General features: G+C 36.8%; 9 protein-coding genes and 3 pseudogenes across 10 annotated transcripts; 9 read left to right on the plus strand and 3 right to left on the minus strand.

The window, feature by feature from the left end:
* Nucleotides 1–3,262: 3,262 nt before the first annotated feature.
* Nucleotides 3,263–6,631, plus strand: LOC113344663 (G-type lectin S-receptor-like serine/threonine-protein kinase At1g11300). The gene is made up of 7 exons (XM_026588592.1): nt 3,263–4,624; nt 4,732–4,848; nt 4,946–5,160; nt 5,255–5,465; nt 5,625–5,862; nt 5,961–6,111; nt 6,206–6,631. Exons 1-7 carry the CDS (start codon nt 3,277–3,279, stop codon nt 6,485–6,487), a joined length of 2,562 nt encoding a protein of 853 aa, XP_026444377.1. The 5' UTR covers nt 3,263–3,276; the 3' UTR covers nt 6,488–6,631.
* Nucleotides 6,632–20,227: 13,596 nt separating this feature from the next.
* LOC113344605 (G-type lectin S-receptor-like serine/threonine-protein kinase At2g19130) lies at nt 20,228–21,142 on the plus strand (the record flags this gene model as incomplete). Its single annotated transcript, XM_026588544.1, has 1 exon — nt 20,228–21,142. A coding segment is annotated over exon 1 (822 nt), but the record flags the coding sequence as incomplete, so codon positions are not given.
* Nucleotides 21,133–23,414, plus strand: LOC113344667 (annotated as a pseudogene).
* Nucleotides 23,415–23,665: 251 nt separating this feature from the next.
* LOC113344524 (metalloendoproteinase 4-MMP-like) lies at nt 23,666–24,863 on the minus strand. The gene has a single exon (XM_026588467.1). The coding sequence runs from the start codon at nt 24,760–24,762 to the stop codon at nt 23,692–23,694; it is 1,071 nt and encodes a 356-aa protein (XP_026444252.1). The 5' UTR covers nt 24,763–24,863; the 3' UTR covers nt 23,666–23,691.
* Nucleotides 24,864–28,061: 3,198 nt separating this feature from the next.
* Nucleotides 28,062–28,895, plus strand: LOC113344606 (G-type lectin S-receptor-like serine/threonine-protein kinase At2g19130). The gene has a single exon (XM_026588545.1). It carries the CDS (start codon nt 28,062–28,064, stop codon nt 28,893–28,895), a length of 834 nt encoding a protein of 277 aa, XP_026444330.1.
* A 4,857-nt stretch (nt 28,896–33,752) lies between these two features.
* On the plus strand, nt 33,753–36,053 carry LOC113344654 (D-xylose-proton symporter-like 3, chloroplastic). Its single transcript, XM_026588581.1, has 9 exons — nt 33,753–33,985; nt 34,434–34,498; nt 34,696–34,755; nt 34,854–34,894; nt 34,975–35,048; nt 35,142–35,222; nt 35,340–35,438; nt 35,544–35,681; nt 35,797–36,053. The coding sequence occupies exons 1-9, from the start codon at nt 33,788–33,790 to the stop codon at nt 35,929–35,931; spliced, it is 891 nt and encodes a 296-aa protein (XP_026444366.1). The 5' UTR covers nt 33,753–33,787; the 3' UTR covers nt 35,932–36,053.
* A 16,861-nt stretch (nt 36,054–52,914) lies between these two features.
* LOC113344607 (D-xylose-proton symporter-like 3, chloroplastic) lies at nt 52,915–56,452 on the plus strand. Its single transcript, XM_026588546.1, has 8 exons — nt 52,915–52,983; nt 54,850–54,987; nt 55,117–55,164; nt 55,254–55,316; nt 55,401–55,454; nt 55,569–55,670; nt 55,817–55,963; nt 56,072–56,452. The coding sequence occupies exons 1-8, from the start codon at nt 52,915–52,917 to the stop codon at nt 56,174–56,176; spliced, it is 726 nt and encodes a 241-aa protein (XP_026444331.1). The 3' UTR covers nt 56,177–56,452.
* Nucleotides 56,453–56,874: 422 nt separating this feature from the next.
* On the plus strand, nt 56,875–60,680 carry LOC113344652 (annotated as a pseudogene).
* Nucleotides 60,681–61,353: 673 nt separating this feature from the next.
* Nucleotides 61,354–63,717, plus strand: LOC113344653 (ribulose bisphosphate carboxylase/oxygenase activase 1, chloroplastic-like). Of its 2 annotated transcripts, none has more exons than XM_026588580.1 (7): nt 61,354–61,398; nt 61,636–61,934; nt 62,038–62,143; nt 62,234–62,319; nt 62,434–62,906; nt 62,998–63,320; nt 63,428–63,717. In XM_026588580.1, exons 1-6 carry the CDS (start codon nt 61,354–61,356, stop codon nt 63,282–63,284), a joined length of 1,296 nt encoding a protein of 431 aa, XP_026444365.1. In that variant the 3' UTR covers nt 63,285–63,320; nt 63,428–63,717. The 2 variants fall into 2 exon arrangements, with proteins under 2 accessions (XP_026444365.1, XP_026444364.1); XM_026588579.1 differs by having other exon boundaries at nt 62,998–63,279.
* Nucleotides 63,718–63,847: 130 nt separating this feature from the next.
* On the plus strand, nt 63,848–65,979 carry LOC113344608 (annotated as a pseudogene).
* A 1,660-nt stretch (nt 65,980–67,639) lies between these two features.
* LOC113344609 (L-type lectin-domain containing receptor kinase IV.1-like) lies at nt 67,640–68,389 on the minus strand. Its single transcript, XM_026588547.1, has one exon. The coding sequence runs from the start codon at nt 68,387–68,389 to the stop codon at nt 67,640–67,642; it is 750 nt and encodes a 249-aa protein (XP_026444332.1).
* Nucleotides 68,390–68,397: 8 nt separating this feature from the next.
* LOC113344611 (L-type lectin-domain containing receptor kinase V.9-like) lies at nt 68,398–69,261 on the minus strand. Its single transcript, XM_026588548.1, has one exon. The coding sequence runs from the start codon at nt 69,259–69,261 to the stop codon at nt 68,398–68,400; it is 864 nt and encodes a 287-aa protein (XP_026444333.1).
* Nucleotides 69,262–70,751: the final 1,490 nt, after the last annotated feature.

Consider the following 70,751-nt stretch of genomic DNA (forward strand, 5'->3'; position numbering starts at 1 on the left):
GAAGAGAAGAAGAAAAATTGTAGAATAGAGGAAGAAGAAGTGGTATAGTTATAATTTTAATTAGGTTGAAGGGTAAACTAGTCATCTCCACCTTTTAAGACACCCCTTATAACTATAGGGTAGGTGGCCTAATCAAACCATGGTCCCCAAAAAAAAACAGCAATGGTGCCCAAAAAATACTTCTATCTTATAGGAAAACCTGGAGTTTCTACTAATTATAAGTTTCATTCTAAATTTTTTTTTGTCGTTGGCAGTATTAGCTGTCAACGGATGAAATTCCGTCGGATTTTCTCCAATCCTATTCCGATAGGCTAAGTGTTATCGGAATTCCGAAATTCGGTAACATTCAATGGAATTTTAAATTTCTAATCCGATTCCGATAGGTTAACTTATCGGAAATCTGATAAATTCCGATAATTCCTAAAAAATGAAAAGATTGGGTAAAAGGGATTAAAAATTACTAATCTGGTTAGAAATTTCGATAAATTCCGGTAACGTATGATAATTTCTAAGAATAAGATCTCCGACAGTCAACATCTTTATCCTAGAGGTAGGAAATTACCAATACATTCCTATGTGTTATCGGATGTCGGAACTTCACAATCGGATGGGGTCTAATCCAATTCTGATATGTTAAGGGAAAAAATCCAATAAGAATTCCGATTCGACATCTGATATCCGATATAAATGGATAAAATTCTATAAAATCATAAATTCTCGGAAACGGATTTCGGATTTCGGACTATAATTGACAGCCCCAGAGGTGAGCCATACTCTAGCCCTACCCAGGAAGGATTTCTAGGTCCGGCCTTACAGTATTAGCTGCCACTTGTCCCGGGTCTGGGGGTGGGCACGTCTCATGGGCTTGATCAGGTCAGGTCTTCTTTGGGTGACGACTACTATAAAAACGTGCAACCTGAAATTTTCTATCGCAAAATGATTTCCTCTTGTTCACCTTAATCTGAAGTATTTAAGCGGGCTTCATGTTCATTTTTCTTAATCGTTCGTTTCTGGGAGGAGCTCCAAGATTTTGGTATTTATTATCTGCAGTTTGATCCACCTGAAGATGCAATCAGACATCTTTCCAAGGAGTATTTCAAAGTTAGCATCTGGAATTTGAATGATTGTCATATTATATGGAAAACGGTCCTGGATGTTTCTGTAATTGTGGGTGAAATTAATAAAAAGTTGAATAATTAATTAGCATCTTTTGTCTGATTGAATTCGTAGAAAGTTTCACAATTGCGATTTGTAGGTGAAAGGAGTACGTCAGAAAATGCCCCAGATATTGGAATAAATTGCACTTGCACTGGAGGAAACCTAGCTAGAATGATCACCTAGTCTTATCAAACTTTTGTTGAACTCTAGCAGTGTAGTGCCAAAATACCAGCACAAAACAAATATCTACTCTCCCCGAAGCGTCAAGAGCCTGTCACCAAGCAGAGGGTGCCATGAAAAATTGCTAGGAGTTTCATCCGACATGAATCCCTACGATTTTGACATCCAACCAGACTCATAATTAACGTCCTAAAAGATCAATGCACAACCAGAAAAAACTGATCGACAACTTACATTTTATTGAGTCAATGAGAAAAAACAAAAAAACAATTTATTTTAGTTGCTTCATTCCATTTGGATTATTCATTCTGGGTTTGCCTGGATACAACAAGAAACACTTCATGGCTTATTCTTTTTTCTGTTCAACTTTTTGGTTTTGTCATCTTACATCTGCTGCAGATAAAATCTCTTTAGGTGATTCTCTTACTGGTGATCAAACTATTATATCAATTATCAAATGGCCGAAGCTTTGAATTTGGTTTCTTAAAACTTGGTAACTCTCAGAATCACTATATAGGCATTTGGTACATAAAGGTCTCGGTTCAAACTGTTGTTTGGGTTGCTAACAGAGATGTACCTATTACTGATCCATCTACTTTAATGTTAACACTTTTACATGGAAACTTAGTTCTATTCTCTAAAGAAAATAAAAAACCAATTTGCTCTACTAATTTAGATTCAAACACTCCAAATACACCTGAGGTAGTTCTGGTGATGACGGAAATTCAAACAATCCAAATACACCTGAAGTAGTTCTCAGTGATGACGGAAATCTAGTTTTAAGAGGTGGGTCTAATCCATCAGTTCTCATTTGGCAGAGTTTTGATTATTAACCTGATACTCTCTGTGGAAGTTCGTTGTGATACCCATAATAGAATAGTATATCATCAGTACAAATTGAGCCACCTTACATAAATAAAGATGAGCGTTTCCACCCACTCAAATTTTCTCCCTTGACGTAATCACGAAGGTCAGCGATTTCTAGAAATGAGTATAGTGCGGAAAATGAAGAGACAATATTTAATCTAGTAATAGCCGTCTCACTCAATAATTGGAGAAATAATAGTTTGAGACCAGAAACTAACATGATAATGCGTACGCAAAAACAAGAACAAAAAAATCATTCAACATCATTGATTCATTAGAGACAAAGTCCAACCTACTCCGTAAAATGTTTACCTGTAAGGACTGCTTCGCATTTCAAAGTCAAACCAACGTATTCTAAATTATGGAATTCAACCGATCTATAGTATCTCCATGGAATTCTTGTCTAATAATCCTGATTGGATAAACATTTCGATCATTTCAGTACTCACAGAAGGATCAAAGTGATAAATGTTGTCAACATATATTTATATCAGTTAAATTCAAGAATCTTCAGGTACGTGATTTTTTTTTCCCTGTAATACGAGGGAAGCTTTTCAGGCTCTAGGCCAAGTGGCCAACTGGATTCCCCGTCCAAGAAACAAAAAAACCCATTGAACTCTAAATTACCTGCTTGTCATGTCCTTTTGTTGTGGCACGGTGATGTTTGGAGGTCATGATAAGTTTTGGCATTTTAGACTCTTACCACAACTTGTCATGTCATTTCATTTCATTGTATCTATCACGGCAATGTTTCAAGTCTGGAGGGGGTAAGTTTGGGGGATCTTGGACTCTTAAATAAAAACCCACTCCGTATGATACGTTTATTGTAAACTTAGAAAGCATTTCATTAAAAAATCCTATGATTTTGACATACAACCAAATTGGTCTTCAACAACCCAGGAAATATTTGCGTCTATTTCCCGCCAAAGACTTGTTTTTCTTTCCTTTTGATTATTCTTCCGTTGAATCATTTTGACTTGGACTGTTTAAAGTCAATGGGAAAAACGATTAATGCTCACTCCACTTGCTCTCATTTTCAGTATTCTGAGGGGGCTTTCCTTTCTGTAAAAGATGAATACAATAAGAGATCATTCATCGATTTTTATTCTTTCTGTTTTAGTTTTTGGTTTGGTCATGTGCAGTAGACTCCATCATTCAACTGCCGCAGACACAATCTCTTCCGGTGATTCTATAACTGGAAATCAAACTATAACATCAAGAGGTGAAAATTTTGTATTGGGTTTCTTCAAACCAGGTAATAATACATCTCGTAATCATTATATAGGTATTTGGTACAAAAAAGTCTCAATTCAAACTGCTGTTTGGGTTGCTAACAGAGATGCACCTATTCTTGATCCATTTTCTTCAAAGTTAACACTTTCAGGTGGAAACTTAGTTTTACTTAATAATTCAAGTAAAACACCAGTTTGGTCTACCGATTTAGCTTCGAATACTCTGGCTACAACTCAAGTAGTTCTTCGCGATGATGGAAACCTTGTTTTAATAGATGGGTCTAATCCATCAGTTGTCATGTGGCAGAGTTTTGATTATCCAACTGATACTTGGATACCTGGTGGAAAACTTGGGTTCAATAAAAGAACAAACCAAACCCAGCAACTTATTTCATGGAGAAGTCGAGAAGATCCAGCCACGGGATCTTACAACCTAGAAATAGGACCAAATGGAATACCTCAGTACATCACATACTGGAACAAGTCCAAAGAAATTTGGAAAAGTGGGGAATGGGATGAAAAATTAAAAACTCTTCGGTTACTTCCTGAAATGAGATTAAATCACTTTTTCAATTTTAGTTTAATTTCAAATGTAAACGAGAGTTACTTTACTTATTCAATCTCCAACAAATCTACTATTCATAGATTTGTAATGGATATTTCTGGCCAAATCAAGGAAACTACATGGTCAGAAAGCACGCAGAATTGGACTCTGAAGTGGCTTCAACCCAAACGGTTGTGTGATGTTTATAGTATTTGTGGACCTTATGGCAATTGTAACCAGGATACTTGGAAGTGTGAGTGTTTGCCAGGTTTCGAGCCAAAGTCACCTAGAGATTGGAGTCTCCAGGATTCAACTGGTGGCTGCGTCAGGAGCACGCCTTTGCAGTGTACGAGTATAATTGGTTTTTCACCAATCACAGCCTCAAAATTGCCTGATAACCCACGGATTCCAAATATCAATGGCACAAAAGAATGCACATCAGCTTGTCAAGGTTCATGTGGTTGCATTGCTTACGCTTTCCTTGACAATGGATGCCGAATTTGGGATGAAGATATTATAAATTTCAATCAATATAATAAATCATCTGGCGGATCAACAACTTTCAATCTTAAACTTGCAGCTACTGATATCCGTAGCACCATCCCTATCCCTAGCAGTCCCGCACCTGCCACTACTGCTCAAGGTAAGTATTTCTGAGGGTATCCACCCTTGCTCCTCAAGATATTATGATGTTTTAGCCCTATGCATAGAATGAAATGTTTAGGCATATGATGTCTTTATAATTTTCAGTCAGAAAGAGAAACGCGATAGTTTTGATGATCGTCATACCTGTTTTTGCTTTGGTGGCAACTATCATGGGCGTTTTATACATTTATTTGTTCCAGAGAAATAAGGCGAATAAAAGAAGTAAGCATCGCATTAAGATAAATTCAGCCTAGTTATATTTATGAAGAATGTCGTCTAATATTCTCTTCACTTTCTTCTTTTGTTCATGAATACCCAGGAGGACTGAAAGGCCTCCAAGGAGTGTTGGCCGAATTGCTGAAATCCAAGGCTACCTACAACGACACTCCAGATACAAATAAGTTTGATGATGGTAACACGGAAGGAGAAACTCAAGAATTGCAAATATTTAACCTTGCTTGTTTATCCAATGCCACAAACAACTTCAGCTTGAATAATAAATTGGGAGAAGGAGGCTTTGGGCCAGTTTATAAGGTACATTTACATATGCTTCATTATAATACCAGTATTGGTAAACTTATTTGGCATTCCTAATTACTAAAATCATTATATGGAGAATGGTTTTCAGGGAAAACTACAAAACGGGCAGGAAATTGCTGTGAAAAGACTGTCGACAGACTCTGGGCAGGGCATTGAAGAGTTCAAGAACGAGGTTGTATTGATCTCCAAGCTTCAACACCGTAACCTTGTGAAACTGTTGGGTTGTTGCGTTGAAGGAAAAGAAAACATGTTAATTTATGAGTACATGCCCAAGGGAAGCCTGGATGCATTTCTATTTGGTATGTTTCTTTTCTAGTTTGCTATGGGAAGTTGCAGGCCTTGCATGTGAAAAATTCTTAAAATTCCATTCAAATTAGTTCTATCTTCCATATATTTTTATAATCATCACAAACAATTAACTACCACTGTTAATCCAAGGACGTATGTACTGACCGCAGATCCAAGGAAGAAAGAACAACTAGATTGGGATAAGCGCTTTGGTATTATTGGAGGGATTGCTAGGGGCCTTCTCTATCTTCACCGTGATTCTCGCTTAAGAGTTATTCATAGAGATCTCAAAGTCAGTAACATTCTATTGAATGATAACATGAATCCAAAAGTTTCAGACTTTGGAATGGCAAGGATATTTGGTGGTGATCAAATTATAGCTAATACTAACAGGGTCGTTGGTACATTGTGAGCTCCTTGTTTCGTTAACCATCGTCTTGAATTTTCAAAACTCATATAGTTGCATGTCTATTATCTAACATGTCTTCACAATCGATTGATTGCAGTGGGTACATGTCTCCAGAGTATATAATGGGAGGAACATTTTCAGAAAAATCTGATGTCTTTAGTTTCGGAGTGCTAATACTAGAAATTGTAAGCGGTAAAAAAAATAACAGCTTTTATAACCCTGAAGAACCTCTCAACCTTCTACTTCATGTAAGTATATATATCCAGCCATCAACTCTTAATAATAAGAATATTAAGCTGTTATGGATTATTAGATTATATAATTTTAAAATTTGTTGTCTAGACTTGGAGACTCTGGAATGAAGACAAATGGTCAGAGGTTGTTGATGAAGGTTTGGGTGATTTGTATTCTCCATCAGAAGTGATAAAATGCATACATATTGGTTTGTTATGCGTTCAGAATAGAGCAATAGATAGGCCAACCATGGCTGAAGTGGATTTCATGCTAATGAGTGAAACTGATCGTCCAGCTCCGAAAGAACCTCCATATAGTTTGTCAGCATCGTCCGATAATCCGGGTTCCTCAAATAACAATGTCACTTTGAGTGCGGTTGAAGGTCGTTAGTAATTAAACTAAATAAACAAACGAAGGTACCTCGTAATATAAAGTTTATGAAAGTTTGATGTTAACGTAGTTTCTTCGGTGGTTCGTGTATGTGTAATGGATGTTGTGTTGTGTATTTGTTAGTTTGTCCCTTCTCTTTAGAAATCCTGGCTCTGTCACTGTTTATTACGTCATTTCGTTGACGCTTAAAACTTAGGATCAACGTGGCGATGTAAGTTTTGAGCATCTTAGCTAGACTGTTACCATAACTTGTGGAGTGATTTTTGGGTATCTTGGACTTTAAAAAAATCCACTTACCTGCTCAGCGAGTTTGTTTCCCAAACTCCCAATCAAAGAGACAAAGACCACCACCAAAACTTGTCATGGGGTGCTACTATACGTACATATATTTACTGTACAATCACATCGTCCTAATCATATTTACTTTTATCCTCAGCCACCCACGACCATCATCTTCTTCCTGTTTGATTTTTAAGGAAAAAGGAAAAGTTTGATTAACTCATCATTTTGTTTTATCTCCTTAACATTAAACCACTTTAGAATCACTGGAAACGTTCGAGTTTAACTAAGAATCCATCACACTTTAAAAACTTAAAATAGTCCAATCTAGCAATCCCATTTCTACGGTCACTTAGCAAGCTTTGACAGGAAGAAAAAATCTGCTACGAGATTGACATCCAACCAAGATACAATCCTTTAGTAACCGGGCCAAAATTGGTCTCCGACAACCCACCAAATACTTGTTGTTTTTCTTTAATTTGGATTATTCTTTTGCTGAATTAAGTCTGAGTCGAAAAAAACAAATGCTTATATCCTGGACTACATTTTGTCCCCCACTCACTCGTGCTGATGAAAATTTGATTTTCCACTCATGTGTATTCTTATTTAAATTTTCACTCGTGTTGATGACAATTTGATTTTTCATCCGTTTATCAATGATAAATTGCATTTTCACCTTTCGTAAAATTTGAGTTTTCATGCATTTAATCTGATTTTATACGGGTGAAAACTGGCTTTCCATGGATCAATATAACATCATTACCGGTGAAAACTAAACTTTTACCATGAATTTGTGAAAACTTGAACTTTAACAAAAAAAATTAGAATTTTCACCAATATTTCGTAACCTTGATGATTGGAGTTTTTTTTTTGGAATTATGGAGTTATTTTAGGGGAGTATTTATTAAAAAAATCTTTACTAGGCGAGTGTTTTTGGGAATTAACTTTTTATTTAACCACGTTAGTTGGGACTAAGAAAAACTAGATGAGTACTTCACTCCAGATATTAAAGCAAAGATCTTAGCCATATCGCAAGAGCAAGATAAAATCAAATGGCAACATCATTTATCGGGGAATTTCTCGGCGAAAAATATATATAACTTTCTCATAAGCCAGGATCAAGGAAATGATAATTCAAGTGAATTCCCTTAGCAAAAGATATGGAAGATTCAAGCAATACCGATAAAATTATTCATCTGGAAATTAGCTCAGAAAGCTCTTCCAACTTATTCAATACTGGGGGCACATAATACAGAGATATATAAGGAGTGCTCGATGTGTAACCCATAGGACCAAGAAACAGAACAACATATAATTCGATTATGTCCGTTTGCAGGAGCTATCTGGTTTGGTTTATCTCTAGAAGCAATTAATACAAGGATTTATACAGATTCCACAAAAACTTGGATTAAAGAGTGGATCAAGGAATCAAAATTTATGCAAATTTCAGATAAACTTACAACCATATCTTGGTTCATTTGGAACCATAGATGTTCGGTGGTGTTCTAAAAAAATCAACCCAAGTTCGAACAACTTTATAGAACAAATATAGAAATTCATGCAACATACTCCCCAGGAAAAGGTCCAAAAGACAATGGTCTAGAGAATAAATATACCAAACCCGAAATGGTCAGCCTTAAATTCAGATTGGATAATATTTATTGATACTACCTTTAAGAAAGAAAACTCTTCCATGGGAATATGCTTTTATCCTTTACTCTGTGGAAAATGAGACCTCCATGCACATCTCAGCAGGCGGAGTTGGCTTCTTCGGCATTTCTTGCATAATCAAAAGCTTTGCTAAAAAGATTTTACATGGTTAGGTGAAAACATATTGTCAAGCGATTCTTGAAGTGCAGAAAATACCATACATGAAACTAAAAAAGCGGGGGTCTAACAACCACACCCAATATTTCGTTTGGCAATCTGAATAGAAAAACTCCAATATACTTTTAAGAGAATCAACTAGACAATCATACTCAATCTAAAGAGAAGTATATCAAAGAGTTTTATATCTCTATCTCTCAATTCAATCCGCAATCAGCAAACAGGAATTTGCGAGCCCGATTGAATATAAGAGAAATAACTTGAACGGTACCAAAGACTAATGTTCAAAGATAAATCAATTTCAATGAACAACCAAAGGTTGGATTTCCAATTGATCGATTCAATGCACAACTTGTGATATTTCAATTATAAAACAAAATATAATACGAAAAAGAAATAACACAGATACCAAAAGTTTTTGTTAACGAGGAAACCGCAAATGCAGATAAACCCCGGGGTCTAGTCCAGTTTTGAACACCACAGTGTATTAAGACGCTACAGACACTAGCCTACTACCAATGAACTTCGAACTGGAATGTAGTTGAGCCCGAACCAAGTCTCACACCGATTAAGGTACACTCGCGTTCCTTACGTCTCTGAATCCCAGCAGGACTCTAAGCACTTGATTACCTTAGCTGATCTCACCCATAACCAAGAGTTGCTACGATCCAAAGTCGAAGACATGAGAAACAAATCTGTCTCACACAAAAAAGTCTATTGGAATAGATAAATGTCTCCTACAGAAATACCTGCGAGTTTAATTCTGTCTTTTTATAAATCAAGGTAAACAGGAACCAATTGATATACAGGACTTATATTTCCGAAGAACATCCTAGAAATATAAATCATCTCACAATAATCCCAATCGATTAACGAAACAATATATTGTGGAATCACAAACGATGAGACGGAGATGTTTGTGACTACTTTTCAATTTTACCTATCGGAGATAAATCTCAAGCAAATCTTATTAAAGATAGTACTCAACCACGATATATTGATCAGAACACGCAACTACAGAGAAAATAGTTGCGTCTGGCTTCACAATCCCAATGAAGTCTTTAAGTCATTAACCTACAGGGTTTCGTGAAAAACCTAAGGTTAAAGGAGATTTGACTCTAGCTTATGCAACTAGTAACACACGGGAGGTGTGGGAATTAGGTTTCCCAGTTGCTAGAGTTCTCCTTTATATATTTTTCAAATCAGGGTTTGAAATCTAAGTTACCTTGGTAACAAAGCATTCAGTATTCACCGTTAGATGAAATCCTAATTAGATTAAAGCTAATATATTTTAAACGTTAGATCGAACTTAGCTTGTTATACATAAATGAAATGTACCCTCATTTAGGTTTATGTAACCGTGCCTAAACGTGTACACCATGTTGGATCAACAGTAGTTAATCGAGGTTAGCTATATGAACACTCTCATATCAACCTTATTCATCTTAACCATAACTAGTTCAAATGACTCAAATGAAATTATTTAAAGAGTTGTTCAATTGCTATATTCTCATAGAAGTATACAAGAACACAATTGAAGAAAAATTGGTTTGATTCACTCGAATCAATCATGAACATTATAGACACGGTTTGCAAAGAATGAATTCCTTAATATATAAATGTATTAGTTCATGAGTCAGGTGATTTTAGAACTTTAACAACTCAAGTATGCATACGGGTACGCATACCTAAGTAGCCGGTCTGAGTTTGGGTTCGCCAGTATGCGAACGAGTACGCATACCTAAGTAAACTTCAAAAACCCGGCAGAAATTCCCGGACCTATACCTTACGCCAGTATGTGTACCGGTACGTGCACTTGGTACCCGGAATTTCACAACTATAAGTACGCATACGAGTATGCATACTATAGCTCCGGTCATGGATCACATACATGCAATAATGCATACTATGTACATAATCCAATAGTTCCAAATTCTATTTCAATCATTGAAACTTTCTTAGAAGATAACAAAATCCGTTTCACACACTATTAGCAGCAAAGCAATTTTCAAGTTATTGAAATAATCATAACGAAATATTCCAAGTCTACACCAAATGATTATATCACATAAACCATGTAAGATGTTACTCGGAAATTTTCACGTGATCATGTTTTGACTTTTCGTCAAGAATATAAGATGAACTTGGTTGAAGCGAAAGCTTACCAACACATATTTCGAGAAATATGTAAGTTAGTTAAACTGATCTCGAAATATCAAATGTGTATAAAATCGAAAACTATATAGTAATACGACTTATGTCTCAATATAAAAGATATAGTAGAAATAAACTTTCCAAGTGATAGATGAGTTTTAGTCTCCACATACCTTTTGTTGATGAAGTTCCACAAGCTCGCCTTAATAGTTCTTCGCCTTTAGTCTCCACATACTTTCCAAGTGATAGATGACTATACAATCTATTCTAGTCCGAGACATCACTATAAGTAGACTAGAAGTCAATACTTCTAGTTTTGATCACTAACATTGACAAACAAGCTTGAGACAACAACGCTTGCGAGTTCGACCGCGCAGTGCTCTGATGGGTTTCAAAAGTGTTGTAGTGATAGTAGTAAAAAGGGATTCATTTCATATTTATGAAGGAAACAATTTTTAGATTTAATTAAAATAAAAGTAAAGCAAACTAATTATCAAAGAGTGATGTCAAGATTTAAGATGGACTAAGGCTCCGGATTCACTATTACTTCAAGTCGATTGGTTACAAAAATATTTCAAAAATTATTATCTAGCTCTTTTTCCATTAAATCACTTATTAATCTATAAGGTGTCCAAATATTAATTTGTAATCCTTAAGCATGATTTATCAAAGAATTTATTTTAAGCATAAAACATCAAATTGATTCACAACTAATTAAGAAAACCATTTTTATCTCTTTTTTATTGATCCAAGTGAATTAAATAAAATAAATAATTAAAGAAACTATAAAAATAATTTTCCAATCAAACATGAGTGAATAGCTCATCCTTCGCCTCAGTCACCAGATATTTTAGCCGCTCATCATGTTGGAAAACCTCTCAAAATATTTCATTGATGCTCACAAGTGTTTTACAAATGATGAAAAGGAAAATAATTGAGTAAATCGGGTGTTTGTAACGCTTATAAATGTTGCATAACACTGTAACAAGAACGATAGAAGCAAAGTGATGTTTCTCTGTTGAATGCGACCCTCAAGCTTGTGTCGTTATCACTGTTGATCAACGACAACCTTTGGTAGTCCGTTCTTCGCGTTCTTCCTTGTTGCAGCAGCAGAACAAAATTTCCTTTCTCTTGATTTCTCGACTTCTCTCCTATTCTAAACCTCTCATATCCCTTCGTCCCCCCTCTACTCGACCCCAGCAACCTATTTATACTCAGCAACACCTCCAAATCTCGCTCATTACTCCTCAAAATCTTCACAGTAAAGGAATATTATTCTCGAGAATAATTTCCTATATTCTTTCTCTGCATGCGTTAACTCTTCTTGAAAATTCCCAAACTCTGTTAATACGAATATAAGAAACCTAGGAGAATATCTGCACTTAACTTCCATATCACATGCAACATCTTCACGAAATTTTCTTTCCCTGTTTAAAAACCCGATATTTTTTTTTCTTTCCCTGATTACTCGAGAATGGATTATCTAGCCCAACTCTATAGATCCAATCAATCCTATCAACTCGTTTATGCTATATCAAGTCCAGACCACCAAAACTATGAGATTGAATCTCTCTAAATCAAGCCAAAAATTCTTCCCAAAGTTCTGCTAGTACTGTTCATAATTTTCCCGCCAAAACTAGTTTTTTGAAAAGTTGAAGATCAAGTGCCTTGATCCAAAACTTGGGTGCCTTCATCCTCTAGGTGCCTGGAGGTGCCCTTATCCAAAATGAGGGTGCCTTTAGTAATTTCCTCAGTGGGTCTAAAAGGCACTTTTCGAGCAACTTTTTCCACACAAGTGTATTTCTCCAAAAACACCTATACAAACACAAAAACACCATAATAAAAATAAAATCAAACACTAACAATAGAGACATTGAGGTCAATTCAGACACAAAAATGTGTCCATCATGCTCTAATAGAAACGGTCTCAATTCTGGAAAAACGATCACAAGCACAGGTTAAGTATATAAATAGAAAATTTAACGCAGTTGCAGACTACATAGCTAAAAAGCTCAGCTAAAGAATCTTCAGTACATGTCTTCCCAGCAAAACACTAAAGAATCTTCGACTTCAGTAACGGACTGAAAAACACTAAAAATACAATCACTAGGACAAGCAAAGATTATCCTTGGAGTGCGGAAAATACCATACATGAAACATTCACAATTATGGAAAAATTATCACAAGCACAGGTTAAGTATATAAACAGAAAATTTAACGCAGTTACCGGACTACATAGCTAAAAAATCTCGGCTAAAGAATCTTCAGTACATGTCTTCCCAACTTAAGCTAAGAGTTTTAAAATCAAGTGTTATTTCCGATGTTTACGATAAAAATGAGCTTGTAAATCGATTGTACTATATTCTTTAATTAATATATTATTACTTTCCCATCAAAATAAATAAAAAACTTTAACTATGTTTTCTCTTATTTGTTTTCTTAAATAAATGTATTGCTCGTACTTTAGAAAAAATTTATTGTGGTAATTGAAAAAGCGGACGTACAACCACCACACCCAATATTTCGTTCGGCAATTTGTATGGACCAACTCCAATATAATTCCAAGAGAATCAACTAGACAGTCAGACTCAATCAAGGAAATACATCCAAGAGTTATATCTCAATTTCTCAATACAATCTGCAATCGAACAGATAGATATCTATGAGCCTGATTGATATGAGAAATAACTTGAACGGTATCAATGACTAATGTTCAAGTATCAATAAATTTCAATCAACAACCAAAGGTCGTATTTACTAATTGATTGAACGATGCACAACCTGTGATATTTCAATTATATAAACAAATATAATGTGGAAAAGAAATAACACAAACATCATCAGTTTTGTTAACTAGGAAACCACAAATATAGAAAAACCCCGGGACCTAGTTCAGATTTGAACACCACGTTGTATTAAGCCGCTGCAGACTCTAACCTACTACAAATTAACTTCGTACTAGAATGTAGTTGAGCCCTAACCAAGTATCACACCGATTAAGGTACAGTCTCCTTCCCTTTGCCTCTGAATCCCAACAGGACTCTAAGCCCTTGATTCCCTTAGATGATCTCACCCACAACTAAGAGTTGCTACTACCCAAAATCGAAGACTTTATAAACCAATCTGTCTCCCACAGAAAAATCTATTCTGATAGATAAATCTGTCTCCCATAGAAGTACCTATGAAGTTTTTTTTTCATTCTTTTGATAAATCAAGGTGAACAAGAACCAATTGATAAATCGATCTTATATTCCCTAAGAACATCCTAGAAATATCAATCCCCTTACAATAACTTAATTATACGGTAGTAGAACAAGTTATTATGGAACCACAAAGAATAAGACGAAAAACTTTGTGATTACTTTTTATATCTTACCTATCGGAGATAAATCTCGAACCAATCTTAGAGAAGATAGTACTCAATAAGATTGTAGAAGTAAGATCAGAACATGCAACTACAGAGAAAATAATAGGGTCTGGCTTCAGAATCCCAATGAAGTCTTCAAGTCGTTAACCTAATGGCTTTAGGAAAAACATAGGTTAGAGGAGAATCGACTCTAATATGCAAATAGTATCATACATAAGTGTGGGGATTAGGTTTCCATTTGCTAGAGTTCTCCCTTATATAGTCTTCAAATCAGGATTTGATAGCTTTAAAACAAACCAATCAATATTCATCGTTAGATGAAAACCTGATTTAAGATTCAAGCTAAGTTTGCTTAAAACCAAAGCAGTATCTCTCCACTGTTACATGGTCTTAGCTTGTTTCACACAAATGAAATATACCTTCATTTAGATATGGATAACCTTACCTAAACGTGTATAATGAGTAGGATCAACAATAGTTAACCGAAGTTAGCCATATGAACACTTTTGTATTAACCACATTCATCTAAAACTTCTAGATCAAATAATAATCAAATGAATCTAATTGTGTTACTCATAGAGTTTTTCAATTGTTTACATTTTCTTAGAAGTGTAAAAGAAACAATTAAAGCAAAATCGGATTTGATTCAAGAGAATCAATTCATGAACATTTAGCCACGGCTTACAAAGATTGCATTCCTTAATATAGAAATGTTCATGAGTATGTAATCATACTTAACCGATTTTAGAACTTACCAAACTAACTTAAGTGAAACCGTTCAGAAAAGGGTATGCAAACTTGGTTCCCGGAATTTGACAGTTAAAACCGTTTGCATACTGGTATCAAAACTTGTAACCTAGACCTGAATCATACCACAAGATTTTGCATACTAGTATGCATAATGTGTTATATCTAGACAATGGTTAATTGTTCTAAACTCCCATTTTAATCATTGAAACATCCTTAGAATACGACAACAACTGTCTCACACAAACTATTAGCTTATAAGTAATTTTCAAGTGATTGAATGATTGATACGAAACATTCCGAGTCGACATCAAATGACTGTCTCACACAATCATGTAAGATGTTTCAAGGCAATTTTCACATGATCATCTTTTGACTCATTACTTAGTTTCCAACAAATAAATTGTTTCCAGCCAAACTCGTTAAGAATAATGATGAGCGTAGCTAAAGCAAAAAGCTTTCAACACATATTTCAAGAAATATATAAGCGAGTTAAACTCAGCTCGAAATATCAAATGCGTATAATGTAAAAGTCTATATAGCTATACGACTTAGTCTCAATAGGAGATATGATAGAATAAACTTCTGAGTGATAGATAAGTTTTAGTCTCCACATACCTTTTGTTGATGAAGTTCCTCCAAGCTCTCCTCAGTAGATCTTATTCTCCAATCGATGAACGTCGTGAAGTCTAAAGCTCAACTACACATTCTATCCTAATCCGAGACATAGCTATAAGTATACTAGAATTCAAGACTTATAGTTTTGATCACCTAAACTTGACCTACAAGCTTGAGATAGCAAGCAACGCTTGCTAGTTTGACCGAACAGTAATTAAATCCAATTTTAAATAATAATGAGGTTCTTATATCGGCAGATCTTAATGATGGGTTTTTGATTTACAAAAAATGAGATTTGGGATAGAAAAAAAATTCCCCAAACAATAACAGTTGAGATTCTAAATACTAATCAACTTTTACAAAATGTGATTGAGCATGATGAAAAATATACTCGTTTACATTATGGCATGCATTTCTCTCGTATCATTCCTTGTCAATAAAGAATTTTATTATTTATCAGATAACATATTCAAGTTTGAAAATAAAAATGATCAAGAACAGAAACTAACTATTAAGAATGAATATAAATACAATCTGAAATCCTTATAACTTCATTAACGATTTCTTGATTTAGTCTTTACAATAGATGAAATATAAATTTTGTTTTCGTTTTACAATACAAGAAAAGAATAATAAGGAATTGGAATATCTCGAATTGCTAAAATCTTTAGATGATTTATTGAGTTATTCTAAGAATTTAAATGTATTAGAAAGATACGAGTAAAAAACATATATCCGTAATGCGAATCATCATATTTATCATTTGCAGAAGTCTTATGCGTCTTTTGACTCTAACATTTCAATTTCCTCCCTCATTTCTGCCCGTAAAGATTTTATTTCTAACAGTTCAAATGAATTTGTCAAAAGCTTCCATTTAACAATATGAATCTAGCAATTATTTTCAAAGTTATTTCTCTTTTTGCAGATAGTATCACTGGCTTCAAAGGGATGAATTTACAGGGAATGAAAACATTTAAGACCTGTTTTAATTAAATGTAGCAATTATTTTCAAAGTTATTTCTCTTTTTACAGATAGTATCAGTGATTCAAAGGGATGAATTTACAGGGAATGAAAACATTTAAGACCTGCTAGCAGTTACATTTAATTACTACATTCCATGAGTCATGAATAACAAATTTAGGGACACGCCAATAACAATTAATAGGAGTAACAATCACTCCGTTTATAAACTTTTTATTAAAACAAGCTTAGTTTCAAATTAATCTAACAATTGGGAATTCTGACAATAAATAATTTATTTAGCAAAATGTTGGCACGAGTATGTGAATCCTCAATTGAGAGGTCTTGTCTCCAGCCTTGAGTAGTTGGCTTAGGCATTGACCAATCGCTGGCTAAATAGGCAGATTTGTTTTGCTTGAAACGGGTAATAATTTTTAAGCTTATTGAGTGGAATGATTCAAGGTTGACACTCAAAAAAAACCGAGGAAAATCTCGTTAGAGGATAGGACGATTGAGGGTAAATTTGGGATCATCAATGAGGAGAAGTGGGTCCCATGTTTGTGTGTTACAATAGAAATTTCGGGATTTTTCTCCGGATACAAAGCATTTTCGCATCACATTTGCAATTTCTATAAGTTATGAATTTTTAATGCTCTTTGAGCTTGAATTTTAAATTTTATTTTTCTTGACTTGTGTTTGGCTTATTTCGAGAAATATGAAGCGAGGAATTTCTCACCATTTGGAACTTTATTTGTCTAGGTTTTTTAAGGAATCCTGTTTTAGGGAATACAAGAAAATTTCAGGATGTACTGAATAAAGACAAAATACGGGTTGGAAATAGTAAATCCAATAGCCCCTTACCCAAATATTTTTAGTAATGGAAAATTTACACTTTCTGTATTAGTGTTAATAATGAATAATTTTGATTAGTGTTTAATGTAAATGATTAGTGATTAAGATAATTAAGTTATAAAAAAATTTGTTGATGATAATTTTTGTGGAAGAAAAAAAAGTTAGGTTTTTTTTGGAGAAGAAGAAGAAGGGGAAGTGAGGAAAAACTTGTATTTTTATGACCCAAATCTTGGAGATGAATACAATGATGAGAAACCCAATGCTAATAATAGACAAGTATACTTCCAGATTATGTTTAATTTCATTTATGTAGGTTGAAATCAACAAAAAAAATGTTTTTTTTAACCCAAGTTCGGCGAAGCAGAGATAGGTTCGGCTTGAAATTATCAACCGAACCTAACTTGTATACTACAGAAGATGAACAGTTCGGCTTACTCTGAATAAAATAGTTATTGGCTGAACTTATAATTTCTAACTTCCAACCTACTTACTAGTTAAATGTTCAGCTAATAAGAAATTTTCATTACAAGATGAACCTTCTCCTGAGAGTTAGGTTCGGTTTTCACTCTAAATATCGTATCAGCTGGACCATATATTTTTCCAAGTTCGGCTCATATTCAAAAAATCATATCAGTCGAACGTGTTACTGATTTTCCATAAAATACTTAAAATCATACACATTTAGGGGTTAGGCTTTTTATTACGTATGTTTTCTATTGCGCATCCTTTTCATAGGATGAATCAACCAAAAAAATGAAAATTACTAAAAGTGTTAAAAAAGTGAAGTCTACTGATGGAGAATACCAAGGTCCAAATTTAACTCATTAAAATTAATTGAAAAAGAGAAGATATGTAAGTTTAAAACTGATTTTGATTTTTGGTTTTCAAATTGAGAAGAAGGGCTATTTAGTAATATAAACTGTTTAAAGGCATATAAGTCATTGCACAACCATTAGACACCCCTTATAAACATGCCTTAGTTGGGAAAATAAATCTGTATGCCTAAATTTTTTCCCGCCTTAAAACATGGTTCTTTTTAAGTATTTAGTTAGATGTGCTAGATGTAAAAAACAATTTTACACAGTGGGTCTGTGCCTCATGGGCTTTGATAAGGTTAGGCCTTAGAGTTAGAAAGATGACTACTGTATAAATTTAGGAATCTCGATCCATTCTCACCAAACAGAACCCTCCGTCTCCATTTTCGATCGGCAAAAATTATGAAAGAGATACTGGTCTTCCATCTTCCTGTACTCATCACCAGAAGAATACTAAATTCTTGATTTAAGGATACGATACGGCAATCAACGCTAGCACTATCCTGGCGGAACACCAGTACCTTGGTTCAATCTACCCCAATTTTACAGCCAATCAGGAAGCATTTGACAAGAAAAAAATTATTTCTGCTAGGAGTTTCATCAAACGGTTTACACGCATGTAAAAAAATCTGCTAGTATAGATGAAATCGACTCTCTATTAGTGCAATTGGTTCATAAGTCCTTGTTGGTGAGAATAATGTTAAATTTCCTTTTCCTGAAATGGGTTACAGAATGTCATTTCCTTGTTGAAATGTTTTTTTTTTTTTAATTGTGGTTATTTTCCATTTGTTGGATAGCGGAATCCTCATTGTTGCAAGGTGCAAATAATCAGAGCAAAGTGGAAATGGAAACAAAATGGAGGAGTGGGTAAATGAAGCCGACTGCATTAGACGATATATCAAGTAACGTATGTGTCAATTTCTTTGTCCCACCAATGAATATTTCTCTTTCGTTTTGATTATTCTTTCAATGCACAGCCACAGAAAAATGATCCATGGCTTACCATTGAGTTGATGGGACTCATTCCTTTCATTTTGATTATTTCGGATTTGCGTGATTGTTATTTTATCTCCTTCGCCTCAAGAATTTAAAATCACTGAAAACATTCGGAGTATTGAATCTTAAAGAACGAAGTAGTAATGCTAGTTTCTGATTTTCACTTGTTAATTCAAGAACTTAGAATTAGTCGAAACTACCTCATTTCTACAGTCACACAGTATGCATTTGACAAGGGAAAAAAAGAAAGAATTCTACAAGTTTCGTCAAAGAGTTCTGGTTCAACATTTTGAAGAATATCAATTTGTGACCTGTTACTAAATTACAAAGACTGTGCCACATATCGACTACCTACTACCTGTACAGGGTTTGCATTCTAGGACTTATTATCTGGTGGATGTGTTATGTTAGAAAATGGGTTGGGTGCATGCCAGTGCTTGTCCAATTTTCTGAATTTGTTTATAAGCGGAATCCTCATTGTTGCAAGGTGTAAATAATCAGAGCAAAGGAGGAATGCGTAGAAACCAATTGCACTAGGTGGTATATCGGTAGGTAAGTGTCTATTTTTTCTTTCGATTTTGGCACCGTAATTGGCTATTTCTTTGTCCCAACAAGTACGTTGGATCATCAACGCAAACCATAAAAAAAAAAAGTCGATGACTTGCATTCTATTCAATCAATAGGAGAAAAAGAATGCTTATTCCAATTGCTTTCCTCATTTGGGTATTCCGGAGACTTTTAAATTTCTACATGTTGGTCAAGTTCTTTTCAACCCGGAGACTATTATTCATACCAAGTAGCTGTTAAATGTGAGTCTTATATGGGGTTTAATATATGTACATTCTTTATTTATTTTCTTAACGTAACCATCTTTTTATCAAAAAAAAAAAAATAAGTATTTTGGCATCGCCTAATTATATTTGTATAAAGATGGATACTCTAAGAAACAATTCATGGCTTTTTCGTTCTATTCTTGTTTTTGGTTTTGTCTTGTGCAGCAAACCCCGTCATACAATTGCTGCAGATACAATCTCTTTAGGTTATTCTCTAACTGGAGATCAGACAATTATATCAAGGGGTGATAGATTTGTATTGGGTTTCTTCAAACCAGGTAATATGTCTCTGAATCACTATATAGGTATTTGGTACAAGTTCTCAGTTCAGACTGTTGTTGGGTTGCGAACAGAGATGCACCTATTACTGATCCATCTTCTTCAATGTTAACACTTTTAGATGGGAACTTAGTTTTACTTAATAATTTAAGTAGAACACCAGTTTGGTCTACTAGTTTAGCTTCAAATACTCTGAATACAACTGAAGTAGTTCTCGGTGATGACGGAAATCTTGTTTTAAGAGATGAGTCTGATCCATCGGTTGTCATTTGGCAGAGTTTTGATTATCCAACTGATACCTTGTTACCTGGTGGAAAAATTGGGTTCAGTAAAATAACCAACCAAAGTCAGAAACTTACTTCATGGAGAAGTCGAGAAGATCCATCCTCGGGCGTTTACAACCAAGAACTAGGACCCAATAGAGAACTTCAGCTCGTTATATATTGGAACAAGTCCGAAGAATTCTGGAAAACTGGGGAGTGGAATGAAACTTCAAAAACTTTCGTTTCACTTCCTGAGATGAGACTAAATTTTGAATTCAATTTTAGTGTTGTTTCAAATGTTAACGGGAGTTACTATACTTATTCACTTTATAACAAATCTACTATTCATAGATTTGTTATGGATATTTCTGGCCAAATCAAGTCATTTAAATGGTCAGAAAGCAAGCGTTTGTGGGATGTCTTGTATGTTCAACCCAGACGGTTGTGTGAGGTTTATAGTGCTTGTGGACCTTTTGGCAACTGTAACCCGGATACTTGGAAGTGTGAGTGTTTGCCGGGTTCCGTCCCACGTTTTCTTACAGATTGGAATCTCCGGGATTCAACTGGCGGGTGTGTCAGGAGAACTCCTTTGCAGTGTGAAAGTAAAGATGGTTTTTTAACAATCCCGACCTCTAAATTGCCTGATAAACCCCGAATTTCACCTATCTATGGCGCTGAAGAATGCAAATCAGCTTGCGAGGGTTCATGTGCTTGCATTGCCGATGAAAGCTTGGGATAAAGAGATTATAAATTTCAATCAATTTACACTGTCTGGTGGACCAACAACTTTCTATCTCAGACTTGCAGCTGCTGAAATTCGCAGCATTGCACCCATCCCTAGCAGTCCTGTACCCGTCTCTACTGCTCAAGGTAAGTAATATGTGATGTCATCCCACCCTAGCTCCACAAGATATTATGATGTTTTAACCTTTCTTAGAATGAAATATTATTTGCTTACGACATCTTTAAAATTTTCAGCCAGAAAGAGAAAGGCGATAGTTTGGAAGATCGTCTTACCCATTTTCATTTTGGTGGGAACTATCATGGGCATCTTAGGATACATTTATCTGCTCAAGAGAAATAAGGCTAATAAAAGAGGTAAATACACCTTTTCCTTTCTTCTGGCAGGGGATACTGCATCATATTATGAATTATATTGTTTTTGCGACTGTCACCAATAAAATTAGCCTAGTTATTTTTATGAATTATGTTGTCTAATCATCCAGCTTCACTTTCTTCATTTGTTCATGATATACCCAGGAAGATTGAAAGGACTTCAAGGGGTGTTGACTGATTTGTGGAAATCCAAGTCTACATACAACGACTCTCCAAATACAAACATGTTCGTCGATGGTGAAACAGAAGGAGAAACACAGGAATTGCAAATATTTAAGCTTGCTTGTTTAACCCTTGCTACAAACAACTTCTGCTTGAAAAATAAATTGGGCGAAGGAGGTTTTGGGCCAGTTTATAAGGTAAGCTTACCTGTGGTTGATTATTATAAGAATAATGGTCAAGTTATTGCATGTTCGTAATAGCTAAAGCATTACATGGAGGATGGTTTTCAGGGAAAACTACAAAACGGGGAGGAAATAGCCGTGAAAAGACTGTCTACAGAGTCAGCGCAGGGTATTGAAGAGTTCAAGAATGAGGTTGTATTGATCTATAAGCTTCAACACCCGCAACCTTGTGAAACTGTTGGGTTGTTGCGTTGAAGGAAAAGAATACATGTTAATTTATGAATACATGCCCAAGAGAAGCCTGGATGCATTTCTATTCGGTACGTGTTCTTTTCTAGTTTGCTATCAGATCTTCTTGAAGCCTTGCATGTGAAACATTCTGAAAATTTCTTTGAAGTTATATTTTCCATGTATGTTTAGATTAATCACAAATCAAATTGCTAACGCGGCTAATCCAAGAATATCTGTACTGACGACAGATCCTAGGAAGAAAGCACAGGTAGATTGGGATAAGCGCATCAATATTATTGGAGGGGTTGCTCGGGGCCTTCTTTACCTTCACCGAGATTCTCGTTTAAGAGTTATTCATAGAGATCTCAAAGTCAGCAACATTCTATTAGATGAAAACATGATCCCAAAAATTTCAGACTTTGGAATGGCACGTATATTTGGTGGTGACCAGGCGATAGCTAATACCAGCAAGGTTGTTGGTACAGTGTGAGCTCCATGTTTCCTTAATCCTCTTAAATTTTGATAAATCATCTCACTCATCAATCTGTAATATAACGTGTCTTCACGATCAAATGCAGTGGTTACATGTCTCCGGAGTATATAATGGGAGGCACGTTTTCAGAAAAGTCAGATGTGTTTAGTTTTGGTGTGCTGATACTAGAAATTGTGAGCGGTAAGAGAAATAACAGTTTTTACAATCCTGAACAACCTTTGAACCTCCTACTTCATGTAAGTACTTTTATCTATCAACTCTTCAACAATGGATTAACATGTTATAAATTGTTATCTTACACAATTTGAAATTTGTGTTCCAGACTTGGAGACTTTGGAATGAAGGAAAATGGTCAGAGGTTGTTGATGAAGGTTTGGGTGATTTGTATTCTCCGTCAGAAGTGATAAAATGCATACATATTGGTATGTTATGCGTTCAGAATAGAGCAATAGATAGACCAACCATGGCTGAAGTGGATAACATGCTCGGAAATGAAACTGATCGTCCAGCTCCGAAAGAACCTCCTTATACTTTCCCAGCATCATCAGATAAGTCTGGTTTTCAACCAAATCATTGCTCAAATAACAATGTCACTGTAACTGCGGTTGAAGGTCGGTAGAATGTTTCAAAAAAACTGACAGATTCGTCTCTTAAACATTTGAATATGTTACGTAACTGAATAATTCGATATTTTTTGTATTACATGATTGAATCATCTCGCTATCGGATTTTATTTTATTTTCAGTTTTCTTTTTCTGACTTTGCCATGGATTTCATTTCTAGCCTACCCCAATTTGTTCAGGACTGTAGTTTGCAACTAAAAGCTTGGTTATTGTTGTTGTTTCTTTTAGTGGGATGGGCTTATATGATTGTTTCTATTGTACATGGCAAAGACTTTTAGTACATAAAAGTTTTTTTTTTTTGTACTTGTGACTTATGGTGCAAACCATGCATCTCACTAATTCACAACAACCAAATCATAACATAAATTGAGTATATAAATCAAAAAATTACAATAGTAAAAAAGTTCTATATACAAAAGAATGCTGCTAAAACTATTAGAGAAATTGAAAGCATGGGATTAAATCTGTGCCCTCTTAAACTAAATGATTTACTACTAGGTGAAGTAGTTTCAGACTGTAAGAAAGAAGTTAAACTGAAATTTGGATTGGAACCATAAAGGACTTGAACACCATTAACATCATCCAATCTCAGGTCTACTTTTTTACTCCTAGGATTCAAACTAGGATACATCACAGCTTCTTTGACAGATGAATGACCCAACCCTAAGACATGTCCGATTTCATGTGTCGCAACCGACTCCAAATCAATAGCTACACTTGATTTTTCCAAGTCGAAATCAACAGACCAGGTTTCAGCTGCATCAAGATGGAAACGACCGCTTTTTGGCGAAAACGCATGCGCTAGCACTCCAAGTACGCCATCAAATGGTTCACCATCTCCATGGTCTTTATTGTAAAAACCAATTTTGATATCAGCATGTTTGTAGTCTTGCGTTTCTGTGAAGTTAACTGGAATTACTGACGCCCATCTCGCAAAAGATCGGTTAAACACAGCTCGAACGTCTGATATTTTTACGTTGTCGATGAGATCATGGGGCGAAAAAGCATAGGTTAACATCAATGGTGTGGTTCTACCCCAACTTGGTCTACCAGGAAAATACGTGTAGTGTTTTGTTACATGTAACTTATGATTGATATCACCGTTGTCTCCTACACCACATCTAGGCGACATAACTTCAGATAAGGTAGTGGAATCTAGTTTACCGGTTACAGGTAAACCAAGTTTCGATTGATATTGAGTAACAGCTGATTCTAATCCTTCATCAAAAATATCTGTGAACTTTGTATCATTTTCCGGTAGATATCCGAAGCGATGGAAGTATTTCTTTAACTCAGACATGCCAATGATTTCACTGCCTCGACGAATATCCAAGAACTTATGAAACGTGCTCCATGTGTAATTCATGTCAGTAGGATTGACAGGTAAAACGGTTACCAAATCAGGCATGTTTCTGGCGGGAAATGAAGGAAGTATGGTAATAAAGAGGAACACGAAGAATGAGACGTTCTGAAACATTTTTTTCTTGCGTTTGTTTTCCGATCGGATTTGGGGTTGAATTACATGAAGAAGAGATGAAGGTTTTAGTTTGTTAAATAAGAGAATAAGTTTGATTGTCTAGATAAACTTGAGAAGACTGAATGAACACGAAATGATGTTTATGTTTTGAAGAGATTCTTTCTTGTGTTTGTGTTCTTAATATTAAAAGATTCTGGCTTTCATCGTTTGGTTATGGTGGGTCAGCTGCCTACTAGTATTGCTTCTTGCTGTAATTTTATGTGTATTTTTTTGTTTTAAACTTTTTACATACACACATTCGATTATTTTTTTAACAAACATAAGTTATAAGTTATTGGTAATTACTTGTACCATTACCGGGTAAGGGTGTCAGATTTTACTATTGTACTACAATAACATCCGCTACGTGTTGCACTATATCAACGCATGGTTGTAAAAGCTATATATTACCTGCAAAAGAGAAAATTGGGTGGACTAAACATATGTATTCTTGTTTAACTATATAACCTACTACTACTTTTCTTAGTTAAAAATCATAAAGTTTTGTAACTGTTTCGTTCAACTAAATCCGAACTAGAACCCAAAATATAGTTGGGGATTTCAACTAAAGAGATGACGATAATGTTGAGTTTACTGAAATTTGAAATATATCGATTTCAAGTTACAATTAAAGAAGTCTTCATCTTTTCGAGAAGTCAGAACTGAAGTCGACTGTTTGAGTTCACTTGAGGAATATCTATCTAAGACGGGGTGTCTCATAGTCATGGTTTAAGTCACAATTTGTTGGAAGGTCTTACATCATAATTTCATTATCTATTTACTTATTTGGTTGTTGAAAGATGCTTTTTATTTGGTAATTAGTTTATTTGTAAAAAATAAAATAAAACTGAAATAAAAAATAGTAAAATTATGATAACACAATTTGAGCAAACATTGTCATCACTTCTTTGGCTTGACCACTGTTTGGGATTTTAGCAAAGTAAAGGGTGGAAAAAAAGAAGAAGCAAGCACTACCTTGCTTGTCCATCTTGAGATCGTGTACCCGCCCAGAATTTTTTTGAGTTCATCATCTACAAATCGGAAATAGAGACTAATTAATGGTAGACCTAGTTGGAAATAGTAAACCAAGATTTTGGTTTTGGGAGCAACTAGTACAAGTTCACTCGGATTCGGTGAAACAACTAGTTGAAGTTGACACTGTGTAATACTTGAAGATGAAGTAAACTTGAGAAATAAGTTATTTTTTTGGTTTTAGAAGAGTTCCAGAAGAGAGTATTACTATGTTTAGAAGTTCTTTACGTTGTTAGAAGTGTCCTTTATTTAGAGTTTGGTTTTGTTAGGAAAGTGCTTCGAGTGGTCGTCAAGTTTGTTAACAATATAAATAGGCTTGTGAGCTATGAGAGTTTGTACACCAAAATTGATTATCAATGTAATCGTTTATGCTTCCGCGTTGTGCTCTCCTTTCTCTTACTCGATCCTACAGACCTTAAATGCTACTTTATTATGGATACTGAGTACGGATACTGTGAGCTCTATCAAGGAGAAATGAGAGAAATCTCCCCCCATAATAGTTGCACCTAGCTGGATTCCAAATGATATACTAAATTACTATGGTAAGGCGTTCCCTATCCCCTAATTGTAGGGGAGGAATATGAATCACAAGGCAACCTCAATATGGTATGTTTTCATCCCTTCCTTACACCGGGCGGAAACTCACCATGGTATCCCTAATTGTAGGGAAGGGATTTTCCTTCCTCAGTATGTCAGCTTTCCTTATGAGTCAACGTTTTTTTCTTCCAAATTGTATTTCCACGGGTCCAGATCGTCTGTGCCACTGCTTGGGTGTGCCCTATGTGCCACACCAATAGAATGACGCCAAATATTTCCTCCCATTAACGATAACTAACTAACTAACTAGATTTTCTATATATAACAGCAGTCATTTAGGAAAGATAATCAATTATGGACTAAAAAAGATATTATCAGTATATAGAAAATCTATTTAGTTAGTCATGGTTAATGGAATGATGTGGCGTGTTTCTATTGGTATGGCACATAGGGCACACACAAGCAGTGGCACAGACGATCTCGACCCTATTTCCACGGGTTAGATATTATTATTTATGGGTAAAAATAAATTGAAGAGAAAAAATGAAGATATAATAATAAGAAATAAAGAGTTTTAGTAGAAATAAAAGACTTAAAAGTGGAAAGAAAAAAAAGGATAAAAAAATTTCTTATTCCGAGTTTGCGTCTAATTTCCCTTCCCAATAAGATGGATCGGTTATCAAAACTGTTGTTTGGTTGTGTGATGAACACGGGCCTACTCACACAAGGGCCTAGCTCCGATACCAAATTAAACTCTGCAGGCATCCAACTCAAAAATAATTAGCAATGAGTGGAGTGACCCTTCCATATTATATTTTAAATTTATTAAGGGGACATTAACAGTGTGAGACTATTATCCTTCACAGTCTCCACTTCTCTCTATGTAGGTCTACATTTACATTCTGTAATGGAGATTTTCGCTCTGAAAAAATGATAGTAGTAATTGAAATACGAAATTGGTCTTTCGCTCTTCCTAAATTCCCCATCAGAAGAATAGTCAGCACCATTATTCTGGCTTGGAGTTTAGTACGTGGAAGAACAATGAACACATACTTTATAACGAGTCAAAGAAGACAAGTGCAGGCGATGCTATCATCAATAAACTAATATGATGTGTCTATTCTTTTGTCCCACCAAAAACTTGTTCTAACTTTCATTTTGGTCATAACTTGCATTAAATCGACTCAGTGAAAAAGAAGGAAGCTATGTCTAATTGCTTTTATTTCATTTGATTATTCTGGGTTTGCCTGATTATGGTTTGTGGAAAGATGGATACAATAGGAAACAGTTCATGGATTTTTCATCTTTGTATTATACTTTTTGGTTTTGTCATGGGCAGTAAACGACATCATACAGTTGTAGCAGTGGATACAATCTCTTCTGGCGATTCTCTAACTGGAAATCAAACTATTATATCAACAGGAGGAAATTTTGAGTTGGGTTTCTTCAAACCAGGCAAGTCTCAGAATCACTACATAGGTATTTGGTACAAAAAAGTGTCTGTTCAAACTGTTGTTTCGGTTGCTAATAGAGATACACCTATTCTTGATCCATTTTCTTTGAAATTCACATTTTTTAGATGGAAACTTAGTTTTACTTAATAATGTTAGTAAAACACCAATTTGGTCTACCAAATACACTGAATACAACTCAAGTAGTCCTTGGTGATAATGGAAATCTTGTTTTAAGAGATGGCTCTAATCCAAATGTTGTGTATTGGCGGAGTTTTGATAACCCAACTGATACTTGGTTGCCTGGTTGGGTTCAATAAAAGACCTAACCAAAGTCAGAAACTTATTTCATGGAGAAGTCGAGAAGATCCAGCCACGGGATTTTACAACTTACAATCAGATTCAAGTGGAACAAGTCAGTATTTTGTATACCGGAACAACTCCGAACAAATTTGGAAAAGTGGGGAGTGGAATGAAGAATCAAAAACCTTTCAATTAGTTCCTGAGAGTTACATTTCGAATGTAAATGAGAGTTACTTCACTTATTCACTTTACAACAGTTCTATCATATCTAGATTTGTTATAGAAACAAGACAAAAATGGAATTTGTTTTGGTCTCAACCCAAATTGTGTGATGTTTATGGCATTTGTGGTCCTTTTGGCAACTGCAACCAGCAGGATATCTATGGTAGCTGTGAGTGTTTTCCGGGCTTTGCCCCACGATCTCCTACAGATTCATCTGGCGGATGTGTAAGGAGCACGCCTTTGCAATGTGGGAGTAAACATGGGTTTTCCCCAATCCCAACTTCAGGATTGCCTGATAAACCCCTGTATTCAGAAATAGATAGCGCTGAAGAATGCAAATCAGCTTGCGAGGCTACATGTTCTTGCAGTGCTTATGCTTTCGACTATCGATGTCATTTGTGGGATGGAGATATAATAAATATCAATAATATTACATCATCTCGTTATGCAACAATTGTTTTCTATCTCAGACTAGCAGCCACGGAAATCCTCAATCCTTCACCTGTCTCTAGCAGTCTCGTACCTGTTTCTACTGCTGCATGTAAGTAATACATATGTTACTAGAAGCAGATATATATATATATATATGCCAACAATATAGAATAGTGTCCCACTTCCTGGGGTTTATATAGTGAGTGCACAACCACATAACACTGTAGATACTTAAAATGATAACACATCATAACCCTGGCAGCAATCTGCATGTGAGGTAGTCCAACCCTAGCTCCTCCAAAAGTTATGATGTTTTAGCCATATGCCTATAATGAAGTTGTGCTTACTACGTCTTCCAAATTTTCAGTAAGAAACAGAAAGGCGACAGTTTTGAAGATCATCTAACCTGTTCTGGTTTTGCTGGCAAGTGTCATGTGCGTCATAGGATACATCTATCTGTTCAAGAGACGTAAAGCTAATAAAAGAGGTAAATATACCTTTGCCTTCCTTTTGACAGGGGATACTGCATCATACAAAGAAACAACACTGTGAATGTTGTTTTCGTGACTGCCATCCAATAAACTCTGCTTTGTTGTTTTCATGTCTTCACTTTCTTTCTTTGCTCATGAATGCAGAAAGATCGGAAGGAGTACGAGGGGTGTCGGCTGGTTTGTTGAAATCCAAGCTAATACTAACCGGGTATTGGACAAGATTTCAATATCTTCTTTAGCTAGTTTCTCAACAACTGCATTTACAGTTCTATGAACAAACAAACCATAAAAAATTGGACAAGATTTCAATATCTTCTTTACCTTCTTTAGAATAGCCTTATTTTTTCAAGAAATTAAAACCTTGATCCCATTCAAGTAATCAAATAAAAATTTACAATCTCCTTTTACAGTAAAGGATATTGTAATCTTCATTTTAGTAATCAAATAGAATTCCTATAGATTTTGCTTCTTTGGGATTTTCCTTTTTCAAAATTTCCCTTCTTTCGAAAAGATTGACCAACCCAAAAAATTGTCATGCTGTAATATACTAGTAATATATTTACCCCACAGCCACGTTGTCCCACTCTCACCACCCCACGTCACATTCCAGCAACACGCACAATCACAATCAAAATCATCGTCAAATCATACTTTAATCATAAATTAATCACAATTCCTATATGTGTCAACAAAACAAACACCACATCAAACTGTAGCTTCCATTATTCAAATTGCTCCCTAGAGTACGTAATCACTTTGACTTTTTTCCTACCACCAAGGCCTATTTCTATGCACATGTCTAACCTCATATTTGTTATATATGCAACTATTATGGGTATGTCAAAGTGCTAATTTCAGTCTCAATTCAACTCACACCAGAATTTCTCAATCTTCTTCAAATCTAAAATAATCACAGTTTCTCTACAATTCTTAATTTCTTATAATATGGATTCACAATCTCTAAGTCAAGGCAAAGGTAAAAAAAAAAGGTCCATGGTGCAAAATACAACCTCACAGAAAATGAATGCATTTATCGTAATTATGTTTTTTTATAACGCTTCATTATAATCAACAAGGAAGTAGCCGCTTATGTTGGATTGATAATGCAAGCCAAGAGAGGAGGCCAGGAGAGTGGTCTTATGGATGGTGATTTGGAAAGACAGGTTCGTACAGATTGGCAGCGAAAACATGGCAAACAGTTCGGTTTCTAAAGTTGTATCATATTTTGAAGATGTTGAACAAATATGATCCAGAATTATTAACAATTTATCAAAAAGTACTTGAAAGGTCACCATACAATTATTCTCCCTTAACACCAAATTCTTGACCATTTTCACCAGGTTTATCAAATTCTTCACCAGATACCCAAAAAAAACCCAAATGTAAACTTAGTTCTCAATGATGATGGTGGTAAGAGAAAATTTCCAGGGAGGAATGATGCAAGACTGGCTAGAAAATTAGCTCAAGAATGAGGAAGTTCTAGAGGATTTAAAATGGGGGAATTTATGGAACATCAAAAGACTGTTGAGAAGCAAAGACCAGTTCAGGGTAAAGCATCACTACAGGAGTACAAAGAGAAATCCATTGCAGGACTAAGCAGACCGAGAGGTCGTCATGCTGGTGATAAAGTATCTGAGAAGCAATTAGAAGAAACTCTAGTGTCATTGAAATAGGCCTATGTTGATGAAGCATCCGAAAGGAAGTTTCTGGGAGGCATTTCAAGGGTCGAGTTTGAAGGCATTCACAATTGGTGGAGGGTTAGTCCTTTTTCAGCAGGTATCTTGTATGTCTTATGTGTTATGTGCATAACTTATGATGATACTAAGCTGATGTACATACTTTTCCATGTATTTCTTGGTTCTTTCTTTATCCAATCTGAAATAAGATGTCTAAATTATGACTTTTCTATGGAAATTGGTTGCTACTATGGTACCCGCATTACATTGCTTGTACCACTACTGGTAAGAAGATTCATTCCCAACTCTTTGGTGAGAGCTAAAATTACATCTTAGCTTCATCCCATGTTCAATTGATACATGTACTTTGGTGTCATTACTGCTGGGAAAAAAATACATCTTTGTCTCATGATATATATGTCTCTTTTCATATGCTTTATATGAGTCGGTACGTCTAACCCTCACTACTTCGGGGTTCTTTCCATTTTCAATTTTACTACATTTAGCTTAATTTGAGAAATTTCTTTATCTCAACATGCCAAGAGAATCTCACTACACATGCCAACCACGTACTTTAGGTTGAATATATTACTAAAGATAGTTCTCTTGTTGTCGTACTTCAACATATACTAGTTCATTAATATCGTTGATGAAGTAGAGAAATAGAAATTTTCTGACTCATATCTTCTTTTATAAGTTCTTCCACAAAAATTGGAATTTACGTAATTTTATTTGCAACTGGTTTGAAACTACTGACTCTTTAATAGTCGAGCACGTGGATTACATTCCACGAAACATTCAAATTTGGGGAGACAATATCAAGTACGCAATAATGGTCCAAGTACTTCTAAACTCCAAATAAATACATTAGAGTTGGTACAACCAAATAAACAAAATACATCATTCAACTAAAGTCAATATCATATTCAAGAGAACAAAATAACATTAAGACAAAATTCTTAAGAATCAAGATCAACAATCATAATTTAAAATGACCGTTTATATTATATGAACTTATCTTAAGAAAAAAATAAACAACACTAGGCATGTTCTAAAAACAAATAAATAAACCTAGTAAGTACTCAATGTAAACACCCACATTATAGTTTCATACCTCAAACTTTGGTTCCCTTGTGTATAGAGGAAACCGGAACAACCTTGGTCGTACACAACCAAAAACTAGAACATCCTTGGTCACGAACAGTCAAAACCTAGAACAGGACACCAAAACCAAGTTGGCTTGAACAAGACACCACAGTTTGGAACGGCCCGAACTGGGTTGGCCCGATTTTGAGCGTACCGAATTGGACTTCTCCTCTTTTCCCAGGTCGGAATATAAGTGATCGTGTGGGAAGGAACTTTTCCATCTCCACTTTTCCCAGATGATTCCAAGCCACGACTATTATAAATAAACATAATCGATCACATACACAGACATACACATATTATTTTATGCAAATCAATTGATATGGGATGCATAGTCATAGTTTGTATAGATCAAATTAATTTATTACAGATGAAACAAGGAAAGATAAGAGAAATGAGAAGAATAATCTTATTAGGAGATTAGGGTAGAAATATTATATAGTTTTCTTTATATACAACCCTGAAAATTTAATTAGAACGCACTTTCATGGATCATAAACCCTGTGACATTAATAATAATTTTTGTATTTATCAATCCGAATCACAATCTGAATCTGAACCAACTCCTGGCTCATCACGGGTCAGGTGCCAGCCCGTTGGTTTAGTCCAGGCCTTAGGCTAACCATAGAGCTTACTCCAAGTGAATGTGGATGCCAATGTTCCTTTCCCAAGGACCACTCCGAAATTGTAATGTCATGTGCCTCACGTTGTGTTACTGTATATACCGACATAATAGATTTACTCTACAACCACATTGTCGTGCTCTCATCACCCCCACGTACTAGTTAGTAATTCTCCGAATCATCCCCGAAAGATTCGTGAACGTATCCGAACTGACAGAATCCGTATAATACTTCTTAACTATTTGAACTCTGAACCTAGTTCGTGGATTATATGGACCTCACGAATAATTCGTGAACGTATCCTAGCTGACCGAATCCAAATGATATTTCCGAACTAGTACTCTCATAGGTAACTCTTTGACCAGAATTCTGTTGATTGGTTTTTGTTTGATTTTGTATATACTTCATATTTAAATACAATTATTTAGTTAAAAATTTCTAGTGGTAGTTGTTTAGCCAGTGTTTTATCTGTTGATTTTTGTTTAAAAGTCTATAAACTCGTTTTATAATACATTTATGCGATTAAATTGTTTACTTCTTGTTAAATAATCACGCTAAAATGTTTTTTTCCATCTTATAAATCATATACAAATAAAATTAGTCTCGTAATAAGGTCATTATACTTATCAATTTATCATATATGTAAGCCGAATTTTAAATGCCGAACTCACATTTACAAAACAAATATGCACGTACGTATGCCGTTCCGAACTACTATCTGAACAACGGACCGTTGACCGGATTTTTGACCGAATCCGATTTCTGAGTCCATGTAATTCCCGTACATATACCGACTCCAATACTACCCTTACCTCGAATTCCTAACTAGGCCCCACCTAACATTCCAACTCAACGCATCACGGCAATCAAAATCATTATCACATCTTAAGTTAATCAGAAATCCGATACGTGTCGACAAAACAAACACCACAATAAAATCTAACTCCATTATTTAAACAAACACCACAATAAAATCTCTAGAAACCGAAACAATCTCAGCCGTTAAATCATCTTCTTCTTCCTTTTTCTTCGCTGATTATTTTTCAGTGTGGAGAACATTTCATCAAAACATCATGGCTGCTACTACTACTGCAACCACTGCAACTTCACCAATTTTCTTCAATTCACATAGAAAAATATCATCCCAATCAAAACCCATGACTTTAATAAGCGTCTCATCTTCTAATTTCTTACAGAAGAGGAATAAAAATTTGAATTTCCAGAGAATGTCATTGCTTCCGACAAGATTGGAGTTCAGAAAATACTCAAAGGTATGGAATTGAAACATGGGTTGTTGTTAGATTGTTTAATAAATGACTTAATTTTGATTTTGGTGTGGTGTGGTTAGGTGGGTGCTAAGAAATGGGCGATTAGAATTTGAAATTTGTAGTAATCTGCAAGCTTGATTGTTATTAGATTGCAATGAATCAGGCTCTTCGAAACCGGGAAGTTTTGCATACTGCAAATGAGAGCATTTTGTAACAGAAATTTTGCATATTTGGTTTTGGTGTTGTTCAAATTGTGCCTTGCAACACCTTGAGCATTTTTGCACATTTGTATAATGCCACTTTTGTTGAGTATTTACCATTGCTTCTTACAAAGTTGGAGATTTTGTATTTTCCTCATTTGCATAATGCAATCTTTCCTGGATTTTGAGAGGAGGCTAAGTTTCACTTTCGGAGGAATAATGTGCTAAAGTTGGCAGGTTTTTATTTCCAGCTCTTGGTGGTTTACTATTTGGGTATGATATTGGTGCTACCTCAGGAGCTACCATCTCTTTGCGGGTATATTACTTTTTCTCCCAATCTGCTTCCCTAGCAGTTTGGTGTACAAACTTGTTTGTAGTAATACTGTAGTTATACTTTTCCTCCAAATCTGCTGCTTTAGCATTTTGGTGCTACCTCATGATTTCACGCCTGAGAGACGCTATGATACATTGTTTAATGTACTAATTTCGTATCAATATTTGCGCCCTTCACAGTCTCCAGGGCTTAGTGGGACAACATGGTTCAATCTATCTTCCATACAGCTTGGTCTTGTGGTAAGTTTTGCAACTCGGTTCTGTTACCATAGTCTAGTACACATGAAGTATCCCCAGAACATGGTTTAGTTAAAAATTGTCTTGTGTTGATTGTACAGGGCAGCCAAGTGTTTTGTACTACGCAGGGTCCATTCTTCAGGTACATTGACTTCATAGCTTGAAAAGAATTTCATTAATCACCGTTGTTAAGAGAATTTTGCTAATCTTTTTCTTGTTAAGTTATATCGCAGACTGCTGGATTTGCTGCTGCATCAGATGCTGCCAGAGTTTCAGTTGTAATTGGTCTATTTAAGGTATAATTTTTTTTCTATTATATTTTCACGACCCAAACTTACAAATCTCAGTTGATTTTCATGGCAATAATATTTTCGTTGGATATTTGGCAGTTTCTAATGACAGGGGTCGCTGTCCTAAAAGTCGACGATCTTGGGAGGAGACCTTTACTAATTGGAGGTGTTACTGGCATTGTATGTACCACCCATCATTTTAGTCTCCGTCTTTTTCCATTCAGTTTCCACTTTATGCCCTGTAACTTTAAGACTTGTTAAGGAGAATTTTCCCATGTCTACCTTTGTCTGCTGCAGACGGCTTCATTGTTGTTTCTTTCAGCATATTACAAAATTCTCCAGGGGTATCCTCTGGTAGCTGTATCTGCTCTGCTTCTTTATGTTGGCTGCTACCAGGTCTGTACTGTGCATAGTATATTGATTCAAATTCGAGAGTATCAATTGTTGCGCATTTTTTGTGCATACTAAATTAATCACGCACACACTTTAATTTCTCTACAGATATCTTTTGGACCAATAAGTTGGCTAATGGTATCCGAGATCTTCCCCATTCGCACAAGAGGACGTGGGATTAGTCTTGCTGTTCTAACAAATTTTGGTGCAAATGCGCTTGTAACTTTTGCATTTTCCCCATTGAAGGTATTGATACAATTCTCTTGAAATCCTTGTCTTCTTGTACTGAACCAGTTGGTCAGTAGTTTTGCAAATGTCACATAACCAATTTGTTAACTTACATGCTTGCTAAATTTTGCAGGAAGCATTGGGGGCTGATAATCTTTTCCTACTGTTTGCCGGTATCGCTTTAGTATCTCTTCTCTTTGTGATCTTCATCGTTCCAGAGACTAAAGGATTGAGCCTGGAGGAAATTGAATCAAAGATTTTGAAGTGAAAGCTTAGCTTTAGTGCTTTAGTACCTCGCTGAACAAAAACTTCATTTGTATGTACACTACTAAATTCGGACTCTTGAATTTGTTGTGAAACTATCCATGCATATATAAATAAAATGATAATTTTCACAGTTTATTGGATCAAAATCATTAGATAAGTAAAACATCTGAAAATAAAAGTATCATTTTTTCTAAAACGGGTGCGCATTTAAGAAAATACATGTAAAAATAAAGAATTCTATCATCGGGGTTGTAAAACCGTTTGGATTTTGGGGGCTTATGAGGTCATGAAATAACAACGCATAGAGCCCCTTATCCAGGTATTTTATGTAATACCTAATCTATCCTTAATATGATTAGTACTAATTAAATTGATTAAACTAACTAATCGGTATTAGTGAATGGATTAGACAAATCAAATGATTAAACTTTTAGAAATCAAAACTTGACTTATCTTGATTTTGATTTTGATTTTGAAGAAGGAAAAATGGTGATTTTGGTGAAATTTTTTGAAAAAATTTGAAGAAAAATGATGAAATCTTTCGTCACAAAACTCGGAATAACCTTATAATCAACTCCCAGTATCAATTCTATCGATTCAAATCCATTAAAAATCAGAGAAAAATATGAAAATTTTACCTGTTATGGCTGGGAAATTGTGTCAAACCAGTCGTAAATAAGTGATTACGGTTGGGATATGAGGAATTCCCAGCAGTGAATAAGAAAAACGGACGGGAAATGAAGAACTTCTAGCCGTTATTCTTCCCAGAATCTCCCGAGTCTTTATTACGGCAGGGATAACATATATTTCCCATCCGTAAATGAATATGTAAGTTAAGAAATTTTGATTTTCAACATGAATACATACTACGATTTGAAAGTTAGTACAACTTTCATTAATTATACCACAATAAAACCCATTACATGCTACTTAATAGATCTCATTACAAAGTTAGTTTTAATAACATCCTTTTCGATGTATCAAGAAGTCTTTGATGATGGCGAATTGACCTTCAAAGTTGAAGTTATAACCTTTCTGTTTTCTCCATTCCTTCTTAGCTTGAGGTATGACTTCTCCATCAGTCTCACCTCTAAGTCGAAGTTGCTTGTGCATACGAAGTAAATCCATATATTCTTCCACTTAATTTTTTGCGTATATCAGAAAATCGAAGATACAATTCAACCCCATCGCAGTTGTTAGTGTTACCTGTTTCACTACAAAAAATTTCAAAATCTTTCTCCAATACGATTGACTTGGTAAACCACCTTTCCTTCGTTCTTCTCCCCTCTTTGGATAGCATAGTACAAAAATTTTGCAACGAGATAAGTTTTCTTCCAAAGTAAAGTTGGATTTATCCTTTGAGTACATTGCATTGAGTTTGTATGACTTTTGGTGGAGATTATTGATGTACAAGGTGTGATTTTGATTTGGAATGGGAGGTTATATGAAGGTGGAGTAATTTCAAGTTTAAATAAGTGGTTGAACAACTAGAACCTTATATAGATAAGTCTTCAAACAGATCTATTTTTCAAATTTCAAAAAGTTAGCCGATATGATGTGGTACAAAAGGAAATTATAGGTGTTTACGGATAGGAAATCGAAAGGAAGACCCAACCGTAATTCTGTATAAACCTGCAGGATTTGTGGTGTGTCGGATACACGGCTAGTATTTCTGGACGTAAATAAGATTTATTACTTTCTGTCAGAATTACGGCCTGGATATGTAGCCATAACTAAGAGCCCTTTTTTGTGTTTATCAGAGTAATATACGGCTAGGCAATTTTTAACCGTAACAAGTTTACGATCAGGAACTAGAAAGGTCGACCGAGCCGTAAACTAGAGTTGCAAATTTATGTCAGAATTACGGATCGGAGACCTAATCATAATCATGATACACGGCCTGGATATGTAGCCGTAACCACTATTCATATTTTTTTGTGCGACCAAAGTAATATACTGCTAGGTATTTCCTAACCGTAAATGTTATTCAGATGCCTTTTCTTACCGTTGTCTTATTTACGGCCGGGATTTTCTAACCGAAAAATTGTATAAGTTTATTTGACAACAATTATATGCATTGTCGCCTTGCGTATATGAAGCATCGACCTAGCCGAAAGTGCACAAAAAATTCAACAATGTTTATTTTGAACTTATTTTTTTTAGATTAGACAAATGAAAAGACTAACATTCACCCATACATGCAAAGTTAAAATATTCATCATCCAAATCCATAACCAAACAACGAAAATAGTAAATAGACAAAGTCTTAGATAATAAAAAATCCATGAAGTAAAATCCTAAAAAGCGAGTAAAAATTCATTCACTTGATTCCTTCCCCAAAGACGAGCGCAAAAACGAATCCAAATCGTCATCTTTGTCTTGTTTCACAACTTGTTCTACAACTCTCGCCTTTTTACTTCTTCCACTGCTACCTTGAATTAGAGCCCTTTTACATCCATCACGTTCACCTCAAGCACTTGTTCCAGCACGGCCACCTTTTTCGCCTCGACCACGACCACCTTTTTTACCTCCACCTCAACCACCTCGACCACCTTTTTCTTGCTTTGATTGAACTTGCTCACTGGAGGGAGTATCCGAGTCGTCATTAGAAGAAGTAGACCTAGACCTCTTACCTCTCCTTGATCGGTCCTTTTCATAATCATATAAACCTTCTTTCTCAGGGATTATTATGCCTTTAACTCGATTCCTGAGTAATCTTTGTTCAGGGACTGTTAACTTCTCACCCGAATTAATCATACGGGTCATGTCCTTGGCCACCCAATTAACTCGTTCAACCTATTTTTTCATATCAAATACACATATTTTAATTATTCATAGATAATTAAAAAAAAACATATACAAACATAATTAGTAGTATACGTACCACCATCTTCTCCTAATCATCTTCTTCATTCATTGATGTCTTTAATTTCGAACTCTCTTTCGCTCCCTTCTTGAAATGCTTTTGTGCCTCTGGATCCAAATTTCTCACATCATATGTAATTCGCATCCGCTTCGGAAGTCCCATGAGAAGATTCAAGCGCTCTTCTACTCATTTGGTTTACTTGTTCGGAACGAGCATTCTAATGCTCGATCAACGGTGTTGGTTCATAGTCCAATATGACATCTTTTTCCTTAAATTTGTAGTTGGCTACGCTCAGTGTAAAACGGGAGTCTTCAGGTACAATTTTCTGGACAATACCAATTTGGCGAAGCGCTGTGCGAGGATCCAAAATGACGAACCAAAGGTCTCACATAAGTCGCCACCTTAAAAAATACTTTATCACCAACTTCATCGTCTACATCCTCATCAAGTTTCAAATATGAATATCGTCTACATCCTCATCAAGTTTCAAATATGAATAAAAATCCACAACATCAATTGTCAAAGCATCCAACTTTTTCCTCATTTCGACCATTTCCGTCTCTTTAGCCTTGTGTTGGGTCCCTACAAAGGGGTATCTTCCTCCTGTAGGTTTCTCTAGAGGTCATTTTGTATCCCGAGAAGACTTCAAGCATTTAAAATGGTCATAAACCCATGACTACGGTAAAATAAAAAGAATTATAAATATTATACACAAACCAATATATAAAAGTAAAATAAATAAACATTTGTTATATTAAAAAAAAAGGTACCTGACTAAGAGCAACACATCAGGTAATTTGTGTTTCGTTTCACTTAGAAGCTTTGAAAATTGTCCATCACACTAGCCAGGAGGGCGGTGCCCCACGATTATCTAGGTACCTCATTTGTTTCCGGATCGAGACCGAGAGTATCCAACCATTGCAAATAACAATCATTTACTTTATTTCCTGAGAAACCATAGAAAAAGAGGGTCCCAAGAGTGTGCAACAAGTAAGCTATAGCCGTATGTCTAGCTCTTTTTGCGTCCATCACCACCTCTCCACTAGAATTCTTGCGGTCAGAATCCCCAAACTTATCCTTCAAAACCAAATTAATCTTCCTTGCCATATTAATTGTTTCACTAAGTTCAACCAGTTGACTAAATTGCCTTTTAGCTCTAGATTTGGTTCCAGAATATCTCAAACTCTCCACCTGCTTCATCTTTTCCCCACCCAAGACAGTCTTTCGCCAGGACAAAAAGATGATCAAAAGGCATAGAATTGTTGAAACCCTCAAACACAGCCTTTCCTTTCAAAGCAAGACGTGATTATCTTTGCATCATCCGGAGTGATACTCATCTCGCCGAACAGGAGAAGAAAAGTCATAGTTTTAGACCAGAATATTTCTCTAAAACCACAAACTGTCACAACATCATAGGTCTTCTACAAAGCCTCGATTCCATACCATAACCCCGAAGCTTTTGCCAAAGCTACCACATCTTGATGCTCTTTCTCCAACGGCCAAAACCTTCCTTATTGATGCTTTAGTTTAGGGACCACTTTATCGGGAAACTACATAGAATTAAATGTTTTGGTTGTTACAATTAAATATCATAATAAAATGAAAATAACATATATTAAGTTTGATTTATTACCTTTGCGGCACAGACCCTAGCAACCCATGATCTAGGGTTCGCAAGGCAGCATCTCCTTCATTCACTTCTTCTTGATCTTCAGTTTCATCTTCAATTTATGAAGTTGGTTTCTCTGCTTCAAAAGGAGGTGGATTCGGCGAAGATTGACCTAGCTTTTCTTTAGGTTTCATGGTTTTATACACTGAATTTAATCGACAATGATTTTTTTTTTGAATCCAGGATTAACCGTTGGAAAACGAAGAAGAGAAGAAAAAAACAAAAAGGGAAGTATGAGAAAAAAAAGACGAAGAAACGAAGAAGAAGGGGAGGACGGTTTTCTTTTGTTTTAATATTTTTTCGTTATTTTTTCTTTAATGATTTTTCCGTATGTTTTGTTTTTTAATTAGAGTAGTTAGTTAATGTAAGGATAGAAGGGTAATAAATAAAAATGATTGAGGTTATTTTTGAACTTTTCCATAGATATGATCTCCCCTTATAAAGTTTCGGTAATTTAAGCCCCAAAATCCTAGCCCGGTAAAACCCCAATAATAGTATTCAGAATATAAAACGAAAAAAATGAAAATATTACTTTTTTCCAAAAACGACGGTAATATCATTCATTTTTTTTTTTTTGCAACGCGTTTAAGAAAACAAAACAACACATTAAGCGTGATTTAATTATTGCTGTGCCTTGGCTAAACAGCACAAATCTCTGGACAGAACAACAATCTCAGCCGTTAAGATCATCTTCTTCTTCTTCCTTTTTCAATTTTTTATTTTGGAATTTTGTAAAGAAAAGGTGAACAAATGTGCAGAAGCCGGCGCAAGGTGTATCAGCAAAATATAAAATTTGATGAAATACGCAGAAATTTCCGGAAAGGGAACTTTAATCCAAGATAATAGTAGTATGAGAGCTTTTGAGTTACATACTGCGGCTGTGAAGTTTTCAGATTTGCTGTTAAAAACTCTACCATTCCTTTACTTCCATAATCATGGCTACTGCAACTTCATCATCAATTTTCTTCAATCCACATACAAAAACACGATTTCAATCAAAACCCATTAGTTCAGTAAGCTTCCCATCTTCAAATTTCTTACAGAAGAATACAAATCTGAAATTACAGAGAACGCCTTTGCTTTCAACAAGATTGGAACTCAGGAAACAGTTAAAGGTATGGAATTGAAACTTGGGTTTGAGTTAAATTGTTGAATAAAATGAAAGAGAGTTTATCATCAGATGAGGTGATCCAGTCTTTGGTTTCTAATGGAGGAGCCTCTGTAGTGAATCAAGATGAAGTTTTCTCTAGGACTTCTGTGATTCTACCTTAAGTTTAATCAACCAATTTTGTTTTTGAGGTTGGAATTTCACTAGTTGAGGACTAGGTTTGAGTTGCTGTGGGAGTAGATCATTATTTATCTAGGGCATTGCCTCCCTCACCCTCCAAGTGTGAGGTTTTCAGTTGAGAAAATTTGATGGTAATTCAACTGTGACTGTTATGGGATTGCAATCAATGAGGATCCTGGTTGGGACATGGGAAAGTTTCTCATAATGCAAATGAGAGCAATTTGTTAGACGGTTTGATTTTAGTTTGAATTGTGCCTTAGAACAATAGTGTAATGCAAAATCCATTACACACAGAACTGCAAAATGTTTTTCAACTTCTGTTTTGTGATGCCAATTGCGTAGAGCATTTCACTATAAACTTGGAGTTTTGTTATTTGCATCATGCAATCTTACCTGGATTCTGAGAGGAGACTAAGTTTTATCTTCAGAGGAATAACCCGCTAATGTTTGCAGGTTCTTATTTCCAGCTCTTGGTGGTTTACTATTTGGGTATGATATTGGTGCCATTTCAGGAGCTGCTATCTCTTTGCAGGTATGCTCTTTTCAATTTTCCCAGTCTGCTCTTGCATTGTAGTGGACAGCAGTCACAGTCATAGCACTTTATACTGTTGATATGGACCTTATGAATTCACACTTGATAGGCATTATACATTGTGTAATGCATCTTATTATTTTGATATTTGACCACTTGCGCAGTCACCAAAGCTTAGTGGGACAACATGGTTCAACCTATCTTCCATACAACTTGGTCTTGTGGTAAGTCTTATAACTAATTTCTGTTACATCTTCTACTTAACATGCTTAGTTCTGTTAACTGTAGTTTACATCTCCTCTAGTTTAAATAAATTGTCCCTAAACCGTAGTTTGGTTAAGATTGTCTTCTGTTTATTGCACAGGTAAGTGGTTCTCTTTATGGAGCTTTTATCGGTTCCATCCTCATCCACCCCATCGCAGATTTTCTGGGTAATTGAACTATGTTTTCGTTTTTTCTGCTCTTAATTTTGAGTGTTCCTCGATAAGTATATCTTTTGACACAGGAAATGTATATTTTTTTAAAGGAAGAAGACGTGAACTTATTGTAGCAGCTATGCTATGCTTGGTAGTTTAACCACTGGTTTTGCACCAAGCCTTAATGTTCTCATATGAGGGAGGTTTCTCTATGGTCTTGGAATAGGGTTGGCGAGTTTTCTGAATCTACTTTCTTCTGTTTACAACAATATTTTCCTTACTCTACTTATTGCTGTTGATATTATTTGGTTCCAATAGGCCATGCATGGAGCTCCTCAATATATTGCTGAGGCTTGCCCCTCTCAGATTCCTGGAAAACTTATATTCATGAAGGAACTCATGATAGTTCTTGGGATACTGGTAACTTTCTGTAATTTGTACAAGTAAATCAAATGAACTGGATAGACATCGGTTTGATGTATTTTCATTCATTCGTAATGACATAAGCTACATTTTTCTTTTCTTCCATTCAGTTAGGTTATCTTGCTAGAAATATTGATGCCGTTGGAGGGTGGCGTTATATGTTTGGGTTCAGTGCTTCTGTAGCACTCTTAATGGGATTAGGCATGTGGAGTTTGCCAGCATCTCCACGCTGGTTGCTTCTCAAAGCAGTTCAGGGTAAAGCATCTTTACAGGAATACAAGGAGAGAGCCATCGCAGGACTAAGCAGGTTGAGAGGTTGGCCGGTTGGTGATAAAGTATCTGAGAAGCTGGTGTGAAGAAAAGATTGCTCACAACTTGCCTGCAAGTATACAGGGATAAGTTGTAGCTAGTGGGTAAGAAGGGTCAGTTCCACAGGGATTAGGAGGTTGTAATTGAAGTTGGGCTAAGCTGGGCAGTGGATGCAAGACAAGATTAAAATTCACTAAGTCACAGTAGCAGTGAAACAAAGATGGCAATGAAGTAAACCAAGGCTGTGAGCCATGGGCAGGGGTGAGATTGTGCAATAGTTACTGACAAAGAGAAAAATGCAGAGAGTGAAGTTACTAAGGCAATTGAATCCACCATGTGCCTATATCAAACAATGCAGTCAAGGTTGAGTTGGAGTTCCTAAGCATACATCTAGAATGAGATGAAAATCAGCTTGCTCACTGATATGCCCCTAGAATTGATTGTCTTTTGACAGCACAATCAATCACAGGCATGCCAGAGCACTGAGTACTTCTCATTGCTCAAGCAAACAGGCAATAAGAACACTATCCTAACCATGCATCATCCAACAATGCACTAGGCTTCATCAGAGCCCTAGTTTAGTGCTATTTAGCTCATGCTCAACAAGTTACTAACAGCATACATAGATAATGCAAACATAACTTCAAAAATCAGATGATAAACATGATACACACACACACTGTTGCTAAACAGAAATTGGAAAATTAATGCAATAATTTGTTCCTGGCTAGCCCAGAGAGCTTTTTTACCACACCCATATTCTCAATTTATAGTTTTTACAGGAAAACTAGATTTCTACAAACCCTAATTGGAAAATCCCCAAATTTGAAAATTAGGGTTTTGTAAATTAATAAAAATTAACCTACACACTGACCAAAATAGCTTCAACCCATACTTGTACGATGCTTTCTATGCTTTCCATGTCGCTCCAAGTGAAACCCTAGCTCGAGATTTCTTATCAACTCCATACCTAGGATGCAGAGATATGAGTTTGATAAGAACTCTAGGCTAGGGGGAAAGGACTGATGGGTATGGGTTTCTGTGGTGTTGGGAGGTGATGGGAAGGAGCTCGAGACGAACTGGGATGGTCGGGGAAGATGGTGGCAGGGTAGAGCAGGTGGTGGTGGTTCTGGAAATGGTCGGGTGGAGAAGATGAGATCGATGTTTTGGGAAGAAGGGAGTGTTTGGGTGGTAGTATAGGGTTTGGTCACTATGGTGTGTAGCGGAATCATCGAGTTCGATATTTGCGAAGCTTCGATGTTGGATCATTAAATCTGAGTGGGATCCAACGATGAGATGGGAGGCTGTGGGTAGCGACCGTCGGATGGAGGAATGCAACGAAAAGGACGGCCCAAGATGGAGATGGGCGTTGCGATGTAAAGCGGGAGCTTCAGAGTTTGATGTGCGATGATGGAGCGACCGTAGGATGCTGAAATGCTTCGATCTGACGGCTGAAATCCGATACGGGCTTGGATAGTGGAAATGAGTTTGAGAAAGGGCTTTGGGCCTTGGGTACAACATTCTTCGCGGCTTCCTTGTGTAATTCCTCCCGGCTTTTCACTACTTTTCTGCTCTATTCCGCTCCGCAATTCATCCAGACTTTATTTATTACCTAAAAATACAAAATTAAGTAAGAAAAAAAAATATTTATTCTTGAAAACAATGAAAATACAGAATATGGGATAAAATGTAGAATTAATGCGCAAAAGATGAGTTAAATGCCAACAAAAAGGGATAAATATATACAATATTTGGCACTCATCAAATACCCCCAAACCTGAATTTTACTTGTCCTCAAGTAAAAACAAACTAAGGAAATCCTACCTATACCACTGTCGCTGGTCTCTCGAATGCATTTAGCGTATGCACTAAGCCTTTTAAACCACTAAGTGTCCCTAGTGGACGAGTTGAAGTCTCGTGAAGGTTTGCTTAGAACGTACCTACAAAGTTCTAGGTCAAAATATAAGCTCAGATTCCATCAAATGTGACATGTGCAAAACAGTTTAAGCTCACAGCAAAATGGAGATGTCAATCTAGCTATCGAAGGCACAATCCTAGCACTGATAACAAAAAAAGACATGTGATAAGAGTGTAAAGTGTATCTACACATGTGTAAAGAAAGATCTGAAGTTATGACTACTAATCACCAAGAGATAGTTTCTCAGGCTAAGAACTGAGGTCGAAATCTAGCTAGCTGTCCGGACTTTACGAGAATTGTGAATGAGTTGGAGGTATTTCACAATTACTCGCGTTGTACATCAATGGCATACACCCTCCTTGCTTATTACAAAAAAACAACAAAAGATGACTCTTTACATGACTCTTATTTACATTGACTATTCTCTTTTTATTTTTGGAACAAGGAGGATGGAATTGATAAATACTTGATTTTTTTGGTATTTTTCTGATATTTTTTTCTCTGAATATATACATCGATTTTTTTTTTTTTTTTTAATTCAATGAAACACTTTTGATACAATACAAAAAGAAACAAAAGATTACATGACACTTTGCAAGAGGTAGCCCTTTTTGATGCACCCAGTTAAATTCGATGGTTGTCTTTCTTAATGTAACCTCCACCTTCTATCCCAACCAACCAAAGAACAAGCTAGTCAAGTTTCGTTCAGTATTCTAAAGTGATTGGCAATCGTAACTTCCTATCCAACACCTTGAAGATCGAGGCCATACATGTATTGGTAGATCGTGCGCGTGCAAATTTCTTATCACTATGTGAATTGTGCTAGAATCAGGGTGCCTAAATATCTAGACTAAGACTCTAATAAAAATACATATTTGCACAAGAGTCAACATTTCAAGGTAAATGAGCTCCATTTTTATGATTTTTTTCAATTTTTTAATTTTTTGAATTTGATTTTTTTTTTTTTTTTTTTTTTTTTTTTTTTTTTCAATTTTTTCAAAAAGAAGAAGGAGTTCGTTTTCAATTATAGCAATTATCATGGTATCTACTCTATACCCCCAAACCTAAACTAAACATTGTCCTCAATGTTTCAAAATATGGAAAGAATTATTAAAACAACATATGAAGGGACATGCTGAGTAGAGTAAAAGGAGAGAGAATACCCGATTTCAGCGAAAGCTCGATTAAAACTCCGTTATTCAAGGCAAAAATCCATCATATTAGGAGTCACAATGGATGAGCACAAAATACATACAGAAGGAAATTTAACTAACACATTATCTACAAGAAAATTATGTTTTTAATGGGATTGGACTTTTTGGAAAAATTTGGTTTTGATGGGAAAAAGAAAAATTTTGGTTTTTAGGGAAACATTTGGAAAACTTTGGTTATTTAGGGAAAGAGTGGACCAGTTTAGTCCACATAGACCGGGTCCTCCAGGTTGGTTGTTTCAATGTCGGGTGGGAATGGTTCAAGGAATGGTTTTAATCTCTGCCCGTTGACTTTGAAAACGTTCTTGTTGGAAACATCCTCCAGCTCTACAGCTCCATGAGGAAAAATTGTGCGTACTAGGTACGGACCCTTCCATCTGGACCGCAGTTTTCCCGGAAAAAGATGTAATCGGGAGTCATACAGCAAAACTTTCTGACCAGGAGTGAAGGATTTGCGCAGAATACGCTTATCATGAAACATCTTCATCTTCTGCTTATATAACTTGGCACTATCATAAGCCTCATTTCTCAATTCTTCCAACTCGTTGAGTTGAAGTTTCCTTTGAATTCCAGCTTCGTCCAGAGAGAAGTTCAGCTCCTTGATTGCCCAGTAGGCACGATGTTCTAATTCCACAGGTAGATGGCACGGCTTTCCATACACTAGACGATAGGGGGACATGCCAATTGGTGTCTTATAAGCTGTTCTATAGGCCCACAAAGCATCATTCAATCTTAATGACCAATCTTTTCTAGACGGGTTGACCGTCTTCTCCAGAATGTGCTTAATTTCCCTATTAGAAACTTCTACTTGTCCACTAGTCTGAGGGTGGTACGGAGTAGCAACCTTGTGAGTTATGCCATACTTGCGTACTAAAGACTCAAAGTACTTGTTACGAAAATGTGAACCGCCGTCACTGATGATAGCTCTAGGGGTACCAAAACGTGCAAATATGTTTTCCTTTAGAAATGAAAGTACCACCTTGTGGTCATTTGTTCTGGTTGCTATGGCTTCTACCCACTTAGAAACGTAATCAACTGCGACTAGGATGTACAATCTACCGTCAGAAATAGGGAATGGACCCATGAAGTCGATCCCCCACACATCAAAAATCTCCACAATCAAAATGGGGTTCAATGGCATCATGTTTCTCCTCGAAATGCTTCCTAGCTTTTGACAGCGTTCACAAGCAACACAATAATCATGGCAATCCTTGAACAATGATGGCCAATAGAATCCACACTGCAAGATCTTTGCAGCGGTTTTCTTGGCACTGAAATGGCCTCCACATGCTTGGTCATGGCAAAAAGATATCACATCTTTCTGTGCGATGTTGGGGACACATCTCCTAATGATTTGGTCCCGGCAGTACTTAAACAAATATGGGTCATCCCAAAGGAAATGTTTAACTTCAGCCAAAAACTTATAGCGGTCTTGTCTCGACCAATGTGAGGGCATCCTACCTGCAGCAAGGTAGTTAACGATATCAGCAAACCAAGGAAGGTCTGAGATAGACATCAGCTGTTCATCTGGGAATGATTCTCTAATCAGCTCACATTCATCAATAGACTCTAAAGTTAATCTAGACAAATGATCAGCAACCACATTCTCACAACCTTTCTTATCACGGATTTCGAGATCGAATTCCTGTAATAAGAGTATCCATCGAATAAGGCGAGCTTTAGCATCCTTCTTGGAAAGAAGATACTTCAAAGCCGCATGGTCTGTGTATATGATGATCTTAGACCCTATCAGATAAGATCTAAACTTGTCTAATGCGAAAACGACGGCAAGCAATTCCTTCTCGGTAGTTGAATAATTGAGTTGGGCATCATTAAGGGTTTTGCTAGCATAGTATATCACTATGGTAGTCTATCAACTCGCTGTCCTAAAACAGCACCAACAGCATAATCAGAGGCATCACACATAAGTTCGAACGGAAGCTTCCAATCGGGTGGTCGGACTATAGGAGCGGTGGTGAGAAGGGTTTTTAATTCCTCCCATGCCTTCACACAAGCAGCATCGAAATTGAAGGCAACATCTTTGAGAGAAGACTGCACAGAGGTCTGGAGATTTTGCTGAAATCTTTGATGAATCGCCGGTAAAAACCAGCATGACCTAGAAATGATCTGATCTCCTTCACAGAGCAGGTTGTGGTAGATGTTGAATGAGGTCAACTTTAGCTTTATCCACTTCAATTCCTTTTTCTGAGATGATGTGTCCTAGAACTATTCCTGAATTCACCATAAAATGGCATTTTTCCCAATTTAGAACAAGGTTCTTTTCTTTACATCTGGATATCACGAGGGCAAGATGCTTCAAACATTCGTCAAACGAGGAACCAAAAACAGAGAAATCATCCATAAAGATCTCGAGAAAACTATCTATCATGTCAGAAAAAATGCTCATCATGCAACGCTGAAAAGTAGCAGGTGCATTACACAACCCGAAGGGCATACGTCTATAAGCAAATGTCCCAAAGGGACACGTGAACGTAGTTTTTTCCTGATCTTCTGGAGCAATGTGAATTTGGTTATAACCGGAAAAGCCATCTAGAAAACAGTAGTGACTGTGTCCAGACACACGTTCTAGCATTTGGTCAATGAAAGGGAGCGGGAAGTGATCCTTCCTTGTTACTGTGTTCAACTTCCTGTAGTCGATGCATACTCGCCATCCTGTGGTTGTACGAGTAGGGACTAATTCATTCTTGTCGTTCTGAACAACAGTAATGCCTGACTTCTTAGGCACAACTTGAATGGGACTAACCCATTTGCTATCGGGAATTGGGTATATGATACCCGCATCAAGTAGTTTCAGGATCTCTCCTTTGACTACATCTCTCATGTTAGGATTAAGTCTCCTTTGCATTTCCCTAGATGGTTTGGCATTCTCTTCAAGGTTAATGTGGTGCATGCAAATGGTGGGACTAATTCCTTTGAGATCTGAGATGGTCCATCCTAAGGCCTCTTTGTGTTCCTTAAGTACTTCTAAAAGCTTACTTTCCTGTTCCGTGTCTAAACATGATGAAATAATGACAGGTAAGTATCAGAAGAACCTAGGAATGCGTACTTCAACGTACTAGGCAATGTTTTCAATTCAAGCTTGGGTGGCTCAACAATGGATGGAATGAGCTTGGAATCAGAGAGTAAGGGTGGTTCCACTTCATATTTCCTTCAGTGACGTCCATTTGAGGTACAGATTCGAGCAGAGATAGGACGTCACTACAGTATGCATCATCATAGAATCAGGGTTAAAGTTCTCCATACATGCTTGAAAGGGGTCGACGGATAGAATGTTAGTCAATGAATCTTGCATTAATCCTTCAATCATAAAATTCATGACAATCATCATCATCAGATCACAGGTTGTTGATAATATCGAACACATTCAATTCTACCGTCATGTTACAAAAAGACAGTTTAACACTCATTCACAATTGATGATCGCGTTGGACGTAGCCAAGAAAGGACGTCCTAAGATGACAGGAATGTGACCGTCTGGGTTTTGTACAGGTTGAGTGTCTAAGACAATGAAGTCTACGGAAAATAGAATTTGTCAACCTTGATCAAAACGTCTCGACCACTCCACGAGGAATCTTGACAGATCGGTCTGCCAGTTGTAGAGTGATAGATGTTGGTTTCAACTCCCCAAGACCTAACTGCTCATAAACAGAATATGGCAGTAGGTTAACACTTGCACCTAGGTCTATAACGCTTTATTGACCGTGTGTTCTCCTAGTGCAAAATGTTGGACTCCTGGGATCCCTAAACTTTGGAGTTTTGTTCAGAATGATGGAAACTCACCTGCTCAGCTAAGAAAGCACGTTTTGCACATTGAGCTTGCGCTTTTGAGTACACAATCTTTGAGGAATTTGGCATAAGCAGGGATTTGCTATTGCTTCAAGAAAAGGAATGTTGATGTTGACTCTCTTGAACAGATCTAACATCTCATTATAATGGGTACTTTTCTGTTGATAGATCAATCTTTGAGGAGGGGCAACAGGAGATGAGTTGGCAAAGGACATTCACAGCAGTAGAATTGTCAGGCTTTCCAACTTGCTCAGATTCTTTGGTTTTCTGGGGTTGTGGAGACAGCGTGGAATTGTGTATCAGATTCATTAGGTTCGCCCACGTTGTTCCTCGATGACTTTACCACTTCGGAGGGTGGTAATGGCATGGACTTGATCGGGTGAGGTTTTCAGTGCAGGATGTTTGCCTGTTTGAAATCCTCTTTGGATTTTGTTGGGGTTGGCTCGGAAGTTTACCCTTTCTCTCTCACACATTTGATCCCATCTTTTGATCTAGATTTTTCTGACTTTGCATCAAACTCTGAACATTTCTCTCTAGGGGATAATCTCTTGTCGGTATTGTGTTGAGGATATGATGTTGAGAGTTTGATTGTTTTGAGGGTTTCTCGGGTGTTGATAACCTTGATTGTTCTGATATCCCTGTGATTGTTTTGATAGCTCTGATTGGGTTGAGATGGTCCTCCCTGAGTGGGTCCTTTTGACCATGAAAAGTTAGGGTGGTTTCTCCATCCTGGATTGTAGGTCTGGAATAGGGTTATGCTCTGGTTTTGAAACATGGCATGTGCCTGTTCAAGCCTAGATTCCTGGACTGCAAGCAAATCGGACAATTTGGAATTGATGGTTGGGATCGTTACAAGCGGCACATACAGACGAAGCGACATGTTCTCGGAGTAGTGGTGGAAGGTTTTGAATTTTTATGTAGTTTCTAACTCTTCTAATCTCATAAACTATTGATGCCATGTTTGCTCTTCCCTCAAAATCCGCTTCAATCCGAAAAGCCTTGCTTCGGATGTAGTCTTTGGGTTCACGGATGGATTCCCACTGTTGCGTCTTTTCAGCTACTTCAATCAAGAAGTCCCAAGACGCATCAGCAGTTTTGTCTACGAATAGACCATTACACATCGACTCAACCGTTGTTCGGGTGGACACATCTAGACTCATACAAAAATTTGCAAAGTCTCCATTTTTCAAAACCATGATGGGGACTTGGAGCATAATTCATTGAATCTCTCAGGTATCTAGCTAAGGTCTCACCTTCTAATTGCACAAAGCTATTCAGACTTGACGAATTGTCGCAGTCTTGTGGTTCGGAAAAACTTTTTGAAAAACTCCTTTATGAGGTCATCCCATGTCATGATGGATTGAGGCTGTAAAGCATAAGCAGCCTTTGCCTTATCTTTCAGGGGAAAGAAAGGAGCCTAACTTAGGGTTTCGTCGGACATTTGAGTGAAACGCAGAGTTCCACAAATTTCCTCGAATTCTCTCACGTGGTGGTAAGGGTTTTCATTCTCAACACCTCTAAAAATAGGAGCATCTGTATTGTGCTTGATTTCAGCTCATAATGGCCATTAGCCTCGGGTAGCACAATACAAGAAGGTTGACTGGCTCTAGTTGGGTACATATAATCCTTGAGGGTACGGGGTTCTCCCATTGTTTCAGATTGGTCCGGTGTGTTTCCTCAGAAGTTGTGGGTATGTCAATTGGGTCTATTTGATTTACTCTAACTAGTCTATTTGATTGGTCTCTAAAGGTTACAATCATATCCCACTCATGAAATAACAAGCCCACAGATAAGGAAGAAAACAGGGCCCATAAGGATTTGGTTTTGAAAGGGTTAAGTGGAATTTGGTTTTAAGGAGTGGAATTTTGGTTTTAATAAGGGATTTTGTTTTTGGTCTAAAATTGGGCTTTGGAAGAGTTTTTGAACTAAACCTAGCAAATTAGCACAACCCATAAAAGAAAATAAAAACAATAATAATTACAAGCCCATAAAAGAAAAATAAAAGAAAATAAAAGAAAAAGAAAATAAAAAAAAAACAAAAAAAAAAATAAAAATGAAAATAATTATTACAATCCCAAATTAAAAAAATAAATTAATTATTACATACCCAAATTGAATATTTAATGAGGCCCAAGTGGGTTACTCATGGTTTTAGGCTTACTTGGTTAAGGAGGAAAGCCCAGTTAGGCTTTTGTTCCCTTTTAGTTGCACAGCCCAGTTGGGCTTTAGGATCGTCCTACACAGCTCTCGCTCAAGCCCAGCAGCAGAAGGCAGAACCAGCAGTGAAACCCAGTTAGTTGAGGAGTACAAGCCCAGCAGCAGAAGATGGCGAAGCCCAATTCAGAAATGTACAAGCCCACCAGAAGAAGGCAGAGCCCAGCAGCTTCACTTCAGTTGGCAGCCCAGCAGCTTCACTTGGCAGCAGCAGTTGCTTTGGTTCACCAGCAGCAGCAGCAACAGCAGCAACAGCAACAGCAACAGCAGCAGCAGCCTTGGCAGCAGCAACAGGTGAGTGGACAATGAGCACAGCAAGGCCACAATAGCAATGAGCACACAACTATGCAAGCACAGGCAGGTGCAGAAACTGGCGAGCAGCAAGGGGAAAGGCAGGCAGGTACAAGGCAGTAAGAGAAAGAAGCTTCTAGTTCACAACAACAACAATAGAATCAGCTAAAATGCAAGAGGAGCTAAAATGCAAGAATAGCTAGGAGAACTTCAAAAACAGCACAACCAAATCCCCGGCAGCGGCGCCAAAAACTTGGTGTGAAGAAAAGATTGCTCACAACTTGCCTGCAAGTATACAGGGATAAGTTGTAGCTAGTGGGTAAGAAGGGTCAGTTCCACAGGGATTAGGAGGTTGTAATTGAAGTTGGGCTAAGCTGGGCAGTGGATGCAAGACAAGATTAAAGTTCACTAAGTCACATTAGCAGTGAAACAAAGATGGCAATGAAGTAAACCAAGGCTGTGAGCCATGGGCAGGGGTGAGATTGTGCAATAGTTACTGACAAAGAGAAAAATGCAGAGAGTGAAGTTACTAAGGCAATTGAATCCACCATGTGCCTATATCAAACAATGCAGTCAAGGTTGAGTTGGAGTTCCTAAGCATACATCTAGAATGAGATGAAAATCAGCTTGCTCACTGATATGCCCTTAGAATTGATTGTCTTTTGACAGCACAATCAATCACAGGCATGCCAGAGCACTGAGTACTTCTCATTGCTCAAGCAAACAGGCAATAAGAACACTATCCTAACCATGCATCATCCAACAATGCACTAGGCTTCATCAGAGCCCTAGTTTAGTGCTATTTAGCTCATGCTCAACAAGTTACTAACAGCATACATAGATAATGCAAACATAACTTCAAAAATCAGATGATAAACAGGATACACACACACACTGTTGCTAAACAGAAATTGGAAAATTAATGCAATAATTTGTTCCTGGCTAGCCCAGAGAGCTTTTTTACCACACCCATATCTCAATTTATAGTTTTTACATGAAAACTAGATTTCTACAAACCCTAATTGGAAATCCCCAAATTTGAAAATTAGGGTTTTGTAAATTAATAAAAATTAACCTACACACTGACCAAAATAGCTTCAACCCATACTTGTACGATGCTTTATATGCTTTCCATGTCGCTCCAAGTGAAACCCTAGCTCGAGATTTCTTATCAACTCCATACCTAGGATGCAGAGATATGAGTTTGATAAGAACTCTAGGCTAGGGGGAAAGGACTGATGGGTATGGGTTTCTGTGGTGTTGGGAGGTGATGGGAAGGAGCTCGAGACGAACTGGGATGGTCGGGGAAGATGGTGGCAGGGTAGAGCAGGTGGCGGTGGTTCTGGAAATGGTCGGGTGGAGAAGATGAGATCGATGTTTTGGGAAGAAGGGAGTGTTTGGGTGGTAGTATAGGGTTTGGTCACTATGGTGTGTAGCGGAATCATCGAGTTCGATATTTGCGAAGCTTCGATGTTGGATCATTAAATCTGAGTGGGATCCAACGATGAGATGGGAGGCTGTGGGTAGCGACCGTCGGATGGAGGAATGCAACGAAAAGGACGGCCCAAGATGGAGATGGGCGTTGCGATGTAAAGCGGGAGCTTCAGAGTTTGATGTGCGATGATGGAGCGACCGTAGAATGCTGAAATGCTTCGATCTGACGGCTGAAATCCGATACGGGCTTGGATAGTGGAAATGGGTTTGAGAAAGGGCTTTGGGCCTTGGGTACAACATTCTTCGCGGCTTCCTTGTGTAATTCCTCCCGGCTTTTCACTACTTTTCTGCTCTATTCCGCTCCGCAATTCATCCAGACTTTATTTATTACCTAAAAATACAAAATTAAGTAAGAAAAAATATTTATTCTTGAAAACAATGAAAATACAGAATATGTGATAAAATGTAGAATTAATGCGCAAAAGATGAGTTAAATGCCAACAAAAAGGGATAAATATATACAATATTTGGCACTCATCAGAAGCAAGTAGAAGAAATTCTGGTCTCATTGAAAGAGGCCCATGCTGATCAAGAGTCTGAAGGAAGTTATTGGGAGGTGTTTCGAGGGCTAAGTTTAAAGGCAGTTACAGTTTGCGTAGGTCTAGTCCTTTTTCTGCAGGTATCTCTTATTCTGATTTCTTATGTAGATATTTCCCGTGTAGATAGGTTCTGTTGTTACTAAACTAATGTAGATATTTCCCGTGTCTTTCTTTCTCCTCTCGGAATTAGTCTCTTGTAACCATGACAGATAACAGGGCACCCAAGTGTATTGTACTACTTAGGTTCCATTCCTCAGGTACACTGGCTTCATAGTTCAAACTTCAAAAGAATTTTCTTAATGTTAAGAGAACGTTATTTAGCGTTTTCTGTGAAATCGCGTTATAGACTGCTGGATTCGCTGCTGTGTCAGTTGCTGCCCGAGTTGCTGTTATAATTGGTCTACTTAAGGTTGCGTTCAGTTTTTCATGATCCAAACTTACTAATTTCGTTGATTTTCATGCCAATATTAATTTTTCATTGGAGGTTTTGCAGTTTCTAATATTTCTTGGGAGGAGACCTTTACTGATTGTAGGTGTTAGTGGCATTGTATGTATCCTCATCAAGTCATCATTCAGATCTTTTCTCGTTCTGTTTCCACGTTATGCCTTGTAATTCTTAGGCTTATGAGAATTTCCCACTGCCTACCCTTGTCTGCTGCAGACGACGGTTTCATTGGTGTTTCTTTCAGCATATTACAAAATTCTCCAGGGGCATCCCCTTGTAGCTGTAGGTGCTCTGCTTCTTTACATTGGCTGCTACCAGGTATGTACTATGTGTACTGTATTGATATGCCGTCCTATCCTAGTTCTTCTAAAACAGAGAAATTACCCTGCATATCATACTTCCAGAGTAGTGCCAATTGCCCCGCCCATAATTTGTTAATATCACAAACTTTAATTTCGCTACAGATACCTTTTGCACCAATTAGTTGGCTAATGGTATCAGAGATCTTCCACATTCGTACAAGAGAGCGTGGGATTAGTCTGTATGGTCTTTCTGTTCTAAAAACTTTTGGTGCAAATGTTCTTGTATATTTTGCTCCTTCCTCGTTGAAGGTATGGATGCGATTTTAGTGAACTCCTTGTCTTCTTCTATTATAGTTGGATTTAGAAAATCATTTGCTGCGTAACTAACTTACCTATATTTTTTGCCGAGTTCTCCAGGAACAAATTGCTTCACAACTAGTGAACAGCAGCCTACTGTTTGTTGGAATTGCTTTGGCATCTGTTCTATTCGTAGTCTTCATCGTTCCAGAGTCGAAAGGTTGAGCTTGGAGGAGATATTGAAGTCACAGATTAAATGCCTTGACTGAGCAAAGCACAGATTTTAGCTGCAGTTGCTTTGTGTCAACACTCGTTCCGAGAGAGGAATTCTCTCCCGGCCAGACGTGGGAAGTTCATGTGTGTAAATTGAATTCTGTAGTCTTGAATTTTATTTATTTTTTGGACAAAGAATTCGGTGCTCATGAGTTTCAAACCTAGATCATTGGTGTCATTGCCAAATGACTTTACCACCATATTATTATTACAGTTTTACAGCAAAAATCAGTAGTGCAAGGAAAAAAACATCCTAAAGGAAACAGAAAATACCGAAGTAATATACCTTTGTTTGCTTATTCCTGACTCATCTGAATCGTGTGGATACCAATCATATAGTTCTGATTGAAATCACTTGGCTCATCTGGATATGATTCAATATCTTTGTTTCCGAGTCAGACATGATTCATCTGACTCAAAAATATGTGAAATCAGTGGTTTGGTCCCATATATTAGAAATATGGAAATACCAGACTCAAGAGAGTCTGAATCGGGAGTTAGACCTAAGTGAATGATCAAGTCATATCTTCTGACTCGAAATAGAAAACAAACAATTTGATATTAATGAAATAAAACAACACATTGAACACGATTTCATTATTATTTAAACTGCCTCGTGCTGTACCTAATCACTTTTTCGGACACACCACTTACGAAGACGCTAAAACAATCTCAGCTCATAAATCATCTTCTTCTTCCTCCCCTTTTCTTCTCTGATTTGTTTTTGTTTTTGTTTTTTGATGGAGAACAATAATATACTAATCAAAAGTAAATCACATATGCAGAATGTGGGTAATACCCTTTCCGAGTCTTCTGTTAAGTACATTTATACTGATCTAATTGGTTTCAGAGAGAAATTTCATCACCATGGCTACCACTGCTGCAACTTCATCATCAATTTTCTTCAATCCACATACAAAAACACCATCTCAATCAAAAGATTCAAAACCCACAAGTTTAATAAGCTTCTCATCTTTGAATTACTTCAAGAAGAATAGAAATTTAAAATTACAGAGATTGAGTTTGCTTCCATCAAGATTGGAGCTCAGGAAACAATTAAAGGTATGAAATTTAAACATGGGTTTTTGTTAGATTGTTGTATAAAATGACTTAATTTTTGATTTTTTGTGGTCAGGTTGGTGCTAAGAAAGAGAATTTATCATCAGATAAGGAGATCCAGTCTTTGGTTCCTGATGGAGGAGCTGCTGTAGTGAATCAAGATGAAGGTTTTTCAAAGAATTCTGAGATTCTACCGTAAGTTAGTCAACCCATTTCTTCAATTTTGTTCATGAATTGGAGTTTGAGGTTCAAACTCATTGAAGTGGGTGTGAGAGTGTTCCGTCACCTGTGTGAATCTGGGGCATTGCTTTTGAATTCGGTTAGCAAATTGGGGATTCAATTAGAATATTGTAGGTAAATATGATTGTTATTGGACTGCAATCAATCAGGATCCTGGCTGGAACCAGGGAAAGTTTTGCTTTAGAATGATGGTGTAATGCAAAAGCCTTCAGCAATCAGAACTGCAAAATCCTTTTGGTGCAAGTATTTTGTAAAGCGAATTGCGTGGGCCATTCACTATAGTTTCCTGTAGATTTGGAGCTTTCCTTTTACTTATTAGCATCATGCTTTCTTTCCTGGATTCTGAGAGGAGATTAAGTTTTCTCTTCAGAGGAATGACAGACTAATGTTGCAGCTTCTTATTTCCAGCTCTTGGGGCTTTACTTTTTGGATATGATATTGGTGCCATTTCAGGAGCTGCTATTCCTTTGCAGGTATACTGTTTTTCCTTTTGCTCGTCTGCTCCTGCATTTTGGTCTAGTGCACTTTGTTTATACAGGTGACATGGACCTCATGAATTCGCATTTGAGCGACACTATACATTGTGTAATGTTTTTTCTTTTACCACTGCACAGTCACCAAAGCTTAGTGGGACAACATGGTTCAATCTATCTTCCACACATCTTGATCTTGTGGTAACTCTTGTAACTGATTTACTGTTGTCATCTTCTAGTTAACACAAATTGTCCCTCAATTCTAGTTTGGTTAAGATTGTCTTCTGTTTTTTTGTGCAGGTAAGGGGTCCTTTCTATGGAGCTCTTATCAGTTCCGTCCTCGTCTACCCCATTGCAGATTTTCTTGGTAATTCACCTATGTTTTTGTTCTTTCTGCTACTAATCTTGGGTATTCCTGGAAAAGTATATCTTTTTTGCTAAGAAATTGCATTCGTTTTAAGGAAGGAGACGTGAACTTATTATAGCAGCTGTGCTGTATATGCTTGGTGGTTAAACCACTGCTTTTGCACCAAGCCTTAATGTTCTCCTATTAGGGAGGTTTCTGTACGGTCTTGGAATAGGTTTGGTAAGCTTATCTGATTCTACTTTCCTCTTTCTGTTAATCTATTTTCCTCACTATACTTAAAAGTGTTGATTTTATTTGATTCTAACAGGCCATGCATGGAGCTCCACTATATATTGCTGAGACTTGCCCCTTTCGGAGATGTGGAACTCTTATGCTTATGAAGGAACTAATGATAGTTCTTGGGGTATTGGTAACGTTCTGTAATTTGTATAAGTAAATCAGATGACTGGATAGACATCCCGTTTGAAGTACTTCGTTGACATAAGCTACTTTTTTTTTTCCTTCCATTCAGTTTGGGATTGCTGGAGTATTTGTATTTGATGGCGTTGGAGGGTGGCGTTATATGTTTGGGTTCAGTGCTCCTGTAGCACTGTTAATGGGATTAGGTATGTGGAGTTTGCCAGCATCTCCACGCTGGTTGCTTCTTAGAGCAGTTCAGGGCAAAGCATCTTTACAGGAGTACAAGGAGAGAGCCATCACAGGACTAAGCAGATTGAGAGGTCGTCCTTCTGGTGATGAAGTATCTGAGAAACAAGTAGAAGATACTTTGGTCTCATTGAAAGAGGCCTATGCCAATCAAGAGTCCGAAGATAGTTTGTGGGAGGTGGTTCGAGGGCAGAGTTTAAAGGCATTGACAATTGGCGGAGGCGTAGTCCTTTTTCTGCAGGTATCGTTTACTCTCGTGTCTTATGTGCATAGGTTTTGTTGATCTGGATACTTTTCGTTTTGTTCTTGTTTCTTCTATCTGAATTATCAATTATGTAACCGTGACAGGTAACAGAGCACCCAGGTGTTTTGCACTGCGCAGGTTCCTTTCTTAAGGTAAAGCTGCCTTCATAGCTTCAAAATAACTTCCTTAATGTTAAAGAACGTTATTTAGCCTTTTTCCATGAAATTGTATTGTATAGACTTCTGGATTTGCTGCTATATCAGTTGCGGCTGGAGTTTTAGCTGTAATTGGTCTGTTTAAGGTATGCTTTTATTGTCGATTTTCATATTACGGTTAGTTTTGATTCTTTTGAATGATGAACATACCAATTTCGGAGATTTTTTTTTTGCCAATAATATATTTTCTTTGAACATTTTGCAAATTCTAATGACAGGGGTTGCCGTCCTAAAAGTTGACAATCTTTTTGTATATATCTTTCATCAAGTCATCATTCAAATCTCAGATTAGCCTCTCTCATTTTCCACTTTATGCCTTGTACTTTTAGACTTCTGAAGGAGTTATGAGAACTTTACGGTGTACCCTATTCTGCTGCAGATGGTTACATTGTTGTTTCTTTCTGCTTATAACAAAATTCACGGGGGACATCCTGCTGTAGCTGTAGCTGCTCTGCTTCTTTACGTCAGCTGCTACCAGGTTTGTACTGTGTATACTATACCGATTTCGTTATAATTTGATGGTGTGTTCCAGTTCTTTTACGAAGTAAAACTACCCTGTATATCAAAATTTCAGAGTACCAGTTGTAGCCTATTATATGCTAATCTCACAAACTTTAATTTCTCTACAGATATCTTTTGTACCAATTAGTTGGCTGATGATTCCACGTTCGTACAAGAGAGCGTGGGATTAGTCTTGCTGCTCTAAATTTTTTTGGCTCAAATGCTCTTTTTGTTTTTGTTTCTTCCTTATTGAAGGTATGGATGCGATTTTATTGAAATCCTTGTCTTGTTATATTCAGCCAGTACCCCGTCCATGGTTTTATAGCTGGACTTAGAAAAACTATTTGTTGCTTTACTAATTAACCTTATATTTTTGACAGATTCTACTCAAAACGGTGATGTTGAGCTGCCTACTATTTGCCATAATTTCTCTAGTATTTATTCTATCCATAGTCTTCATCGTTCCAGAGACGAATGGTTGAGTTTGGAGGAGATAGAATCCAAGATCTTGAAGTGAAAAAATAAAAGCCTTACTGAGCAAAGCACAGAATTTAGCCGCAGTTGCTTTCTGTCAACTCATTTGTAGATAGAAATTCACGCCCGGCCAGTTGGCCAAACGTGCAAAGTTCATTTGTATGTAAACTAAATTCTGACTGTTGAATTTGTTGTAATTCTCTATTTTTAAATAAAATGCCAGTCGCCATATGGTTTGGATCAATCCAGACATACGTCTCCATTTTTTTTTGTTCATTTGTCTCAAATTAAACTAGCAAGGTTAGGAAACTAGTATACGGGGAAAAGTATTATGCACGTACCAAATGATCAACCATTCTCGAGTTACGTTATCCACATATATATAGTATGTGTCTGGTATAAAAAAATAGATAATTACTGCATCTATTATTAGAAAAGTTCCATAAAAGATGCAAGAGCTTTGCGATTGGTCGAAAATATTTAAACTTTTTGTGGAATTATTGAAAGCCTGAAAACCTCCAAAATTTTCCATCTCATTCTATATTTCTGCATCATGAATTTTGTTTTCCACTGCAATTTTATTTTTTTTTTCATTTCCAGTGGAAAAGAGATGAGGGGGTGAGCATTAATAACCTCAAGCCTTTAACGTTATCTATAACTAACTCTTACACTATCGATCGACACGTGGCACGTAACTGATCTCGAGTGTGTGGCCGTTAGGAATTTTTGATCCATCCATAGAAATTTTTGAAACTCGATGCTCACAGTTGCTCCTCTTTATATCTCATTCACTTCTGTTTACACACTCCACTCCTCACCTTATCTTTCTTGAACTTTGCAAACTCTGCTGCTATCTTTTACAGAACAAGTAATCACTCTTTTCGAGTTTGATTGCAGAAGTCTGATCAGAAATGGCTGCTGCTTTCTCAACCGTTGGAGCAGTTAACAGAGCACCTGTAAGTAGAGTTTCCTTGGTATTATCACCTTCACTTACAATTCCTATGTTACTCTAGTTTTCACAATTCTTCATCAGTTTTCCTGTTTTATGTGTTCAGTTTAGTTTTCATTTGTTTAGGATTTATACTCTTCGAATGGATCTTTGTGAAATTATAGAGTTAGGAAATTTGTGAATTGTGATATTATTATCTGAATTATGTGGTGTAAATGAAAATGAAACTGTTGGATTGATACAGTTGAGCTTGCCAAGCTCTGGCCAAAGCTCTGCCTTCTTGGGCAGCAGCTTGAAGAAGGTCAATTCTTCTGTTGCACCAAAACCATCCTCAAGAAGCTTCAAAGTTGTTGCTGCACAAGAGGTCGATCCAAAAAAGAATGAGGACAAATGGGCCGGTCTTTACTACGACCAGTCTGATGATCAACAAGACATCACCAGAGGAAAGGGAATGGTTGACTCCCTTTTCCAAGCTCCTATGGACACTGGAACTCACAATGCTATCATGAGTTCTTATGAATACGCCAGCAAGGGACAAAGAACGTAAGGATTTTAATATCGACCCCGAAATTTCTTTTGTTTTTTTGATTGCTTGTGTTTAATGGAAATAATTCTTATAATACGTTTTTTTTTTTCGATTTTTCAGCTACGACTTTGACAACACCATGAGTGGATTCTACATTGCTCCAGCTTTCATGGACAAGCTTGTTGTTCACATTACCAAGAACTTCATGACCTTGCCCAACATCAAGGTACATATATTAGTCGTACTAAATCATGTTTGTGAAGAATATCTATATATATATATGAATCGTGATTGCTAATGCGTGTAATCGTTACAGGTTCCACTTATTTTGGGAGTCTGGGGAGGAAAAGGTCAAGGAAAATCATTCCAGTGTGAGCTTGTCATGGCCAAGATGGGAATCAAGTGAGTTTGCTAAATTCCCTCTATGAATTTCATAGAAGAGTTGCAAAATCCCATTTTTTTATGCTATTTGAGTGATGATTAACGCGACTCGGTTTTATGGCAATTGAATTGCAGCCCAATCATGATGAGTGCTGGAGAGCTTGAGAGTGGAAACGCAGGAGAGCCCGCAAAATTGATCAGGCAACGGTACCGTGAGGCAGCTGACATTATCAAGAAGGGAAAAATGTGTTGTTTATTCATCAACGATCTTGATGCAGGAGCTGGACGTATGGGTGGAACCACTCAATACACAGTTAACAACCAGATGGTTAACGCCACCCTCATGAACATTGCTGATAACCCAACAAATGTTCAGCTCCCCGGTATGTACAACAAGGAGGAGAATCCTCGTGTACCAATCATCTGTACCGGTAACGATTTCTCCACTTTGTATGCTCCTCTTATCCGTGATGGACGTATGGAGAAGTTCTACTGGGCACCTACTCGTGATGACCGTATTGGTGTCTGCAAGGGTATCTTCAAAACTGACAACATTTCTGACGAAGCTATCATCAAGATTGTTGATACCTTCCCAGGGCAATCTATCGGTAAGCGCCTAGTTGTATCAAATGATAAAATTGCAGTTTGTTTAAACAAATATATTGCGCAAAATAATTAACTGAATGTTTTTCTTTGCAGATTTCTTTGGTGCTCTCAGGGCTAGAGTGTACGATGATGAAGTGAGGAAATGGATTAGTGGTATTGGAGTTGACGGAATTGGAAAGAAGCTTGTGAACTCAAAGGATGGACCTCCAACATTCGAGCAACCAAAGATGACAGCTGAGAAACTCTTGGAATACGGTTTCATGCTTGTCCAAGAACAAGAGAATGTCAAGAGAGTCCAACTGGCTGACCAGTACCTGAACGAGGCAGCTTTGGGAGATGCAAACTCAGATGCCATGAAGACCGGAAATTTCTATGGTTAGCTTCCTTCCTATCCTAGAGGCCCCTGGTGATGGGAGGTTTGAATTCTAGCAACTTCCCACCAAATAAATATTTATGCAATGAAGACGATCAATTAGGTTTCTACCGGTTTGTTTACGGGGTTCTTTTATTTTTGCCAATGCAGGCCAAGCAGCTCAACAAGTTGATCTTCCTGTTCCAGAAGGTTGCACTGACCAATCTGCGAAAAATTTCGACCCTACTGCTAGAAGTGACGATGGTACCTGCGTGTATGAAGTCTAGATATGTGTTGTAGTTTTCAAGAGTTTTTGGCAATCTTTCAATTTCAGAAGAGAAACTTAAAGCTTTCAATGTATGGCTAAATTTAGGAGGACTCCTTGATTGTTATTGTTATTATTATTGTTGTTATTATCAAATATATTATCACCAAATCTGTAATCTTTTGTTGTGTTTATATCTTTTTATGCGCATTCATCAGAAAATTCTTTGTTGGAAGATTAAAAATGCTCGGGAAATATGCGAGTAAAATATTTCCTGCTGCATGAGGGGTACATTGCTAGAGAAACCTCTCCTTGCCAACTGAAACATGTCATGCCTAGTTGAGGCCCAACTTAAGGCAACAATTTTGCAGTTCTTGCAGTTTGGTGGTTATGCCATTGCCAAGGCCTACATTGTTGACTACAAGGGAGAGACTAGGAGGGTATATGGATACACCTTAAAAGTAAGTTAGAAGTTAGGAGGGGGACCAAATTTCAGAATGACATTTTAGAAATAATTGTTTCTCTTTTTGATTCCGACTTCAGAAAACTACTTTTATTTCTGGAGAAAGATAAAGAACTTTTCTTCTGGCCAAACAGGCTATAACAAATTTGTTCAACATCTCTAGTTCCTTGGCTTCTGGCTCACAACATCAAATGGCATTGAAGTTCCTGCGAAATTGGATCATATCTTGTTGGCGCTTGATACCTTCCAACGCGCATGGATTAAATCTGTCAAGTTTCTTCGTAATGTTGAAACAATTTTCGTGTTGTAATCTAGTTTTGTGAGTTCTTTTCCACTCTTATCGGCAACTTCATTCCTGCAATTTGGGAAGAATAATTTAGTTTGAAGAGTAGGAAAACTAAAAACTAACAATTTGTCGAGGAATTCCTGTTTTCATTTTTTTTTAATGGTAGTCCAGATTAAGGTTGCAATATAAAATTTGGATACATTCATGGCAAATATGATAAACATCTGTTTATCTCTCCCTACAATAGACAAACTCTACTTCTCCTACTTCTTCTAGGAAAATGTTTAGAGTTGTAAAAGGATTTGGAAGTGAGATTAAAAGATGAAAACTTAGAAAGAAACCGAATCGATTATAATTCCTATTCCCTTTAAAACTCTCATCATACATACATATATATAACTATGTGATTTTAGATTTTTTATGTCAGATTGTGATACCCAATTCTGTTGACCCGTCCTAACAAGAAGAACAAGATTTGGTTTTTATAAAATTTCGAAGAGAAAGCAAGGATTTTATTAGGGGTTTGGTGGTGGATAATGTTGCCAGAAGGAGGAGGGTATTATTTTTCTAAAAAGACTGATGAAGATGTTTCTGGCCAGGAGTTTACTCAAGCTGCTTCTTTAAGCATGTCTTCTAGACTAAGGTGTATGATGCGGGGGGGATTAGATATCAAGGCTTTAATTATTTTATTCATTATTCTTCCTACTCTCATTCTTTGTATGTATTTGCATGGACAGAAGATTTCATATTTCTTACGTCCTATATGACAATCACCTCCTAAACCTTTCCATGAGATACCACACTATTATCATGAAAACGTGTCCATGGAGAATCTCTGCAAGCTTCACGGGTGGGGAATTCGCGAGTCTCCAAGGCGGGTTTTTGACGCAGTCTTGTTCAATAATGAGGTTGACTTACTGCAAGTTCGGTGGAATGAGTTGTACCCTTACATTACGCAGTTTGTTCTTTTGGAATCAAATTCAACATTTACTGCTTTGCCAAAGCCGCTGGTGTTTGCTAGCCATAGAGATGAGTTCAAATTTATTGAGGATCGGCTAACTTATGGGACAGTTGGAGGAAGATTTAAGAAGGGGGAAGACCCATTTGTTGAGGAGGCATATCAAAGAGTATCACTTGACCAGCTTCTTAGAATATCAGGTATAATGGATGACGACTTGTTGATAATGTCAGATGTCGATGAGATCCCGAGCAGACACACAATCAATCTCCTCAGATGGTGTGATGATATTCCTCCTATACTTCATCTCCGTCTCAATAACTATTTGTATTCTTTTGAGTTTCTGGTGGATAAAAAAAGTTGGAGAGCCTCAGTTCATGTATATCATACTGGAAAAACAAGGTATGCACATTATCGAAGGACAGACACTATCTTGTCAGATGCAGGATGGCATTGCAGCTTTTGCTTCCGTCGTATCAGTGAGTTCATCTTTAAGATGAAAGCATATAGTCATTCTGACAGAATCAGATTCTCCGGTTACTTGAATCCGGAAAGGATTCAAGATGTGATCTGCAAAGGGGCTGACCTATTTGGCATGTTTCCGGAGGAGTATACATTCAAGGATATAATCGCCAAGTTGGGACCAATTCCGCATTCATATTCAGCAGTTCATCTTCCAGCATATGTTTTGGACAACTTCGATAAGTATAAATTTCTTTTACCAGGAAACTGCAAAAGAGAAAGTGGCTAAGTCTCTTGCTTGCAGGTTTAGGTTGTTGGCCTGGTTTGTGATGAGTTATTGTACGGGAACTAGGATCCTTTTGAACAAGTAATGGTGACTTTTCTGTGCATATTGATATATTGTTTATACAACTAAGAGGGAAAGTTGAGTGGGGGGATGGATGAGTTCTTCATCTTCCATCGTAAAGCTTTTGTGTAATTCCGTTGTTAATATTTTTCGGGTCTTGGTTTCTCTTTGTACAAGGATCATACTGTGGAAATAATAGCCGACTTGAATCTAGTCCTAGCAGCAATTTTTTTTTTTTTGATTTCCCACACATTATTTTTATGCAATGGAGTGCTCTGATAAAGGAATAATAACACGATCAACTTTTCAATTTGAAATCCAAAAAAAAACGTAAAAGCCCAAATTTGGAACCCTTAAAACTTTTTTTTTTCCTGCTTATTTTTCACCTTTTAATAATGGAAATTGTATAAATATCCCTCATTTTCATGAATTTCACAAATACCCTATCCATCAATAATTATATTTAGAGGTGTAAATCATGCCGTCCCGGCACAGCCCGTCACACGAAATCGCGTGTTTCACGTTTCGTGTGCCGTGCTGGGCTGTGCAACGATTTACTAGTCAAAAGCTAGACACAACACATCCCACGGGCACAACATGTAACGTGTTGTGACGTGCTGTGTCATGCTGGCACACGTGTTATAAACAATTTGAGATCACTTAATGATATCTATTAAGTCGGACATGATATCTAAATAGACAACATGTGAATTAATGTTCTAGTTAAGTATATATAGGTAATGACATTGTAACAACGATATTTCCAAATATTTAGGTATTATATGCGTTGTTATAAAAATAAGCCAGTATAAAAGGTCAAAAGCTTGATAGAGTAGTAACTCTTGGGTTGTTGACAACAAAATTTGGTGTCTACTTCGGTTGTTGATACAAAAATTTGGATCAACTTCGGTTGTTGATACAAAAATCTGGACCTAACTTATTTCTAAATTTTCAATTTTGTTATCAACTTGGCGGCAACGGTGGTGGATTTGGAGGAGATGGTGCTCGCAATTGCGGTGGCAATGGTGACAATGAGTTGTGATGGTGGAATTTTGGTGACCGTCGTGAAATACTTCAGAAAACGTCTGCTAGCTTTCCCATCTGTTAGCTTCCCACTTTCCGATACAAGTCACAAAACAACTACTCTTCCAGAATCAACTATTTTGGTCTCAACACTCTCTTCGCTTCCCTCGCCAAAACCAACCCTTCTCCTCCTCTTTGTGACCGAAGCAAGTCTCGATCGACCATTTATTGGTTTAGGCCGGATTTGTACAGATTGATCTCTCGAATCTAAAGTACTCCTTTGCAATACATTGTTTAGGGTTTAGACTCGTTTCTCATCTACATACCCGAAATTACCGAAATCAGCACAACTTCAAACACCTATATAAAGGGAAAGGATGTCACGTAATAGGAGAGAGATCTTTAGAGTGTGTTTAGACAAGGAATTAGGAGAGAGAAATTTTATTGGGTGAGCAAGTTTAAGTCCTTGTATCATCTAATCAATTGAAGTTTTGAATGAATAAACATTTGATTATCATTATGATTTCTTAGAATATTGTTCAGATTCTTGTATGGATGTAGTTTCCTGCAAATACAATGCTCATGTATTACCGCGACCAAAAAGGAGAGAATCTGCAACTGACGATGTCCTACTTATCGACGGAGACATACTTCCATTGCAATTTCGCTGCTCACCACCTGAAGTAGTCATCGCTGACGAATTCTTATAACTGAGTTCCCATAACTCTGTTTGAGGCAGAGGTAGTTCTCCTTCTAAATACTGCATCACTTGTCTCATGCTTGATCTGGCCTTTGCATCAGTATGTGAGCATAACAATCCTAACTTCAACACCAATTCCATCTCTTCTTTTATGTACTCTTTTCCTAAATTTGGATCACTTGTTTGCAGTATTGCACCTCTTCTCGAACAATTTAAGACCCAATCGACAAGAATTTCACTCTCTTCGCTTTCATATTCATTTAACTCTATTGGTCTCCTTCCACATGCTACTTCGAGTAATAATGCACCAAATGCAAAGACATCTGAGCTTGTTGTTGCTTTTCCTGTTTTGAGCAGTTTCGGTGCCATATAACCCAGCGTGCCAGCAACATTTGTCGTCTTGGGATTGGTTCCACGATCATACAATCTTGCAAGACCGATATCACCTAACCTTGCATTCATTTCACCATCTAATAGAACGTTACTAGCCTTGATGTCTCTGTGAACCACAACTTGTTCCCAATCTCCATGCAAATATACTAGTGCACAAGCTACACCTTTAATTATTTGAAATCGTCGGTTCCAATCTAAACTTGGTAATGCTGAGGTTGGATCCGATTTGCAAAACATTAAGTTTTCTAGACTTCCAATAGGCATGTAATCATACACCAACAGTAGCTCTCCGTCCCGCCTACAATAACCCAAGAGGTGCGCCAAGTTCCGGTGCCGAAGGTGACCGATGCTAATGATCTCCATATGAATTTCTGTGCTCCTTGTTTTGAATCATGAGAGATTCTCTTGACGGCAACTTTGACTTTTGAAGCCGGTAGTACACCTTTGTAGACCTTACCAAATCCGCCGATCCCAAGAAGTTCTTTCTCATTGAATCCATTTGTAGCAATGTTTAGATCTTTATATGAGAATCTCAACCTCTCATAATTTAGTTCCCAATCTTCAACAACATCTCCGAGCTTACGATTTCTGAATAATCTTATGACGACCAAGATACCAATGGTCAATGATAAAACAAGTACTGGGATGATTATCCGTAACTCGACTCCGAGGAACTTTGCTCTTTTGCTCTTTTGTTCTTCTGCTTGAACCTCAGGAAGTTGAGAGAGATTAATGGGCAGGGCTGTTCCATTATTAATCATAAAACTCCATCCTGATATGTAGTGAGATGTTTGTTCAAGATTTGTGGATGCTGAAAAGCCAACATACATCGAATCTAGTAATATATCTGAAAGATCATGGTTATAAGACAATAGTGGAGTTTCAGGTTTAGGCATGGTAACTGGAGATAAGGTTACGCTGAGGTTCTTACTCACTCCATCATATTCTATCCAAACGTGAATAGGATCTTCACTTACAAGGCTAAGGTTGCGATAGCTACCATTTTTATCTGTATGGTACCCAGAAGGTTTGGACGTTACAGATGTCATATCATTGAAATTGATTCCTACATGGTCACCCTGTATGCTATCGTATTCTCTATTATACATGGTATCTAATTCTATAGTTAGGACATGATTTGTAGGTTCTTTATTGTTTGTCGATTTAAACAAGTTTGGCAGATTGCTTGCTCTTGGTAACTTACGTGCAATAACAAAACCAAACCCTAGACCACGTTAACCTGGAGATTCTGGTACTATGGAGAAGATGAATGAAGAGGAGAAGGAAAAAACACTAGCACTATTATTTCCTTCTGATGACACTGTTGAGGATGAATTTTGTTTAATATTCTTGAACCGAAGTGGATCAGAACAGAAAGCATAACCCACTTGATATGTACCATCGAAGTTGTTTGTTAACCTCAACAGTCCAGTGGAAGTGATGTCTGCCACGCTATTACCGAAACTGAAATCAGAAGATGCATCTTTAAATCCATTGTAGACGAAACCCTGAATATTATCATTACCTTCAATATGTTTTTCTTCAGATGACGAAGCTGCAATAGATAGAATAACAAGCAGCACCACTATAGCAAGCTTCTTGATCATTGGCATCATAATTTCTGACAGTTAATTGCTTGTTTGAATTAATTGTTTTATCTAGTTAACCATATACAGCAAAACAAAAAAAAATCTAGTTAACCATGGCTATTTGGAAGGAAAAGATCAAGTGGAGGAATTAAAAGTATGAGATGATCTGGAATGAAATGAGCCCGACTTACTATTGCATTGTAAGATATAAACACAAATAAAGTCACGAGAAGGCAACTTACTATCTAATTAACCATGTATTATTGGCATCCCCTGGGAAACTGGTATTGAGAGTTAAGTTCAGTCAAAAATTGTGGGTACGTAGTTAGTCAAGTTGTATGTTTTGGGTGGTTAGAATTATCTAGTGATAATCGTCAACCAAAGAAAAAGAAAAAGGAAAATCTACTTTGGTAGGTAGGAGAGGAGAAAAAAAAAATGTCAATTTACCAGGATAAAAGAAGATTCTTTACTCTAGAATAGATATATTAGTCCAGAAACCACACCTTTGCTGATTTGTAAAGTTTGGTTCCGGTCGAGAATTGGTGGTGCTGAGACGGAAATGCAATTGCGAAATATTAACTTATCTAGACTTTCGTTAGGCGTGTAAACACACTCCAATAGTAGTTCTTCGTTCCGTCTGTAATAACCAAACAGTTGTGCGCCGTTTCGGTGTCAACGGCGACCAATGCTAATGATCTCCGAAACAAATCCCTGTACACCTTTTTTTTTATTATGGGAGATTATTTTGGCGGCAACTTTGAGTATCGAAGGCGCTATTACACCTTTGTAGACATTATCGAAGACGCCATACCCAACAAGTTCTGTATCATCTGGAGTCATCGTTTCTTTTGATATTTCTAATAAAACGTCGCATGATATGCCATTACCTAACAACTATTCAAATGAAGGCCCTATCATGTCTCAATTTGGTATTTTGGAAAGGAAACTGATATGCGTACTACTACGTAGGAATCACAAGGAAGATATTGCATCATGACTATCATGTTGAT

The sequence above is a fragment of the Papaver somniferum genome, unplaced genomic scaffold, assembly GCF_003573695.1.
Source record: "Papaver somniferum cultivar HN1 unplaced genomic scaffold, ASM357369v1 unplaced-scaffold_79, whole genome shotgun sequence".
Classification (NCBI taxonomy): Eukaryota; Viridiplantae; Streptophyta; class Magnoliopsida; order Ranunculales; family Papaveraceae; genus Papaver; species Papaver somniferum.

Bases quoted from the DNA above. Each gene is read 5' to 3' on its own strand.
- LOC113344606 (XM_026588545.1), top strand. From the start codon at position 28,062: ATGGCTCTAATCCAAATGTTGTGTATTGGCGGAGTTTTGATAACCCAA.
- LOC113344654 (XM_026588581.1), top strand. From the start codon at position 33,788: ATGGCTGCTACTACTACTGCAACCACTGCAACTTCACCAATTTTCTTC. The intron at 34,499-34,695 runs GTATATTACTTT...CGCCCTTCACAG, and splicing joins GAGCTACCATCTCTTTGCGG to TCTCCAGGGCTTAGTGGGAC. The intron at 35,049-35,141 runs GTATAATTTTTT...GATATTTGGCAG, and splicing joins TTGTAATTGGTCTATTTAAG to TTTCTAATGACAGGGGTCGC.
- LOC113344611 (XM_026588548.1), bottom strand. From the start codon at position 69,261: ATGTATAATAGAGAATACGATAGCATACAGGGTGACCATGTAGGAATC.
- LOC113344609 (XM_026588547.1), bottom strand. From the start codon at position 68,389: ATGTTTTGCAAATCGGATCCAACCTCAGCATTACCAAGTTTAGATTGG.
- LOC113344663 (XM_026588592.1), top strand. From the start codon at position 3,277: ATGAATACAATAAGAGATCATTCATCGATTTTTATTCTTTCTGTTTTA. The intron at 4,849-4,945 runs GTAAGCATCGCA...ATGAATACCCAG, and splicing joins AAATAAGGCGAATAAAAGAA to GAGGACTGAAAGGCCTCCAA. The intron at 5,161-5,254 runs GTACATTTACAT...AATGGTTTTCAG, and splicing joins GCTTTGGGCCAGTTTATAAG to GGAAAACTACAAAACGGGCA.
- LOC113344607 (XM_026588546.1), top strand. From the start codon at position 52,915: ATGAGCACACAACTATGCAAGCACAGGCAGGTGCAGAAACTGGCGAGC. The intron at 55,455-55,568 runs GTATGTATCCTC...TGTCTGCTGCAG, and splicing joins TTGTAGGTGTTAGTGGCATT to ACGACGGTTTCATTGGTGTT. The intron at 55,964-56,071 runs GTATGGATGCGA...CGAGTTCTCCAG, and splicing joins TTGCTCCTTCCTCGTTGAAG to GAACAAATTGCTTCACAACT.
- LOC113344653 (XM_026588579.1), top strand. From the start codon at position 61,354: ATGGCTGCTGCTTTCTCAACCGTTGGAGCAGTTAACAGAGCACCT. The intron at 62,907-62,997 runs GTAAGCGCCTAG...TTTTCTTTGCAG, and splicing joins CTTCCCAGGGCAATCTATCG to ATTTCTTTGGTGCTCTCAGG. The intron at 63,280-63,427 runs GTTAGCTTCCTT...TTGCCAATGCAG, and splicing joins GAAGACCGGAAATTTCTATG to GCCAAGCAGCTCAACAAGTT.
- LOC113344524 (XM_026588467.1), bottom strand. From the start codon at position 24,762: ATGTTTCAGAACGTCTCATTCTTCGTGTTCCTCTTTATTACCATACTT.